This window comes from Mustela erminea, chromosome 17 (assembly GCF_009829155.1).
Source record: "Mustela erminea isolate mMusErm1 chromosome 17, mMusErm1.Pri, whole genome shotgun sequence".
NCBI lineage: Eukaryota > Metazoa > Chordata > Mammalia > Carnivora > Mustelidae > Mustela > Mustela erminea.
This window is the reverse complement of record NC_045630.1, coordinates 61602794-61657727: the sequence shown is the minus strand read 5'-3', so window position 1 is coordinate 61657727 and position 54934 is coordinate 61602794. Positions and strand designations below refer to the sequence as shown.

General features: G+C 41.9%; 1 protein-coding gene across 1 annotated transcript; it reads right to left on the bottom strand.

The window, feature by feature from the left end:
* Nucleotides 1–9072: 9072 nt before the first annotated feature.
* On the bottom strand, nucleotides 9073–52384 carry TMCO1 (transmembrane and coiled-coil domains 1). Its single transcript, XM_032317842.1, has 7 exons — nucleotides 52142–52384; nucleotides 51675–51752; nucleotides 46554–46613; nucleotides 35969–36015; nucleotides 34388–34455; nucleotides 27291–27435; nucleotides 9073–9659 (listed from the first exon to the last, which is right to left on the bottom strand). The coding sequence occupies exons 1-7, from the start codon at nucleotides 52209–52211 to the stop codon at nucleotides 9561–9563; spliced, it is 567 nt and encodes a 188-aa protein (XP_032173733.1). The 5' UTR covers nucleotides 52212–52384; the 3' UTR covers nucleotides 9073–9560.
* Between the last annotated feature and the right edge of the window lie 2550 nt (nucleotides 52385–54934).

The window sequence follows — 54934 nt, the reverse complement described above, 5'->3', positions numbered from 1 at the left end:
GTATTAGGGAAGATCTTCAGCTTTACTCAAAGTCTACTGATCATAAACGTTTATCACATCTCAAAAGTACCTGCACGGCAACTTCTAGAATGGTGTTTGGCCCAACACCTGGGCATTGCAGCCTAGCCAAGCTGACACATGAATTACCCCATCGCAGGGCACCTGGGTGGCTCAGTGGGTTAAGCCTCTGCCTTCGGCTCAGGTCATGATCCCAGGGTCCTGGGATGGAGTCCGGCGTCGGGCTCCCTGCTCGGCCGGGAGTCTGCTTCTTCCTCCACCCTCCCCACTTCTTACAATCCTTCTCTCCCTCTCTCAAATAAATAAATAAATAAATAAATAAATAAATAAAATCTTAAAAAAAAAATACACCATCACAGATACCCACGAGTGAGCAGTGGTTATTTTGGAACACGTATTATCAGACATATGTATGGAATTATATTATGTAATTGTGTAATTTATATTTCTGTCATGAAGAAGTCAGGCATTTAGTTAAAGTGGCATTCTGTGGTAAAACTGAGGATGTAGCAAGGTCTCAAGGAAGAACAGGGGTGGCCGAGGACCCGGCAGAGAGGATTGCGCAGGAGAGGGAAGGTGACAGGGAGCAGGAAGGGCGGGGCTGGACGGAGACTTGCAACAAGAGGAAAGATGCCGAGGCGACCAGCAAGGTGAGGGGGACCCTCCTGGGTCCACTGCTCTCTTTTATTCCTATTTTTCTTTAAAGATTTATTTGAGAGAAAGAGAAAGAGCGAGGGCGTGCATGCAGGCACAAGTGGGGGAGGGGCAGAGAGAGCGGGAGAAGGGGAGAGAGCATCTCAAGCTGACTCCCCACTGAGTGCAGAGCCCGATTTTGAGGGGTGGGGGGCTCTACCCTGGGCTGGACATTGAGATCACGACCTGAGCCTAAATCAAAAGTTGGATGTTTAACTGACTGAGCCACCTAGGTGCCCCTTTCTCTCCTATTTTTAAGGTTGGTTGCCATGTTGAGGGAGGAACAAACCTTTTTTTATTCTTTTCATTGTGCTTTGTTTTGTTTTGTTTTTCGTGGAAATGTCTTAGAAGCAGGAGTGACAGGAGGAGGGTCTAGGAATGGAAAATGTTAACACACCTGCCATGCATCTATGAGGTCTGTATCTTAGGACCAACCATAGGGAGCCTCCCATTGGCCCCATCACACCCCTGCTAGAATCCTCTCGGGGTGTGTGGTCCGTTCTCCCCGCCGGCCTTGCCAAGCACAGCGGACGGGTGGCTCCGCGAACAAAGCCCGTCGCGCGCCACCGAGCAGGCAGAGCCAGTTACGGTCACTAGGTGGCGCACGCGCACAAGCGGCCGGTCGAGCGGCCCCGCGGGAAAGTTAGAAAACTCTTAGCAAACCCACACGACAAAGAAGGAATTCAAGAATGTGGATCACAGAGTCAAGCAGCTATGGCATCTTTGAAATGTGACCACCAATGTGCTTTATCCCGTACCCCCAAAACTTGAGGCTGGGTGGATACTGGGCGTGATAGAAATCTCCCTGCACCAGGTGGCAGCGGAGAGCAGGAATCAGAATAAGGGAGGCGGCCGGCCGGGCAGGGACCGACCTGGAGGGGCCTCTCTGAACCGTCGCGCCGTCTAGTATTAGTAACCTGGCCAAAGCCGTTTCTCCCTTTTCCCAGGCTAGCAGAGCCCTGACTTTATTGCAGTGTCTAACTCCCCTCCTATAACTTGGACAAATCATGAGTAGACTGAGCCCACCAGGGTTCTTACTGCCCTCGGCCTTGATGGGTTTGCGGATGGACATGGGACACGGACCCAGCCAGTGAGCACTGGAGAGGCCGGGCATCTCCCAGGGGAGAAACAGAGGGACAGGGACAAGCACACTCCACGCTGAGCGCAGAGCCCGATGCGGGGCTTGATCCCATCACCCTCAGCCCATACAAAAAAAAAATAATAATAATGTCTGTTCTTTAAGCCACTCAGTTTGTGATACTTTGTTACAGCAGCTGAAGCAAACTAATCCAGGGAGCCAATGGGGAGTTTTGAGCGGAAGAGTTAACACACTCTGGCTTACTTTTTACAGGAATCACACATTGGGGCGTCTGGGTGGCTCAGTGGGTTAAGCCTCTGCCTTCCGCTCAGGTCATGATCTCAGGGTCCTGGGATCGAGCCCCCTATCGGGCTCTCTGCTCAGCAGGGAGCCTGCTTACCCCCCTCTCTGCCTGCCTCTCTGCCTACTTATGATTTCTCTTCCTGTCAAATAAATAAAATCTTTAAAAATAAATAAATGAAGGAATCACACATTGTTGTTACCTCACAAAAAGAGTGGAAGCAAAGGGGCCAGTCAGGTCGCTAATGCAATAAGCCAGCTGGCAGGGGACTGTAGACCGCCGTGGGGGGAATGAGAAAGGCAGGATAGCTGATGGGTGGGGTGTGGGGAGTGTGCGTGGGAAGAACCAAGGCTGCCCACAGCTTCACCTTATTCGTTGTCAGCTGGAGGAGCCTCCCTTTCTCCTGCGTATTCTTGTTATTTTGTGTTGACATCTCTGTTTTCCCTTTTTCCCTTTAAATGATAATGTCCCCAGGATTCGGTCTTCTTCCTCCCCGAGCTCTACCTTCTCTCATAGAATCGCAGCCAAACCCGTGACTTCAGCGTCCACTGGTGTGAACATAACTAATACGTAACTCCGTCTCTGATGTCCCTTCTAAGTGCTGGACGCTGGAAACACGTATGCGGACTCCGTGAGGCATTCCCGCCTCCTTACCCCACAAGCTTCTTTCATTCATTTTTGTCTAAATGGACTCATAATGGGGCGCCGTCATTGAAGCGTCTGCCTTCAGCTCTGGTCATGACCCCGGGGTCCGGGGATCGATCCCTGTGTCGGGCTCCCTGTTCAGCCGGGAGTCTGCTTCTCCCTCTTCCTCTGCCCCTTCCCCCTTCCCCGTTCATGCTCTCTTTCTCTTTCAAATAATTCTTAAAAATCTTTAAAATAAAAAAATAAATGGACTCATCATGTACCCCAGAACGTGTCCCTCCTCCTCTATTCCCTTCAGTGTACCCGACAAGTTCAAATGTGGCTTCAGCTTTCGGCAGTTAGATCTAGAGGCTCAAATAATGTTGTCAATGTCCCCTCCGCCCCGACCACACACACACCTCTGCTCTACCACTTCATGTTTATGGGATTCCTTCTCTGGTTCTCTACCTTCATCAGAAAGAAAGTTGAATGGTTCAAACCTATGTACTTACAGCTTGTGATCCAAAGGATGAGAGGACTTCTCTTTCCTTTGAGCCACACATTTATTATTATTATTATTATGTTAGGATTTTATTTATGTGTCGCAGAGAGAGAGCACAAGTGGGGGAGGCAGCAGCCAAAGGGAGAAGGAGGGTCCCCAATGAGCAGGAAGCCTGACACAGGACTCGACCCCAGGACCCTAGGATCATGACCTGAGCTGAAGGCAGATGTTTAACCGTCTGAGCCACCCCAGCGTCGTCTCTTCGACCCGCATATCAAACATTAGAGTAGTTCTCAATTGCTTTCGTTTGGCCCGTACGTCCAGTCTGGAGCCGGGTCACTGGGGCCAGGAGGGTAGAGTGCTCTAACTGGTTAGCCTTGGTTCTGTGCCCATCTTCAAGGGACAGTAGGGACAGTGTGACTGACACGGCATACCACATGGAGTAGGGAGGCACGGCTCCCTAGAGGAAACCATGATCAGAAGAAGGAACACCAGACAGTCCCTCATATACTCCAGTCACACTGTTATACTCAGTGATTTGCGGGGATTTCTTAAAATACTTAATTTTTGTGACTGTATGTCCACTTGTCTGACAATTTTGACATCCACTTCCCTCACCAGACTGGAACTCATTGTAACTCTATTTTTGGTGACCACAGGATCCCGGGCACACAGTAGTGCTTAGTAAGTATGTGACGAATGGCTGGCTTCCTAGCCGGTCCGAAGCTTGCCTTCTCTCATCTGTGCCCACCCTGCCAGCAGAGTGATCTTAAAATGTGCATCTGATTACGCCGGTTCTCTGCTTGGAGAGGGCTTCTTGGACGTTTCAGATTTGTATCCCTTACCTGATCATGGAGAGGCCACACGGCTTGTCATTTCTCCCTAATGATCCAGTCATCCTCAACGACCTCCTGTTTCCTGCCTGCTTCCTTTTTTGAACATTATTCCACGTTATTCTTTCTGTCTCCAATGCTTTTCTTGCAGCTTTTTCTCTGCCAACTTCAGAATTCCATGCTTGGACCCCCAGGAAGCCATTCTTGGATCCGTTAGACATCCTCCTCTCTGTTCCTAGAGCACAGGGTTCCGCTCTACTTAGCAAACTCTGTTCATTTCCTCAAATGCTGCCCCATCTATACTCTATGCTCCTTGAAGGCAAGGGTTTTTGCTAATTTTTGCTGACCAGTACCCAAAATCCTCAACAGAGACAATCAGTGGTTCCTTTCTCTCTGTGTAGCTACTTCCATCACGATATGCATTACAATCATGAGTGCTGCTCATCCTTCTAGGGGATTCTCTGCCTTGTTAATACCTGCACGTGACCGGGTGCTGCTGAGCTGCTGCACGTGACCGGGTGCTGCTGAGCTGCTCTGACCTAAAAGGTCAATTACGGAGTAGAATCACATGCACAAAAATCTTTTATATACTTTAGACACGTACCTTAAAACATACAAATATATACCCTATCACTTTGGATGTAGGGCCAAGGCCTTCTCCTTGAGTATGGGCCTATTGTTTGGAGTCCCACTAGTTTAGTTTGGGTTTTTTTGTGGGGTTTTGGTTTTGTTTTGATCATGCATGACTGGCTCATTTACTCCAAAGAATTACCTTTATTTTGAAAAAAAATATATCTTTATTTTGTTTTCCATGCATACTTTTTAGCAATAATACAAAAGAACCAAACATTTGCAACTCAGGGTTTTTAAAAATCTTAAGAATTCAAACAGAACTTGGAATGACAAAAATCCAACGTTTTATGGTGGATGCTTTCCAAAGATAAAATGTTTTAAAACCAAATGTAGTGCCTCTGATGTCCAGTTTTGGTTTCCTTATTGTGGGATATGAACTGAAACCCTAAGAAATGATAGAAGGGCTGAATCTTCCTAAATTGTTATTACTTTTTCAGTCTCTGTTATTTCACCCACAAATAAGTCAGAGCAATTATGTTTAGCAACTTGGTTTTATTGAGTCATTCCAAACCATTTTCATAGATGCAATTCTTTTTGCATTCCTGTTTTATGAATTTGCAGATCTCATCAATTTGTGTGACTAAAATTAACAAAACAAATAACATTCCACAGTTCCCAGGTGGGGGCTCAAGTGCATAAGCATGGCTAAGAGCATCTGACGTGCTATGTGCACCAGCCAGCATTCGCAGAACAGAGAGGATGCGGGGAAGACTTGCATAAGAGGAGGTTGGATAAGGGAGCTTGCCTAGAGTATAGTAACCCCATTTTCCAGATGAGGCAGTTGAGGCTTAGAAAGTTAAGACACTTGCCCATTTTTAATAAGTGATTCATATATGAAAAACACAGAGATACAGAGAGGGGAAAGAACCGGCTATCTAATGGTCAAAGCAAACTTATGAGAGGATGCTTGAGCAGAGTCTAGAAGGGACTAGGAGAACATTCTAGGCAGAGAAAACAAGGATAATGAGGTCCAAAAAGACTGTGAAAATATATTCTCAGGATAAATTCTGCTTGACTGGAGCCTAGGTTTATCGGGGTGAGAGCAGGGACCAGAGATCCAGACTGGAATGGACTAGAGATCCGGACCGGGATGGACTAGAGATCCGGACTGGTGCCAAACAGCTTACTCAGACGCTCCTGGGAGCCACTGGATCACTTTCCTTGGCGAAGCAACAGAGCTGGACGGACAGCTGAGAATTTTCATGACAGGACGGGCGACGGGCCAGAGTAAGGAAGACAGCCTGGGAGGCTGCTGCAGGGGAACTCAGGGGACAGTGACAAGGACCTGAGCCCAGTGACGTCCACACACAGTGTTCTCTCCCCATCGACAAGTGCAGGCAAGAATAAACAGGATACGATCAACAAAACCCAAACTGACGGAAACTCTACAGGGTAAACAGCTCAGTTTCTTCAATAAATAAATTGCAAGGGGGAAAAGGAGAGAGAGTGGGGAGCTAAAATGTGAGCGGGCTCCGAACCCCGACAGCGTTAGCATCACCTTGCACTCGTCAGAAGTGACAGTGGGGAGCTAAAATGTGAGCGGGCTCCAAACACCGACAGCGTTAGCATCACCTTGCACTCGTCAGAAGTGCAAATTACTAAGCTTTACTAAGCTCTACCCCAGACTTAGAATCAGAAACTGTTTTAATAAGCCTTGTAGCAGATTCTGACATGCTCTAGTTTGAAAACTGCTAGAGCGGACTGAAGACATTTACGATGCTTATCAGCCTATTGTAATATAGTTATCTTATTTGGGTCTTCACTCAAAAAAGATTGCAACAAATTTTGACATCTTTAGACAATTATCCATTTTTTAGGTATATAAGTAAGGTTAGATTATACACACACATATTTAAAAGCACTGTAATATTTATGCATAAAAGATGCGATGCCTAGGATTTGCTTCAAAATACTATAGGAAGCAGGTAGGGGCAGACATGAGATTGGTCATGAGTTAATAATTGTTGAATAATGGGTATCTCATTGTTCTTTGTACTTTTTAAGACTTTTTGAGATTTTTTTCCATTCTAAAAAGTTTAAAACCTCAAGGGCAAAAGTAAATTAGGAGACTGTAACTTAAGCAGAATCAATGCAAAAAAAGAAAGTATACTGGAAAAAAAACCTACTACATAATAGTATGTGGCAAAATGATTTTGATTTGGATGTAGGGGAATTCTGTATGCTCGCCAACCTGCTGGTGTCGCTTAAGTTCCTGACCCCCCCGAGGATGACTTAACGTGGGAGACGAGGGACCCCAGTCTGCTCAGGCATATGGGTACAAGCAGCCATTTGCTTTCCAATTTCCAAACTGACTTGGATTTTGGAATGCTGTCCGTGAATAAATCCATGCCTACCTGCATTTTTTGGGAAAGTTTTCTGCTTTAGCGTATTACGAATGCAAACTGAACAGACTAATACATCACATTGAAAATGCTTGATTTTGTTTCCTTTAAACTAGAAAAGGGACAATTATCCTCTGCATTGGCCCAGTAGCCATTTCATACATTTTGAGAGACGTTCAGAGGCTCTTCTGGCCTGAAAGGTCATCTCCAATGATTCCGTGATGGTCTGGATCTTGTCATCCAAATGACTAGTCTTGAAAATTTTTCAGGGCAAGTAATTAAAAAAACTAATTATGAGGTTTCATAGCCTTTAACATATCCTTTGATTTACATTCTTATGATCTGGTAGCTTTATTCCTTTGTAATACATCTATTTGTGTTCTTTTAGAAACAGGGTGAAGAGATGTTACTCTCCTTCCTTTTTACTCTCCGTCTATGGAAATACACTTTATGAAAACCTGGTCCATAAGAAATTTAATTAGAAAGCCCTATATTCAAAACCTAAGGAGGTAAGTGGTAGGATGGACCAGACAGTCTCACTTTACAAAGGCAGTGGCAGAATTTTCAGTGTGGTTCCTTCTCTTTTTATGCTTTATAGAGATTCCATCATTTTTGTCATCATTGTTATCATGACCATCATTTTGTCTGGAACAGTCAGTGATGTGGGGAAAACACCATTAGAAATCGCCATCCATTATCACACATCCTTTCTGACCAAACTGACCTAGAAATGAAGATTTCTGTTCCATTTCATCTGCTTTTGTTGAGCCTTTGCTGTGTTCCCACTGATGTGACGGCTTTAAGGATACAAGAACAACTAACCCCCGCCCCCCACCTTCAGGGCTCCTGTACTCTCTAGCCGAAGAGATAAGAGCCAAGGAAAGGGAAATCACCGTCTGCCTATGGAGAGGCACTGCAGCGCCCAGGACAAGTAACTTTAGATGGCTTCGCTCCAAATCCTGACTCTGCCCCTCACTAGCTAAGTGATGGTGAACAAGTTACTTAACCTCTCTTACCTCAGTTTCTTCATCTGTCAGATGGGAGTAAGAACCTTATGGGGTTTTCTTGAAATAACTCTTAGCTAGATAATCCATAAAACACTTAAATTTACCCATATATTTTATTAATTTCTATGTTGGCCATGTTTCTTATGTCCCACACCTTCCTCCTGGTAGTCTTTCCTGTCCTCCTGGAAGAAATACATACATACATATGTATTTCTTTTTTCAGTATGAGCTCTATGCCCAACATGGGGCTTGAACTCATGACCTCAAGATCAAGAGCTGCATGCTCTACTGACTGAGCAAGCCAGGTGCCCCAGAAATACATCCTTTAATAATTCAATTATCTTTGATTTTGTAGCTCTGAAAATACTGCCTCCCAGTTTTGCCCCCAATGTTATGGCTTAGCCGTACATAAAATTCTAGGCTGATAATTATCTTCGTCAGCTTTGAAGGTATTATCCCACGGTCTTCTGGATTTTATGCCATCGACTGGTTTGCTAGCAGCTTAACAGTTGATACTTCACAAATAACATGTCTTCTCTCATGGTGGAATACGTGCATCTAAGCAGACTATGATCAATGAATGTGTCTGTGCTAGAGTTATCGCTCCACACGAGATTTCCAATTTCAGGGATTAGGCAGGGGAAGATCATGATAGAAGCATCCTCTCATCCTTTACAAAGGAGCATGGCAGGAGCATGGCCACTGGGACCAAAAGGAAGCCCTGCAAGATGGTCTACCTCCAGCCACACCCTCGTCTCCGGGGGGACAAAGAATGCCTTGCCCAGAAACCCGCAGGCCACACGAGGGTATAAACGGACGCCGAGGACCCTCATTTTTATACTCCCATGAGTTACTTTTCTTTCCTCTAGTGCTTCCCACTTCCTATAACAGGACAACTCTATATTTTGAGCTTGTAAGACAAGTATGATAAAATAGTACATTTAAAACTTTTAGTTTAGCCCTTCCTGGCCAACATTTACGTTCAGATTACTAAAAACACGTATCTAGGAATGTGGGACAGAACAGATCTCACCTTGCGGATGAAATAGCTAAAATTCTGGCCTCTTTATTGATCTTGAGTACTGTTATTTGGAAACTTGGAAACGATGTACAACAAATAGTTCCAATTAAGATACCACAAACTAAGTTTTTCTTCCAGATCTCTAAATGCTCATGGAGGGCCAACTTCCATGGTACATGGCACACAGCACAGACCTGAGAGTCGGTCCCACAGAAAATATTCATGTAAGCCAAACAGAGAAAGATGCTATTTGTTTCTCATTACATAAACATTGCCTGAACTTATCTAATCAACAAACTTATTTTTCTAAAAGTTAATCTGTGACAGAAAGTACTATCGTGCTTGCTGGGTGCCATTCTCATTTGAATCATATCCAAAAAGTCTAGAAATAACTCAGAACTAGAAAGTGGCCCAAGTGCTAAGGCTCTCTACGGCTCTTGCTACAAAATAGTTGCCAGTCTAATCTGAATGTTTAAAAAGAATGACAGGAATTACAGGGTTCTTGATTTCAAGAGAACTTCCCAGAAGGAGGAGGTGGACCAAGAAATCCACCTGCCTGCTTGGTGGCAGCTCGTGAAGGGGCAAGGCCAAGAATCTTCTGGATGTTCTGTGAAGAAAACAGAATTAAAACTGGGTTTTAATATGAGACAGAGAGAAGACTGTTTCACATAGATCCCATATGAACAGAAGGCATATAAATTAAAAGTACCACTATGACCTAAAAAAGGACAATTACTACTACCATGGTATTTTTTAACAGTTTTTAAAAAAAGACTTCTTTATTTGTTGGATGGAGAGAGAAGGCGCACAACCACAGGGAGCAGCAGGCAGAGGGCGATGCGGGCTCCCTGCTGAGCAGAGAGCCCGATGCGGGACTCGATCCCAAGACCCTGGGATCATGACCTGAGCGGAAGGCAAACGCTTAACCAAATGAGCCACCCAAGCTTCCCACTATGGTGTCACTTTTTAAAAAGACCTACAACATGATGGAGATCACAGGGCAGTAAGAGCCCTCTCACCTAATGGGACCTTGGTCCACAACCAAAGACACTGATTTTTTCCAGTGGAGAATCATTAAAAGAGGTAATCTTTTATTTCAACACGAAGCATATAAAGTATATTCATTAGCTGTTTCTTACAGCAAGTCCTTTTCTTTCAGTACGGGTCATCAGCTGGATTTGGTCATTACGGCACCACCTAAAGCTGAAACTGAAATGCTCACTTTCAGTTTTTTCTGAGTGCTAAGGGCTTAGGTTCCTGTACAGCAATCTGAGTCCAGAATCCTCCTAGATTTCTAGCACCTCCCCTCATCTTTTCACTTGTCTCATTATATCCAATTCAGCAGGTTTTTTAAAAATTCACTTCATTAAAGTAGTTCTCATAAAAATCACTTTATATTTTTATTTTATTATTTTTATTACTTACTGTAACATTAAATCAAATGACATAAATACAACAACATATAAAACCAGCAGAAACAGTTTTAGGATAAACAGAGGCTCTTGAAAAGCAATGACTCATTCACCTGGTAGGAACAGACAGGTGTGGGCGTACCGGAGAGCAAACCACGAGTGGAGACTGTGATGCGGGCACTAAATGCTATGCCTTTTTAAAGCAGGAAGTGAGAGGGTTTGTGAATGTGGAGAGCTTCAGTTAAAGGTCAGGTGTTAAGATTTTTTGTTTTTTAAAAGATTTTATTTATTTATTTGTTTGACAGAGAGAGAGGGTGTGAAAGAGATCACACGTTGGCAGAGAAGCAGACAGACAGAGAGAGGAGAAGCAGGCTCCCTGCCGAGCAGAGAGCCCAACATGGGGCTCGATCCCAGGACCCTGGGATCATGACCCAAGCCAAAGCAGAGGCCTAATCCACTGAGCCACCCAGGTGCCCCAGGTGTTAAGATTTTGTACCGCATTCATTAGAGGGAAAAACCTTAAAGATCATCTACTTCCTCTTGCTTCATTCTTTCATTTTGTTTTGAGGAATTCCAAGGAGAACTTGGAAGAGTGTGATGGTTTGTCCAAAATTACAAAGTTTAAATGAAGAGCAAAGTTAGAATTAAAACCCATGTGTCTGGCTTCAGGATCGGATGGATTCTCTCACACAGCAAGAGCTGAAGCTCTGGTCTTCAGAACACACTGCATCCCCACGGGGGGCAGGTGGGGGCGCGCAGATGCACGCCATAGTCACCGACTACCAAACACCCGTGGCAGTAATGGGCCATGACAATACCACATCCAGCCCTTTCGGAAGTGCATACAATCCCCCAATCCTTCATCCTCAGAAATGAGGAGTGCTACAGACTTGAGTGTTCCCATTTCTGACACAGCACACCGTCAGAATACGACAGAATATGGAAATACGCAAACACAACTTTAAGAACTCATTCAAATTATATTTATCAAAAAATACTTCATTCATTCGTTTACGCATCAGTCTACACACTCACAATACTGAAGCCTGTGCTTTGCTTTTTTTATAATTAACATATAATGTATTATTTGTTTCAGGGGCACAAGTCTGTGATTCAACAGTCTGCTATAACACCCAGTGCTCATTGTAACACATACTCCCCAATGTCCATCACCCAGCTACCCCATCCCCCAAACCCCTTGTGGTTTACTTTAAAAAGAAATCTGGGAAGAAGCTAAGGAAAAAAAAAAATCATTAGATCAGGCTGCTTCTCCTTAGCAAAGCTGGAGAATGTACTACTTTTGTAATAAAAATAACTCCTTCATCCCTACTTCTAAAAAGGTGCACAAAACAATAAGAACAAATGATATAATGTCACTAATTTCCAATTTCTTTTATTTAATCAGTAAGTGTTTACTGACCACCTACAATATATGCAGCATTAAGCAAGGCATTACAGGAAATTACTTTAAAGATAAAATTGGGAAAAATAAGACATTACAGAATCAGCTGCTGATAAACACATCCGTCTAGTTAACAAACAATAATACAGTCTAGACAAAACATACTAGACATCCTTGATCAGTTATTCCGTAGAGACAGGGGCCAATTAAGTGAGTCCTTACCATTTTAGAGATAAAAACTAGGATGAAACCTCTGGTGCCCTTTAAATTACATGTTTACTATAATTTAAAGACCACAGCTCAAAGGAAAATAGGAAATACATTGGAGGGTAGTCTGCTGACAGTCTCATTTATGAAATAAAAACATCTAAATGACTACCGGACCCAAGTCCACTGCTGCAGATGGGAAGAGCTCAAACAACAAAAATGTTAAACGGACGCACTTCCGTGGCCAGGCTATGGCCCCTGGCGATCCAGGCAGCTCCGTATTTCGTTCTCCTTCGGCTCTTAGCACAGGCTTCCCTTGGGAACACTAAGTCTGTCAATGTTCATTACTCAAGCATCTATATTTTAATGTAAATGCTTTCTATTTACCGCATGCAATCTTATCCTTGTGAAATTCTAAACAATGTTTAAATTCCTATAGTTTCACATATGAACCCAGGTCTTTTGATGGTTTTTCTTAGATAAAATTTGCTCTGCTTCCCTGTCTGTGAAGTCTTTTTGGTGTAGGAGAGAACTGATGCTCTCAAGATGCAAAAAAGATGGGTAAAAGAAAAAAGAGATCACCATTCTCTCCACAGTACTAATACCATCCAACATTCCATGCCCCTTAAAGTTTCCAAATAGTTCTAAGGACTGGATGCCAGGCCTCAGTTATCCTCACTTTAAAGATGAGAAAGTTGAGACAGACAGGTTAACAGTCAGGATGTGAACGGACATACAACTCAAAGTATAATTTTCCTCTGTTAAACCACTCTTTAAGAGATGGTTATCTTAGTAATAAAAAATAATCTTGTAGCATGCCTGGCCTATAAAAACACTGTTGTAAAGACCATATATAAGCACAAGAATATGTTATATTGTTAAGTAATTAACGCAGGGGCGCCTGAGTGGCTCAGTCGGTGAAGCATCTGCCTTTAGCTCAGGCCATGATCCCAGGGTCCTGGGACTGAGCCCCCAGGTTGGGCTCCCTGGTCAGTGGGAAGCCTGCTCCTCCCTCTGCCCCCCACCCCGCCGTGCTGTCTCTCAAATACATAAACGAAGTCTTTAAAAAAGTAAATGCATATAAATCAAACCCACGGAATGTCCAGCACCCAGAGTGAACCCTAATGTAAACTGGGGACTCTGGTTGACAATGAAGCATTGCGGTAAGCTTGAGGACTAGAACACATGCAGCACCCCGGCGCTGGGGGACATCGTGGGTGAGGGGGAGACTACACACATGCCGGGGCAGTGACAAGATGGGACAGGTCCGTACCTTCCGCTCAATTTTGCGGGGAACCTAAAACTGCTCTAAAAAATAGTCTACACAAAATGCATATAAAAACTGTAAAGATATATAAAAAATAGCAGTTCATATAGCCTTTTCTCATTCCTTGCCTCCAACTTTGAAACATTGCTAAGTGGGATAATTTTTTTTAATCTTTAAAAAATATTTTATTTCTTTATTTAAGAGAGAGCAAGCGAGCAAGCACGAGCAGGGCGGGTAGCAGGAGAAGACAGAGACTCCCCACTCAGCACGGAGTCCAACTTGGAGCTCCCACGACTGTGGAATCATAACCTGAGCAGATGCTTAACCAACTGAGTCACCCAGACGCCCCTAAACAGGATAATTTAAAATGAAGGCAAGGGTGCCTGGGTGGCTCAGTGGGTTAAGCCGCTGCCTTCGGCTCAGGTCATGATCCCGGGGTCCTGGGACCGAGTCCCACATCGGGCTCTCTGCTCAGCAGGGAGCCTGCTTCCCTTCCTCTCTCTCTGCCTGCCTCTCTGCCTACTTGTGATCTCTCTCTGTCAAATAAATAAATAAAATCTTTAAAAATAAAATAAAATAAAATAAAAAATAAAATGAAGGCGAGGGGAGCCTGGATGGCTCATTCCATTAAGCGTCTGCCTTCAGCTCAGGTCACAATCCCAGAGTCCTGGGATTGAGCCCCACATCAGGATCCCTGTGAGCAGGGAGCCTGCTTCTCCCTCTCCTCCTGCTTGTGTGTGTGCACTCTCTCTCAAATAAATAGTAAAATTTTTAAAAAATAAAATAAAGGTGAATATTTCTATGGGTGCTTTCTCAAAGTGCTAGACATTGTTCTAAGTACTTCACATGCATGTTCTCATTTAATCCTCAAAACAACTGAGGCAGGCTTGTTATCCTTACATGCAGATGAGGAAAAGAGTAAACTGTCAGACAGCAATTCAATAAATTCTAACTGAGCATGACACTGTAGCAGATACTGTTGTAGATATTATCTGTTATGTCTTTCAACAACTTTATCTATTAAACTTGACCTGACTGCATTCCCATAATCTCTTAATTCTCCTCCCATTTTTCAGGCCTTCTTAGTAAGACTTAGCTTAGAAATACGTATTTTACTAAGAGACAGAAAAGTTTAATATATTATAAAGATGATATGGAAGAATACTTAACATACATGCAAAACAGAGTTAGATTTGGTAAGGCTATAGAAAAATATAAAACAATAATTTTGAATTTCTGCCCAGTCCTGTGTAATAGGGTAACAACTGAGGAGTTTTATGTCAGAAGGGAAAAACAAAGGAAAAACATTTTCCCATAATCATGACTTCTATTGGCAGGAAACCCAGAAAAATACCACTACAGGATTTGCGTTCCTTCCTCTTTGCAAAGGATGAGAACCGGTGATCAAGAAAAGGAAGTTGTTGGTTGCTCACTGGATATTTTGGGAAGACCCAGGTCACTAGCCATAAACACATTCTGCTAAATGTTATTCCTTAGTCATTTAGCTAAAATAACAGTCATGGCAATCCTCAGTTTATTTGTTAGTTTCTCTGGCACAAGCAACCAGCCTTCACTTCCAATTGATTACAATTTCTCATCAAGTTCCCATAACATCATCTTTACTACATCCACAAAGCTGTTCAGAAATCCGATCACCTCAGATGGCCCCACCCAACAACCCCAGGGTTTTCACATTCTATCTAAACTAGCTGTTTTGGAGAATGATGTAGAGATGAAATATTTACTGGAACCAATGACAGTACCCAGGGGTACCTGAAACACTGCTGGGCTGGCAATCAGAAGACTTAGTCCCAGCACTGGCAAACCAGGCAAAGAAGCAATAAGGCAGTCTTCTCCCCTTAGTGTATCTCCATTGCCCAACCCCCTGGGAAGAAGGGGGATGACTAGATCAATCACTTTCAACCCTTTAGGCCACAGAATCCTTTCTTTAAACAAAAATCTCATGAAAAAACCCACTACAGAAAACAGATAAAATACCATTAGGGACCTGAAGTCTCTTGCTGGGCCCTTCAAGCTTCCCATCAAGCACTTTCAAGGAGCCAAAGTCCCTGTGGCTCTAGCATTCTAGAACGTGACTATCTTGTAACAAATTATACTGCAGATTTCAACATCTATCTTGCAAAGTGGAAATCAAAATTCTGAAAGGAACAGGAGAACATCAAATTTGCACTAGAGTAATACCACTTCCTTTGTAATGCTGATGAACATTTTCCGTCCTAGGGTGTCTAAAGGCCTTGCTTATAATAAAGGTCTTTTTTTTGAGGGGGTAGGGGGATGTCAGGTGATCAAGAAACAGTCCAAATCCCCGTCTCTTACCTAACTGTCTTTCCAATGAAAATCCCCTGAGAGCCTGGTTAGCCCTTTATCTGAGGATCAGTCAAGGAGACTGTTCTGAGTTTTAGTTCAGTGCAGGAAGACAAGATGTATGTTTGTATGTTACACATGTATGTACGTACGTATATATGTATGTATTTTTAATCCTATAATGAACAGTAGGAGGTGGCTGGTACAGAATGGGGTATCTAAGACTCAGAACAAAACTTAAGTCTCCCTGGTTTGAAGAACCAAAGAGCGGGATTTGGGTGACTACAGCAGCTTAAAACTGAGTGAGAAAATCCTAGAAAAACAGTTAACAGAGGAGAAGTTCAAAACTACATTTAAACTCTGCCCAAATCTCTTAAACTATGCAAGTGTGAGCCAGCCTTCAAGCACCCCAACAGAGACTAAAATAACTGAGGTTCGGGTACTGCCTACCACAAAGGAGACAGAGTCTGAAGTTTTGAGTGCCAAGGTAACTGTCTGCTTAACTAAAAAATTGAACACTCTTCCAAAGTATAACAGAATCCAGAGTATCTACCACCTGTCGAAACAAAGTCCAAGATACAATCCACAAGAATTAGACACACCAACAAGAAACCTGACCCATACTTAAGAAAGCTGGCAACAGAGTCCAATCTTCAGATTATCCAAATGTTGGAATCAGTAGATAAGGTCTGTATTTTAAAGCAGCTAAACAGAGGCATCTGGGTGGCTCAAACATCTGGTTAGGCATCTGACTCTTGGTTTCTTTCAGGTCATGATCTCAGGGTCCTGTGATGAAGCCCCACATCAGGCTCTGCACTCAGTGCAGAATCTGCTTGAGATTCTCTCTCTCCCTCTCCTTCTGCCCCTCCCCACCCCTGCTTGAGCGCTGCCTCTCTCTAATAAATAAATAAAATCTTTTTTTTAAAAAAGCAGCTAAATATGCTTTATGCTTAAGGGCTTAAAGTATGTTCACAATAAATTAAGAAATAAGAAATCTCAGCAAGGCAAAAAGATAGCAAAAAAAGAGTCAAACAGAAATTCTGAAACTAAAAAACAATATATCACAATTTAAAAATCGTGTACGCTTAAGGTTAACTCAGATGAGGGATGACAGAGAAGTCAGTAAACTAAACACAGATTAACCAGAAATCATCCTATCTAAAGAGCAGAGAGAAAAAGATTTTTAATAATTGAACAGAGCTGCAGGGTCCTCTTAGACAATACTGAAAAGACAAACATGTAAGAAACTGGAATCAGAAAGGCAGAGAGAAGGAATGGTCGGGCAGGAAAAAAAAACCTCTAGCAGCATTAAAAAAAAAAATTAATACGCTAGGCACATCCAGGCAAACTGCTGAAAACCAAACTTAAAGAAAAAAAATCTAAAAGCTGCCAGAGAAAAGTGACCCATCATCTACAGGGATATAGAGATACAAAGGACTTCTCATCAGAAACAATGGAGGCCAGAACGAAGTGGAAAGGCATTTTAAAATGCTGAAAGGATTAAAACAGACAAATGAGAAAAACCCAGTTAACCCAAAATTCCATGACCAGTGAAAATATCCTTTAGGAATAAAGATAAAAATATGTTAGATAAATGAAGATCAAGAGTACTTGGCACCAGCAGAGAGAGAGAGAGAGAGAGAGAGAGACAAAGAGACAAAGGCATCACCCGACGCTGCCCAGGGAGGGGCTGACACTAAGCAGCGGCGCGCTCAGCTCCTGTTACCCTACGCCAAGCATTCTACACTCCGGAGTCTTCTATCCACTACACACTCTCAGGCCTCCCTGCTTTTACTCACAATGCCAAGAATGCTCCGATAAAGAGCGCCTGGGGGGCTCAGTCGTTCGGTCTTCAGCTCAGGTCAGGATCTCAGGGTCCTGGGATTGAGCCCTACATCGGGCTCCCTGCTCGGCGGGGAGCCTGCTTCTCCTCTCCCTCTGCCTGTCCCTCTGTCTGCCACTCTGCCTACTTGTGCTCTATCAAATAAATACATAAAATCTTGAAAAAAAAAGATGCTCTGATAAGATTGGAAAAGCCCTCCTCATCCTGTTAACTAAAATGGCCCCTTTGCAGAGAACCTTAGCTTCATCCCTTAGCCATTTTGCTTCCAAAGCATGCTTTTTTTCCCCCTCTGATGCCATTTTGTACACACACCCCAAAAGGCATCAATCATACTCTCCTATTACATATGGGTCTGTCTTTCCACACAGATTGTGAGTTTTACAAAGGTAGAAACCATTGCTTTTTACCCTCTATCTTCAGCATCAAAGAAGAACTTGTGGCACTCTATAAAGACTGAATCAATCTTCAGCAATGACAGGCAATATATTAAATAAAGCCTTGAACTCATGCACTCAAACAGTTCACAAAGAGATCAGGTTAAGGTAATACCCAGTCATCTGTTCTTCTCACTTACTAGGTGAGCTCTCATTTTTCTGAACCGCCCACACTCTCTGACTGACTTGAGGATAAGTACTGAAAATGAAAACACTCTGCCTGTGGATGAGCTGTACTGACATTAATGAACTGAGATCTGAGTCTTGAATAAAGTGGCATATGTTAATGATGAGGAACAGGAGCCGGCAGGCACTTGGGTTTTCTCATTTTGATGGCTTTAAGATATACTGACGTGACATAATGAGACCTGCTTTTATACACACACAGGGCGTATCAAAATTCTTTGCCCTAAGAAACCCAAGAGTGAAAAAAAAAAAAATCTACTTATTTTTATCACTCTCCTGAGCGCATATACCTGTTGAAAGAGACAATGACGAATTCTCACTGATACTTTTGCAGATATAGTCATACATACATAAAGTTGCATGTTAAGATACGGGTGACAAAAGAAAGAAAATAAAACTCTTTCTTCCATTCTTCTTCAGAACCACTAATCCTGCTTTCAAAGACAGAGAATTCCATTCATAAGTTTTACAGTCATATAAATTCATTAGACAAGGCCAGTTTCCCCTTAGCTGTTTACCAGGTAAGTTTGCTTGGGTTTTTCCTGAGATTAGAGTACTTTTTATAGAGGAGATCGCCATTTACATAATCTATTGCTAGCTCATAAGAAGAAGAAAATTTAAAAAGCAGGTCCTTTAATTTGGGGAATTAAGGAAATTTCCTTCTATTCTTGAATTCCGTCACTAGCGGGGACTGACTTAGCACCCCAGCTGGAAGCTGGCAGACCTACCATTTCCGCTGCTGCAAATTCACACAAAAGAAACAGTTGCGGTATGAAGGTCAAGGCAGCTAATCATTTAATCACTAAGCATTAAGAAATTTTAAAAAAGGAAAAAGATAAAATGAGAAAAGGTAATTAGATTTATTTTCAGTTAGTGACATATCACTCTGATTCAAGCTATAAAAAGCAACTTTGGGGCTCCTGGGTGACTCAGTGGGTTAAAGCCTCTGCCTTCTGCTCAGGTCATGATCTCAGCGTCCAATCGAGCCCTGCATCGGGCTCTCTGCTCAGCAGGAGCTTCCTCCACCTCTCTCTCTCTGCCTGCCTCTCTGCCTACTTGTGAGCTCTGTCTGTCAAATAAATAAATAAAATCTTAAAAAAAAAAAAAAAAAAAACTTTATCCTATCTTGGGCTGGGGAATAAATATTAAATTTTTAAAATACCCCAAAGGAGGGGGCACTAATTGATCCATCAAAAAATGTGACCCTAAGAACTGTTAACATTCTATATCCTTGTCTTCTGATTATCATAACATGGTAAGGTTACCACCAACCTCTTTTTACCTTTGTGAAAACTGAGACTCACAGAGACTCCAAGAGGTTGACATTCCCAAGGACACTCAGCCAATAAAGTGGCAACAAGGTTCAAACACTGATGTTTTACCTCCAAACACTGTATCTCCTCAACCTTCCAATGCATTCCTCCTCTCTCCCCATCACTTTGAAGTTTCCGAAGTGTCTTAAAATCTATTTCATCAACAGCATAGCATTACTTTTGCTTTCCCTTGAAACCTCTTAAGGCAATAGTGAATTATTTAATAAAATCCTAGCATGGGAAAAAATATGTACTAGATGCAAACCAGATTCATATATACCTATGTGAACTAGTAACACGTCATAAAAATCGTTAGTTTAGATCCAAAGTTCAATCTTTGTTTCCTCTGCTTCTACTCTGAATGACTAATAGAAGTAATTTTAAATGGATTTGTATACCCTCATATTTATAACAATTTTGTAGGTGAAGCTATAGGCAGAAAAATTAACCTTTTAATGTCAAAAGAAACAAAAGTTTCACGAGGGCAAGGCCCCTAATTATGTCAATTTTGTTTAAAACTGTATACTAAGCACCCAGCACAGAGCCTGATACGATATATCTGTGCTCAATTTTGTTGAGTGAATAAATGAACAAAAACCTATCTAGGAATTATTACTAATGTGATAATGATCTCTTAAGAATAGGGTAAGATGACTGAAGCAGAAAGATGCCCTTAAATCAACCTGATATTATGCCCCCATCATAATAAAGGGAGCACTATTGTCACGAAGGGAATAGAGCTGGTTGGTTTAATTATACCATCACTCACATTTAGTAAAGGAAGTGGATTCTCGTTAACCCTGTAGAGATGTTATTAACTGACATATGCAAATATAGTCATAATCTTTCACAAATAAAAAACTTTAAGAACATAAATTCAGCAAACCCAGTGGTCAAAGTAATCACCTCAGCAATTAAACTGTTAACACTTTCAAGGCACTAATAACAAATGTTTCTCACTCTCCTAGACCTATACTCTCATTTACTACTATCAGAAGACTTCCTTGTTAAAACAAGCAAGGCCATCCCCAAAGCTGGAGGTAGCTTGCATAAAATACTCATGGTTTTTACCTGTTTAGCATAAAAATTAACCCTGAGCCAATGAAATTATGGTTTTACTCACTGAGCGAATGAAATTATGGTTTTACTGACTGAAAGGAAAACATGAAAAATTACCCTTTAATACATGGTCTCAAGCTGGTGGAGAATTGAAGGCTTAGGATGACAGTGCTGGGTAAAACGATGCAGTAGCTGTGAACATCAGCTGGCAAATCCTCAAAAAATTCAACATAAAATCGCAGCACGACCCAGCAAGTCCACTTCTGGGTCCGTACCCGGAAGCGTAAGCAGGAACTCAGACAGACATTGGTACACCGCGTTCACAGCAGCCCCGCTCATGACGGGCGAAAGGTGGAAGCGACCCAGCGTCCACCGACAGATACGTGGACAAACAAGATGGGATATATACGCAGTGAGATCTTATTTGGCCTCAGAAAAGGGAGGAAATTCTGACACGTGCTATAACGTGGATGAACCTTGAAAACGTGCTAGTCACAAAAGGACACATATTATATGATTCTACTTCTGTGAAATCAAATCCACAAGTACGAGTGGTCAAATGCGCAGAGACAGAAAGCGGAATGGTGGCTGCCAGGAACTGAGGGGTAGGGGTCATGGAGAGTCGCTATAGGATTTTCAGTGTAGGAAGATGAAAACCTTTAAAGGCGGACGGCGGGGATGGCTGCACAGCAATGTAAATCTACCTCGTGTCATAGAACTGGCCTACTGAAAATGGTTAAACAGTGAATTTTATGTCTATTTTAACACAACAAATGAGAAAGATTGACAGCTCTGCAATGACTGAATACAGGAAACGTGAAAGTAGCGTCTGGACGTCAGAGAGGACTAGGTGGGGAATTCTGCAGAATCCGGCCGCCACAGGCAGTCAGGCTGGCAAGCCTAACCCCCGGACACCCGCAGGCATGACATCTAGATGTCTGGCTACTACTCCATGTTCTTTCGCTCTAAGGGTCACACTGCTCAGCCCACCCTATGACAGCAGCACATTTCGAATGATCTCTTACCTACAGAAGCTATGAATTAAGGAGGAGTGCCTCCCTCAAACACTTGTCACCGGGACTGAACAGCCCTTCCCGTTTCAAAGGTGAATTGAGAAAGGCACTCCAGACACAGACTGCCGGGCTGCGGGCAGGGACGTGCCGCAGTCACGGGCACACCAGATTCAAGACCAGCCATTCACCTCACTGCATTCTTTCGACCCTCTGACTTCTTCGTCTTCGAAAAAAAGAAGCAAGCAAACTGTGATCTCAAATGAATCCCTGTTTTTATGTTTTCCTTCCTAAAAATCACATAAAGTTGACAAAGTAGAAGAGACCACAGAAGGAATACGGTATACCAGTACAAACTCCAAACGGATTGGCTCATCATTTAAAGGCAAAGAATGAAACCGAAAAAGTACTAAGAGAAAACATGGATGAATTTCCTTGTAACTTTGGAGTACAGAAGAACTTTCTAACCATAATTTAAATTCCAGGGGCACTTGGGTGGCTCAGCTGTTAAGTGTCTCCCTTCGGCTCAGGTCATGATCCCAGAGTCCTGGGATGGAGCCCCACGCTGGGCTCCCTGCTCGGCAGGACGCCTGCTTCTCCCTTTCCTGCTTGCCCTTGTGTTCCCTCTCTTGCTCAGTTTCTCTCTGTCAAATAAATAAATTAAAATCTTAAATAAATAAATAAATAAATAAATTCCAAAAGCCATAAAAGACAAATCTGACTGAAAAAAAAAAATCCAGCAAATAAAATTTTGTGTGGCAAAAACCACCGTTAAGTACAAATGAAACACAAATGACAAACTGGAAAATTATATGCAACTTACAGCCCCCGGAGAAAGCTAATCTCCCACCTAAGAGCTTGAAATTCAAAAAAGACCAAAAACCCAATAGAGAAATAGGCAATCTCTTGCCACCAAAGAAAGAAAAGAGTTTATGAACAGCTCTGAGACAGAGATGCTCAATCCAAAATGCAAATTAAAGCCACAATGAGGTAGCGATTCTTATCTATCAGATGGGTAAAAACTCAAAAGAAATTTCTGTGGTAAGGTTGGCAGAAACATGCATTTTCATATCTTGCTCTTGGGAATAAAAAACGGTATAACCCCAATTTGCCAAGTTTATAAATTTATATTTTGGTGTAGCAAAGGTACTTTAAGGTATACGTAGACAATTAAGAAATCATTACCTTGAAAGAGCTGGAGAGGAAAGGAGAAAATACAGATAAAAATAACAAGTAGACAAAAAAAAAAAAAAAAAAAAAAAACAAGTAGACAAAACCAGATAAAAACTCCAATAATATGATGAGGAATATGACCTATCATTATGGAAACTTGAGTCATTCTATGTTGGTTTCCCCATCACTCACTCTTCTCTACATCCCCAAACAAGCAAACAAAAACCTCCAATTCATTATGTTCCCTTAAAACTACTTTATGCCAAGTACATATGTGAAACCAAGTGGCCTACTTTTTTGCCTAAGAATGGCTTCACTGGGGAAATCAAAGTACGTCTATAATTTTAATTTCTGCAAGCCTCCTATTTTATGGCTGCTCATTTTACAGGCACTTCACAATTACCACGTAAACTAAGACCTTAAAAAGTAAACAAAACAAAACAAAAAAGCCCATGGAAATAGCCAATTAACAAGCATTTTAATTCAAAGAGAGAAGCATAATTTTCATAGTAACATTTCAAATGCTAAGGTATGTCAGACTGGATAGAAGTTCACAATCCTCTAATACGCATGCTAACAATTAGTGACGGACAGGTACAGAAAGAATATGCAACTGGTAAAATAAAAATGATAAAAGTAGGTGACTTTGGAGATTTTTCTAAGACTTTTAATATGTTAAAATACCTTGTTTAAAATTGGGGTAACAGGGGCACCTGGGTGGCTCAGTGAATTAAAGCCTCTGCCTTTGGCTCAGGTCATGATCTCAGGGTCCTGGGATCGAGCCCCACATCAGACTCTGCTCAGCAGGGAGCCTGCTTCCCTCCCTCTCTCTGCCTGCCTCTCTGCCTACTTGTGATCTCTGTCAAATAAATAAAATCTTAAAAAATAAAATAAAATTGGGGTAACAAAATTAACCGCCCAAGATGAGTACTGACACTCTGGACGCAGCAACCAGTTAGGGCTCACCACTGATCTTGGGGAAGAGAACTGCACACCAAGAGAAATCTTTCAAATACAATTCTTTTATATTAGCTACACACTCCTATAGCTCTTCCATATTTTTCTCTTATTAGTATCAGTGCATGGAATGGGATAAGGAGAAGTAAAAATTCTGAGTATGCATCCTTCCTGACTCAAAACACATTGACTGTGTGTGTGTCGGGGGTGGGGGGTGGTGCTCCTTTCCTCCCTTCTCTATACTCAATAAGCAATTATTTCATTAAGCTGTGCCCATCTAGGATCTACTGTTCCTATTTTAACTTTATAGCAAAAATTGTACACTGTGGTTCTCAGGGGTTAGCATATCATGCTAGTCCACTGCCTGTTTTTTTTTTTTTTTTTTTTAAAGATTTTATTTATTTATTAGAGAGAGAGAGAGGGAGAGCAAGCACAGGCAGACAGAATGGCAGGTAGAGGCAGAGGGAGAAGCAAGCTCCCCGCTGAGCAAGGAGCCCGATGTGGGACTCGATCCCAGGACGCCGGGATCATGACCTGAGCCGAAGGCAGCTGCTTAACCAACTGAGCCACCCAGGCGTCCCCACTGCCTGTTTTTATAAATAAAGGTTTATCGGAATACAGTCATTCTCATTTACACATTGTCTATGGCTGCTTTCATAGTATAATGACAGAGCTGAGTAGTTACACCAGTCTTTGCCTGAAACTTCAGGGATTAGCAAACTATGGCTGGCCCCTGGCCTAGTTTTGTAAATAAAGTTTTGCTGGAACACAGCCACACTCGTTCATTTACATGCTGTCTAGGACTGTTCTCATATTACAATGGCAGAGTTGAATAGTTACAACAGAGTGTATGACCTGAAAAGGAAATACACAAATATTTACTATCCAGACCTTAACAAAAAATTTGCTAACCACAATGGTAAATGAGCATAGCATTCCTGATAAAATTAACTACTAAACAACCACTTCAACAAACTCTTTGAAATAAGAGAAAGGAATTTAAAGACCAGCTTGAGCTGAACTTCCTCAATGATCATTCTTTTTTTTTTTTTTTAAAGATTTTGTTTATTCATTTGACAGAGATCACAAGTAGACAGACAGAGGCAAGGAGGGGGTGGGGGGGTTGGGGGGGAGCAGGTGCCCCACCGAGCAGGGAGCCTGATGAGGGGCTCAATCCCAGGACCCTGGGATCATGACCTGAGCCGAAGGCAGAGGCTTTAACACACTGAGCCACCCAGGCGCCCCTTCAATGATCATTCTTAACATTTATTTCATTTTAAAAACTCTACAGTTTCAGACAGGGATTTCTAGGTAGCAATGCAAATGCAAATGGTGCATCTAAATGACTATTGTGAGCCACCACATGGAGTATTCGTATCTAAATATGACTTAAAGTAGAACTGTTCTTAGTTGCTGAGAGTAGAATGTATACATCATTTTGTTTTAATAGCATTAGGACATAAGCTGCAATTGAAAGTTTCAGATTTAAATAATCAAATTTAAGAACAATATTCTGGAAATCAACAGACTTCTGCTAAACCAACAAAAGAGATTTATGTTGTCATTGTCTTGGTTTTCACGTTGACTTAGACTAAATGAAATGCTTCACTACAGATGCATCTGGAACGGTGTAGTATACACCTCAGCTACACAAGAATATGACTTCTGGTGGACAGACCCACTTAGCTGCTCCACGAACGTCGCCGACAGCTCTGCGAACCCATCTACTCTCCATTCCCCTATTCCCCGACTCCTACTGAGACCAGCCTCCATCTGGTCACCAAAGCCACACCTGGGACTCTTGTTAGTTCCTCCATTCTCCCTAAGTTCTGGGGCTTTACCTCCATGTATGTCTCAACTTTACCCCCCTCTTTCATCGCTTCAATAGTTCAGAACATAATGGGTTTTTTTGCTTGACAATTCAGAGAGTCTTCTGGTATTTCCCCACCTTGTCAGGCTCCTCTCACATCTATCCTTCAGAAAGCAGTTAATTGTCAGAAAATGATGCCAGAAAGTCTTGAGACCTGGCTGTATTTAATCTACAAAAGGAGGAGGTGGGAGGCAGGCAGACAGAAGGAAGAGCATTCGCAGAAAGTCAGCCTGGGTGAGTGAGGCTAGTAAGAATGGCTGGAGTGCCAGATGAGGGATGAGGTGGGGAAAACATTAAGCAGTAAGATCATGAAGATCTTTGCAAGTTTCAAATATAATTCCATTTCCTACTTATTCTCACATGCCAGGCCAACCGAAAAATCTGCTGCCATTGACAGTACTCAGAAGAGAAGAAACAGAAGTCTCATATGCCAACTTCCCGATGGCAATGCCTGCTGAATGGCAATGTGTTCAAAAACTGAAACATAGAAAGTTCTTAAGCCAGAGACTTTAATTAACCCCTCTCATTTTTTAAAGCCTATTTCAAAAACTACTTCATTCTCTGAACCTTTCTGCCTGAATCTTCCCCCACTAATCAAATGTAAGGGGTCTCTCTGGGCTCTTCCAACCATCTATACTTCTGTCTTGGCTCTCACTGTTTTTCGTTACAAATGTCTGATAATTGGGGCGCCTGGGTGGCTCAGTGGGTTAAGCCGCTGCCTTCGGCTCAGGTCATGATCTCAGGATCCTGGGATTGAGTCCCGCGTTGGGCTCTCTGCTTGGCAGGGAGCCTGCTTCCCTCTCTCTCTCTCTGCCTGCCTCTCCATCTACTTATGATTTCTCTCTGTCAAATAAATAAATAAAATCTTAAAAAAAAAATTAAAAAAAAAAACAAAAAAAAACCCAAATGTCTGATAATCATGGTGCCCAAATGCAAATTCTGTGACATAACCTTGAGTATCTCAACTGTGAATAACCTAAAACCATCAAATTATTACATTTATTTGTGTTCCTGAAGTGACAAAAGTACTGGAGTCTAATGCAGAAGAAATGACACTGGGACGCCTGGGGTGGCTCAGTTGGCCAAGCGTCTGCCTTTGGCTCAGGTCATGATCTCAGGATCCTGGGATCGGGCCCACGTCAGACTCTGCTCAGCACAGAGACTGGTTCTCTAATTCTCCTCTGTGCGCTCCCTCCCTCCTTCCCTCTCAAATAAAATCTTAAAAAAAAAAAAAGAAAAGAAAAAAGATAAAGAAAAGAAAAGGAAAAAAAGAAATGATACTGAAAAGCCTAAACCCACTCTTCATTTTGTATCTTTAGATGATTGTGACGAAGAAGGAACCTAAGAGCTCTAAAGATGGGATATGAAAACCATGTTTAGTTTTATGGCTACTCCCCATCCCAAAGGATCAGAAATCTAGACCTACGCACATCTGAGGCAGTTTTAGAGGGGCACCTGGGTGGCTCAGTTGGTTAAGCGTCTGCCTTTGGCTGAGATTTGTGATCCCAGGGTCCTGGGACTGGCCACGCATCGGGTGCTCTGCTCAGCGGCGAGAGTGCTTCTCCCTCTCGCTCAGCCTGCTGTTCTGCCTACTTGGGCTCTCGCTCTGTCAAATAAATGAATATAATCTTTAAAATAAGTAAATAAAATAATAAAATAAAACAGCTTTAGAGGATCCATTGGGATTCTAAATTATTTCTAGTATTAAAGAAGTAAAGGCTAATATAGATGTGAGAGCAAGGAAGAATGTATGTATTTAGGACTGGATATGATCACTCACCTGTCGAATTGACATGGTACAGAGAATATACAGAAAGATGAAGGAACAGTCTGTGGTGTCATCCCCCAGGAGGTTTCGATGAGACAGTCCTTGGATATAGGAAAGGGGGGTGAAAGGGAGCTTTGCCACCACTCTACCATCAAATCTAAAAAGGAAAAAACAAAGAATTGTTATTTTTGGAAGACTGACAAGCCTCTTAGTTCCAGGGAAGAATCTGAGACAGAAATAGAACTCTAAGTCCCTTGATCTCTAAAAAACAAAGAATGATATTTTAAAAAGAGACCTAAAGAACAAAAATCTAAGGAAGGGCCTAGATTTTTCCATCAATCTTTTTCTAAACTAATGAGTCTCAATTTTTTCAGTATCAGAAGCCCTAAACACAATGAAAAATTGAGATCCCTACATTGTTTAAAGGTTATAGCTATCACTATTTACTGCTTTAGAAATTAAAACTGCGGAATGTTAAAAAATAGTTACTAAATCATTTAAAAGGTAGCAATAAATTCATTATATATTAACACAAATATTTTTATGAAAAATAACTATCTTTTCTAAAACAAAGTAAAAAGAAAGGCTTTTTTTTTTTTCCCTTTTGGCAAATATCTTTAATGTTTTGTTTAATAGAATACTGCTGGGTTCTCATAGCTGCTTTAGTATTCAGGCTGTTGCAATGATACACATCATGAAACCCTGAACCCTCTGGAAAATTCCACTGTACACTAAAAAGAGAGTAAGAATAAAGAAAGAAAATAACATCTTAGAATTATTCTGGCAGTAATGTTCATCTCAAGGACTTCCCAAGAGTCTCAAAGAGCTCTAGGAATCCCCAGATCATACTTGAGAATCACTGTTCTGAACCATGACACCATTAAGATTTTATTTTTTTTTTAAAGATTTTATTTACTTATTTGTCAGACAGAGATCACAAGTAGGCAGAGAGGCAGGCAGAGAGAGAGGAGGAAGCGCCCCACCCAGTAAGATTTAAAAAACCCTCTTTTCCAAGACTCCCAATACACACCTTAAACAGGCTAAACATTTCTGAATAGAAATTCATGGAGTATATAGTGGAGAATGAAAAAAGTCGATTCTTAAAATTCATACACGATAATCTCAGATAACTTTTAACATACTATTAGTGTTTGAAAGTATTCTTTTTTACTTTTTCTAAAATAGAAAAGAGAACTGTTTTTAAAAGAGAAAAGCTTGGGGCGCCTGGGTGGCTCAGTGGGTTAAAGCCTCTGCCTTCAGCTCAGGTCATGATCCCAGTGTCCTGGGATGGAGCCCTGCATCAGGCTCTCTGCTAAGCAGGAAGCCTGCTTCCTCCTCTCTCTCTTTGCCTACCTCTGCCTACTTGTGATCTCTGTCAAATAAATAAATAAAACTCTTTTAAAAAAATTTTTTAAAAAGCAGAGATATAGCCTGTAACTTTTAGATGCTCACAGTCTTTTGGTGTGCACACAACAATAATACTTCTACAACAATGAAAACTTTTAGTGTGCACACAATAATAATATATATTTTTAAATGCACAGGGCAGGGCGCCTGGGTGGCTCAGTGGGTTAAGCCGCTGCCTTCGGCTCAGGTCATGATCTCAGGGTCCTGGGATCGAGTCCCGCATCGGGCTCTCTGCTCAGCAGGGAGCCTGCTTCCCTCTCTCTCTCTCTCTGCCTGCCTCTCCATCTACTTCTGATTTCTCTCTGTCAAATAAATAAATAAAATCTTTTAAAAAAATAAATAAATAAAATAAATGCACAGGGCACAAAGACCAGAACAAAAACATGAATTACAGCCGAGCAGTTGTGCTCCTTGGTATCTATCCAAAGGAGTGAAAAACTTACGTGCACAAAAGAACCTACACCCGGGTGTTTACAGCAGCTTCACTGATAATTGCCAAAACTTGGAAGTAAATCAGGTATCAATGGACAAACCGGTGCATCCAGACAATGAAATATTATTCAGTGCTACAACAAAATGGGCTATTGGCCACGAAGACATGGAGGGACTTTAAATGGATATTACTAAGTGAAAGAGGCCAATCTGAAAAGGCTATATACGCTTGCGTGAGTCAAACCATATGACCGTCTGAAAAAGGCAAAACCTGGAGCCAGTAAAAAGATGAGTGGCTGCGGAGTTGGGGTGGGAGAGAAAGGGACGAATGGGCGGAGCTGAAGAGTTTTAAGGCAGTTCACCTACTCTGTATGATACCACAATGGTGGCTACCTGCCATTATACATTTGTCCAAACTCACTAATGTACACTAAGAGGGACCCCTAATGTAAGCGGTGGACTCCGGGTGGCTGGGCGCTAGCCCAGGCTCGCCAGCTCAAACAAGTGCACCACTCCCTCGGGGGAAGTTGCTAGTGGTGAAGGTCATGCATGGGGCAGAGGGTAGATGGGAAATGTCTGTACTTTTCTCTCAATTTTTCTGTAAACCTAAAACTGCTCTAAAACGATACCAAGTCTTATTAAAAAATCAAACAGCACTTGAATAAATAGTAAAACACTTACATGAACCTCCACACCAGTACTGCAAAACAAAACAAGTAAAAAGCTACTGTTGCCAGTATTCTGAATAAGAAAGTTGACGAAAAGAAAACAATATACTGAAATACAAAGAGCAAAGAACAGTCTTCCTTCTTGCCAATAGAAGCCTTCTACAAGAAGCTTGAATATAATGATGTTTTTCGTAACATTTTCCTCCTGAAGATACTGTATTTGACTTCTTTGAACTCCATGGCTTTGCGAAAAGGCATCTGATATTTTATCTTGTACTGATGAACTCCATAAATAGTCAGGCATTTCAATATTAGTCTAAGGCCTAAAAGTGTAATCAACAGTTGCTGAATAATCATTATACAGTACATGCTTTTCAGATATGGGCCTTGACTCAAGAGCTTTAAGCATGGAAAAATAAAATAGAAATACATAGGACATTGTGGACCAAATGAGAGACTGCTGTTCAGTGTTAGATGGTCCACACGTGACAATGCTATGAAAATCCTCCAGAGAAAGCCCGTGGGGCCTCTGCTGATGATGGAAGTGCTTTGTCCCCCACATGTTCTTCTATATGGCTTTGAAAACCTCAGTCCTCTAGAAATTTCACAAGTATCAAAGCAGCAATACAACTATTATATTCATTTGGTCCCCATTTTTATTAGACTATCTTTACTATTTCATTATTAAGTATTTTACTCTCTTCTGGTGGGTTGTTTTTTATTTTATTTTATTTATTTATTTGACAGAGAGAATGAGACCACAAGCTGGGAGACAGACAGGAAGAAGCAGGCTCAGTGGGGAGCCAGGGGTGGGGCTGGATCCTAGCATCTTGGGATCATCACCCGAACTGAATGCAGCTGCTCAACTGACCAAGCCACTCAGGTGCCCCTGTTCTGGTTGTTCTAATTCAACTTAGAACTAGAGAGGAGGGGCGCCTGGGTGGCTCAGTCAGTTAAGTGGCTGCCTTTGGCTCGGGTCATGATCTCGGGGTCCAGGGATCGAGTCCCATATTGGGCTCCCTGCTCAGCGGAGAGTCTGCTTCTCCCTCTCCCTCTGTCTGTTCTGCCTACTTGCGCTATCTCTCTGTCAAATAAATAAATAAAATTTAAAAAAAAAAAAAAAAGAACTAGAGAGGAGAAGAAGGTGGCAGAGAAGACAGGATGGAGGGGAAATTTTGGAAAGAATGAGACCAAGTTATTTGTCTGATCATGTGATTATCTATCTAGAAAATTAGAGAACCAAACTAAAACATACCAGACCCTATTAGAGTTCAGCAAGATGGTCAGTTACAGAATAAAGTAACAAAAATTGGTAACCTACTTTTATACCAGTAGTAATGAGTTAGAAGATATAAAATGCATGCAAGACTTACTTGGAAAGAAACTACAAAAGCACATAAAACGGACTTAGCAGAAACACGATGTTTCTAGAATAGGAATATTTAAAATTATAAAGGTGTCTGATACTTCAAAACTAACATAAAATAAATAACATCTGAGTCAAAACTCAAATGGGATTATCTTAAAGGGAAGCTGATACACGAGTGATTCTAAAATTCACATGAAAGAATGTGTATCTCAGGAACAGTGAACAGTGTAGTCAGAACACAATAGTTTGTAAACAGTAAAAAGAAATAAAGTTGGAACAGGCTGGGGTCAAAGCATGGTGACGCCAGGTTGAAGTCCAGACTCAAGTCAGGAGTCTGAGTGGCACGATGCTATGAAAGGACTTTAGAGTCAGAGAAACGAGTTATACTCCGGCTCAACATTTACTAGCTTCACGATCTTGGGCAAGTTAAATAACTTGGAGTCTCATATTCTCATCAGTAAAACAAAGACTGTAATACTCATCTCGGAAGGCTGTTAAGATGACAAGGGCAACACACATAAAGGCCAACAGTGGCCAACACACAACTACTATTCCATCAGGAGCAGATGCGGTTATTAGACAATGGGTACGTGTTTTGGGGATGGTCAACTTAAAGCTGCAGTGACAGGAGGCCGCTGAGGATGGAGAGCAGCTAGGAAGCTACTGCAGGCCCGAGGTCAAGGGGTAACAGCAGAGAGGAAAGGCGATGGGCTGAAGCTATGCTAAGAGCTGGTGTAGCGTGGATGAAGAGGAGAGGGAGGAGGCAAGGACAGAGGGATGGAAGGGCAGACAGATGGAGGACTCGAAAGACACAGAGAGGCAGAATAAACAGAACTGTTAACTGGCGGAACCGGGGACTGACACTGCCGGTGCCCGGCACTGACTCTGGGACAGGGTGGAAACACAAGAAATGTGGGCTGAGAGGAAGAGAAGGAGGGAAGCAACGAAGCTTTCAGTCCCAGCTGACCAGAAATGGGAGCCACGGAAAGACACACAAGTATCAGGAAGAGCGATGCTTTGGCAGAGAACATGACAGGTTCCAAGTGAGTCTCAAAAATAACGTAGAGAGAAACAAGCCTCTTTGAGGCCCAGGGACAGGCTGGTCTGAAGCCCAAGGGAGCAGCAAATACAACCGAGGTGGGGAGCTCTTGTTATAAAACTTCTCTCTCTCTCTAAAATTTCTCTCTATAATGGATCTTCAACAAGTTACAATGACCCCCACATAAAAAAGAACACTAACTTTTTAACTAGTAAATCAATATTTCTTATAGAGATGTCTATTCTACTTGAAGGGAACAAGCAGCGTGAGGGCTCAGACTGTGCAATTTTCTTTTATCTCCCAGTGTGAGGCACAAAAAAAATGGCATGCAGCTCTTCAACCCGAATAAATATTAAAAATAGTTGAAACCTATAAATATTCATGTAGTACACTCACAGAAAATTGAAAACTGGAGAGAGAAAAATCAAAGGCAGGCAAGTGAAAATGATTACTGACTCAAAGAAAGAAACATAAGAAATACATTATAATACTTTGTAGTTATGTGATTCTATGATTATAATCAAATATATTAGCTTCATTTAGTAACTGAACCAACTATGAATTCAAATCAAAACTGTATACCAAGTTCTAGTTTTAAACACAGAAAAGAATGAAAGAACTGGAAAATTCTTCTAAAAAGGTAATCTAACAAATTCCTCCTACTGTAAATAACGAACATAAGCCAAAATGATTTATTTCCATGTTTCACAACTTAGTTTACAAGTCAAGACTTCTCCCGACTTAAGCCTTATGCCAACACTCTCATCATTAAAGAAATATAGTCTTTGAAAATTAGATTTACAGTACTACCCTGTCAACAGGATGCACACAATTGTGAATTATTTTGAGAATTATTTTGTTGATAGGTTAATACTGAGATAAACAGTCTGAGTATTTAATGCTATTAGCCTGTCTTATTACAAGACTCTGAGCTCTCCCAGGCTAAAATAAACTATGACCTAAGAGTCAGCAAAAGACGTTTTCATCTGGGCCGAAGCCTTTATTTGTTGGATGAAGACCCTTGATTTTGGTAACTGGATTGAAGTTATCTAAGAAAATGTCCACGTTCTCAGGAAATATACACTTTAGTAGTTATGGGGGCTCCTGACTGGCTGTCGGTTAAGCATTTGCCTTCAGTTCACATCATGATTCCAGAGCCCTGGGATTGAGCCCCGCGTTGGGCTCCCTGCTTAGCACAGAGTCTGTTTCCCCTCTCCTTCTGCCACTTTCCCTCTCCCTCTGCCAATCTCTCTGCTTATGCTCTCTGTCAAATTAATGAATAAAATCTTTTTAAAAAAATTTAGTAGGGGGGGGCGCCTGGGTGGCTCAGTGGGTTAAGCCTCCGCCTTTGGCTCATGTCATGATCTCAGGGTCCTGGGGTCGAGCCCCATATTGGGCTCTCTGCTCAGCAGGGAGCCTGCTTCCCGCTCTCTCTCTGCCTGCCTCTCTGCCTACTTGTGATTTCTGCCAAATAAATAAATAAAATCTTAAAAAAAAAAAAAATTTAGTAGGGGCGCCTGGATGGCTCAGTGGGTTAAGCCTCGGCCTTCGGCTCAGGTCATGATCTCAGGGTCCTGGGATCAAGCCCCGCATCCGGCTCTCTGCTCAGCAGGGAGCCTGCTTCCCTTCCCCTCTCTCTGCCTGCCTCTCCGCCTACTTGCCTACTTGTAATCTCTGTCTGTCAAATAACTAACTAACCAAATAAATAAATAAATAAATAAATAAGTAGTTATGGATAAAGGGGCATGAACCCCATAACAATCTTGAATAATACATACATAATGTATGTGTGAATGACTACATAAATGATAAGAGAAACAGAAAAAGAAAGAAAATGGAGCAAAATATTAACAATTGTGAGTATGGATAATGAATATATTATTTTTGTAACCTTTCTATAAATTTGAAGTATCAAAATAAACTATTACCAAAAAAGCTCGAGCGGCTGGGTGGTTCAGTCACTTAAGCATCTGCCTTTGACTTAGGTCAAGATCCCAGGGTCCTGGGATCAAGTCTCCCTGATGAGCAGGGAGCCTGTTTCTCCCTCTCCTTCTGTCCCCTGCTTGTGCTTGCTCTCTCTTGCTAGTGCCCCCCCAAATAAAGAAAATCTTTAAAAAAAAACGGTAATTGCTCATAAATACACACATATATAGAACAACAGTTAGGTAAAACCGTATTATTAAAGGATACTCACATGGAATTGAACATTCCCATTAGGGCAGTAAAACAAAAGCCAATTGCAAACATGGATTTCATTCGGACCTGTAAAGAGACCAGCACATTGTCATTTCACACTAAAGAAAACCACTACTAAGGCACACTCCAAAATTCTGGTTTCACGTCACACTGCACTCCATAGCAATAAGCTGCTTATTGGCTAACCGACCCTCCACCTCCAAGCCCTTCTCCTTGTCCCCTTCTGATGAATAGTATTGGGGTGGCCATGGGACCCAGTTCTGGTACCAGTACCAAACAGGACTTTAAAGGGACAAAGTTGACCAGTATCCCTTTAGGCCTTTGGTCCATTCTTCCTGCCTGGAATGAAGAACATAATGTCTGAAGATAAAGGATAAAGTACCATCAAATAACCAAACAACCATAATCTAAGAATGGCCAACCTAAGTCCTTAATAACATTACTGAGCTGTTACACCAGCCCAGGACTACCAAACCCTGGCCTTCTTGAACAAATGAAAAAAAAAAATCTTTATCTGTTTAAGTCATTGTTATAATTAGGTATTCTGTTACTTGCAGCTAACTTCTTACTTAATTACAAATGTGGTAAAAGTATAAATAAATAAAAGATCATAACGATGTAAGAGTAACAATCATTATCTCTGGGTGACAGGTTCTTTTTTAAAGATTTTATTTTTTTATTATTAATTTTTTATACAATTTTATTTTTAAGTAATTTCTACACCCTTTGTGGGGCTCGAACTCATGACCCTAAGATCAAGAGTCTCATGCTTTTCTGACTGAGCTAACTTGAGCTCCTGGATGACAGGTTTATCAGCAATTTTTCCTCTCTTCTTTCTATAGTTTCCAAATTTGGTCCTATAAACACTTAATTAGTAGGTCAACAGAAAAGCTATTTTCAAAAAGATGCACTTCTAAATTACAGCCTTACTCAATAAGAATTGCAAGAAACAGAAGCTAATATAGCAAAGGTCTCTTAGAAAGCAAAGACAACTGTTGCACAGTTCAGATGTCCTGTGATAATAGTATAGAAATTAAATAGAAAAATTAGTCAAGCCATATAATTAGCCTACGCATGCCTTAGAAAAACTCTTGAACAAACTCTACTCTTTATAAATGATGACTAATGGGTAATAAAATCATTTCTCTTTACACTTTACGGTATGCCTGACGCGCAGAACCAAAGGCCTCGTGAAGAACAAAGGCAACAAGAAAGGCCGTCTGTGAGGCTCCGGCTCAGAGGCTGCGGGACACAGGTCACCCGAAAACCGAAGATTCGGCAATGACACGAGAGTAAAAGAAAACAGACTACTCCATTTGAAACATGAGGGCTAAGCTAAGCAAAAACTGTGTGAAAGGGACAAATTATGACCCCCGAGACAGCCCGAAAGGTATTCTCTCATTACTGAAATGAAGTTTAAGCCCAGGAGCATATTTTCACTTCCACCTGGCCCAGGAACACCCATGACATTAGTGGGTGAATTTCTGAAAAGGTACGTACAGTGTATTTAATGCAAATCAGAGTCTTATTCTATAAAACTTGTTGTAGTTTACCACAATATTACACTTCAGACTCTTACCATGGAGAGGTCTCTGTTGTTATTTTTCAGTTTCTCTTCCTGCCTCTCTGAAAAGAATTAACAAACTGATTAATATACACAATGCTGAGCACAAGGCAGATGTTAAACTGTCACTGACTGGTGACTATAAAAGCACTTCTGTCTCAGGATCACTTAGTAATAACATCAGCTAAACAGCTGTGGTACTGTATACTTTATATTCGCAGAAAATGCAAATGCAGCAGAGCACCAAAATATTTTTATTTAAATAAATAAAAATCTTTAAAGATTAATTAAAAATTACCTCTGGTATTAAGTGTCTTAACTATACATTAAGATACACTTTTATACTATACTGATGGAAAGTGTAAACATAATTTTTGTTAATTAGGCTTCAAATATGAGTTATTTATCTCTCGTGTTTTTCCCCCTCTTTCAGTTACTTCAAGAGAGCAGAGTCTAAAAGTAAAAGCCAATCAAGACAAATTTAAATTTCAGGTTCTTTCATATTACAGACTAATTACTCTAAAAATAAGCATAGGTTTTTAGTTAAGAGAATTAGAAAGCTAGAAAATTTCACATATATTTTAAGAAAGTTGTTATATACACACAACCCAAAATACTTAACAAAGTCTCAACTGCACATCAATGCCATTATTTGCTGAATTCCATCAATGCAGGGATTTCATTGTTTCCAGAAAGAAACTGAGGTTCCGCGAAGGGCAAGTGACTTGGTAGAGAACCTGTGAGCACTCCGTGGCAAAGCCAGGACAAGACTCCGAATTTCCCAACTCTCAAGCCAGTAATCTCTACGTACCCTCTACTACTGCTTTCTTTGGTCATGATTACCATCACCAGGATTAATTACTTCAACAAACACTGATTATCTACCACATTCCAGGCACTCTTCTGAGCACTGGGGATACACAAATGAACAAAAAACACAAAAATCCCCACCTCACAGGAAGAATACAAAATAAAAATACAATATCCTCTAAAACAAAAATATATACCACTAGAATAAACTGGTGTGAGGGCAAGTAAATGTGGGCAGGTACGGGAAAGGAGGAACAAAGAGGCCTACAGGAGGGCGGCCTGCAGAGTGGACTGCGGCTTCCCAACAGCACAGAGCGGGATGAAGACATGATCCCTTGCCCTGAACGGCTCCTGTCCAGTTTGTTCTCCAGGGAAGGGAAGAATATGGGCAGGAGAGAGTGGGATGCTGGAGATGTATGGAACAAAATGAAGAAAAATGAATGGAGCTAAGGTCTATCCTGGTCGGGGGGAGCGCCTTTGCCATCTGGGCAGTCCTCTTACAATGTAACAAGATGTTTTTAAATTGGGGGTTGAGGGCTGGGGTATAAGATGATGAGAAGGTAAACGGGCATAAAACAACTATTGAGGGAAGGGACTACCACTACAAAATAAAAAGGTAGAGGAGATCACCTATGCTAGAGGCCTTGGCATAACCCTGCCTCCCTCCTTTCTCACCCAAACACCACATCCTATTAATTATGCCTCGTAAGTATTTTTTGAAGATGTATTTATTTGAGAAAGAGAGAGAGAGAAAGGAGTGTGCACGCTCTGGGGAGTGGGGGGGGGGGGAGGGAGAGGCAATTTCAAGCAGACTCCCTGCTGAGCAAGGAGCCCGATACGGGGCCTGATCCTAGATCAAAGATCATGACCTGAGCCAAAACCAAGAGTTGAACACTTAACTAACTGAGCCCCCCAGGCACCCCACATACCTCATAAATACTTATGAAACCTCCCCCCCCATTACCATGTCCTTAGGATTTCTAACCACTTTACCTATATTGCTTCAAGTCTCCAAGCATCTCACTGCCTCCAAACTTGCTCCCTCAAATTCATCTTCCACAAGGCTGCCCGTCAGATCTACCTAAGACGTAAAACTGACCAAAATTATGATACTCCCCAGCTTAAAATTCTGGCATGGCCTTTCCCCCCTACAAGCTCATGTTCCAGTGTCACTGACAAGTCTGATGTCTATCCCTGCAGCCTCATTTCCAATCCCTCACATGAACTGTACTGCAGAGGTTCCTGCAACACCAAAAAAACGTAAGCTGCTCTTGATGTGAAACTTTTCTCTAGATCCAGTGCCTTTGTCTATGAAGTCCTTTCTACTTGGGTGACCAACTGTCCCAGTTTTTCCAGGATTGTTCCAGTTTTAGCTCTAAAAACCACACATCCCAAGAAACTCCTCAGTCTCGACCAACTGGGATTTCTACCTAGAATATTTTATTCTGTCCCTAGCCACGCCCTTCCTGGTTAGCTAGTTCTCAACTTTTAAGTCTCAGCTCTCTGTCACCTCCTTTTTAAAATCTTGACTCCTTAGTCAATAATGTTCTACAGAATTTCCTTTTCCTTTTTTAGATTTTATTTATTTGAGAGAGAGAGAGCACAAGCAGGGGGAGCAGCAGAGGGAGAGGGAGAAGCAGGCTCCCCAGTGAGCAAGAATCTTGATGTGGGGCTCAATTCCAGGACCCTGGGATCACGACAAGAGCCAAAGGCAGACGCTTAACTGACTGAGCCACCCAGGCACCCCTATAGAGTTTTCTATAATTATGAAGATATTCTCTATCTGTGCTGGCAATAAAGTAGTCACTAATTACATGTGGCTCCCGAGCAAATAAAATATGGCCATTGTGACTGAGGAACTAAAATTTTTACTTCATTTAACTTTAATTAATTTAAAAAGCCAAATATAGCTAATGACTGCTTTACTGAACACTAGATTAGCAGTCCCTTCTTTATGCTTCCAGAATATTTTATGATTATCTTTATCATTATACTGAGTTTATACATTCTCTTGTAAAGATCTATTTACCCATCAACCCAACCAGATGGCAGGTTCCTGGAGAACAAGGACTCCTATGCCTTCTTCATCTCTGTAACCTCAGTAACTGGCATGTACTTAGTTGCTCAATATTGTGGTATGTGCTCAATATTATTTCATGAATGATTCAGCAACATAATAAAACCTGATATGAAGATACAGCATACCAAAAATCCTTTTCTAGGGAAAGAAGTCCTTTTGGGGGGGGTCAGGGCGAAGGGGTAGCCCTTTATGATGAAGCTGATAGCCCGAACAGATAGAAAAAGCACAAAGAGCCTAAAAGCTGAGAGCAAACTGAGGTGACATAGTTTTTCTGAAGCTAAGTCCACAGGGAAACAATAACCGTTAAGGTTATTGTTACCAGGGTAAACAATGTGTATATGGCTTAATAATAGAGCCATACAGGATTACGCTACACACCAACACTATTAAGGTTCCTGAAGAGTCTTCAATTCAAATTGTTACTACATACCTACCATATACAAAGCAGTTTTAGTCGGTTTCAAATAATTAAAAAATAGGTTTATATTCCCTTGGTTTTGGAGGAGGTGACAGATACAAGTATCTTCGATGCTTGCTTTCACACCTACCCATCTCTGATAAATCCGGGGCACGGCACTATCAGCTGCACAGGACTGAGTCAGATGGGACAGCAGAAGCCGCTAAGACTAGTTCTCAGCACAGGGATCTCACTCATGGACAATTAACAGCTGATTATGTCTGAGGCTACCTGGAAGGTCTATGTTATATACTCTAGTGACTCCACTTTTCACTAGGGACCATTTCCGACAGAAGAGAACAAAAAGATAGTATATAAAAAGGTAAAGTTGATTTTTAAAAAGATGCCTCTGTAGAGAAAAGGGACAAAAAGAAGAAACAGAATAAAGAAACAACAAGCTAAACAAATATACATATATATATATATTTTTTTTTTAAAGATTTTTATTTATTTATTTTGAGAGAGAGAGAGACAGAGTCAGAGAGAGCATGAGAGGGGAGGTCAGAGGGAGAAGAAGACTCCCCATGGAGCTGGGAGCCCAATGTGGGACTTGATCCCAGGATTCTGGGACCATGACCTGAGCCGAAGGCAGTTGCTTAACCAACTGAGCTACGCAGGTGCCCCCTAAACAAATATATTTAACAGGAAAACATCATACATGCAAAATTTCATCTGAAATGAACTTGATCTGTCTGTGGGTAGAAAATGCTAAGATGCCTCAAGAAGCATAAACATAAAAACAAGTTAAATTCAAATGTCCAGGACAAAAACAAAACAAAAACAATTATTCCTAAGAATAAAATTCTTATGTTCCATTTTGGGTTAGATAAATTTATGAAGACTAGCCTGTCAACACAGTCATGTAATACATGGTTTATATGAAGGGCACCTGGGTGGCTCAATTGTTAAGCTTCTCCCTTTGGCTCAGGTCATGATCCCAGGGCCTTAGTATCGAGCCCCATATTGGGCTCTCTGCTCAGCGGGAACCCTGCTTCTCCCTCTCCAACTCCCCCTGCTCATGTTCCCTCTCTTGTAGTCTCTCTCTCTGTGTCAAATAAATAAATAAAATCTTTGGAAAAAAAAGGAGGCTGTATTGTTTGTAGTTATGGGAATCAACTAGTAGCAATGATAGCATCTATTCTGACCACAGAATGAACAGACAGTAGCCAATCCACTATACATTTTAATTTGACAATATTAGGCTGTGTGCAACAAGATAACATAATTTATTTAAGAAAGGAACACTTCCTCATTTACCTTAGTCAATAGTAAGTGTCTTTTCTGTCAAAGAATGGAAATCAATATAGGAGGCAACCGGTTAGTCAAATCCAACCAACAGTTTGGGAGACGGTGAACATTTTTAAATAACAGAGAGAAGGTCAAAATAGCAGGTGCCATTCTATAGATTAAAAGAATTAGATATCCCATGGGAGTTCTACAGTCTGAGTTGTCTTGAATGAAAACCAATTAATAATATAACCTTGAAATTTCACATAGATTTGGTAATGGAGAGGAAGCAAAATTTAAACTAAATGCCTGAGGCAGTCTTCTTTTATGGAAAATCCAAACAGGATAATGGCCTAGAGTGAATATATAAATTCAGGGACCAAAATAAATTAAATTTCAAAAATTTCCTCCCATATCTCTAGGTCACGAAGAAAAGAGATATCCATCCCAGCTCTGTCAAGCTTCTGAATGCCTGCCCTCCCTTCCCCAGCCATCTGAGGGTATTGGCTTCCTACCAGAGTCCTTGCTGAGGGTCAGCCTTTCAAAGATTCCCATCACCCCCACCCTGCACTACCGACCTAGCAGGCAGCCAATCCCTGTGCCTTCTCATGACCCACGGTGTAAAAAGATGAGCTGAGCCAACCAGATTCCTTCGCTCAGAAATTTAAACCAGAAAACGAGGAATAGTAAATCAATTAACTGTGGGAGCAGAAACAGAAAAATTATAATATAGCACTGGCTCTCAAACTTCGGTTTGTCTAAGAAAATCTGGGAAGCCTGTTAAAAACAGCAGACTCCTGGGTCCCAGAGATCCTGGCTCAGTAGTCTGGGAGGAAGATGCAGAGCTCTTTACTCATACAGTACTGACGCAGGGGGTCTGCAGAGCACATCGTGGGTAAGACTGATTTAGGCAGAACCCTAGAACACAAGCCAAAGTTAGGTGTAGGCACAGCCTAAATGCCAGAAAAACACTACAGAGCAAGTGGGAGAAGCTGAACAGAAAGAGAGAGAAGGACATATCAATAATGCAGCCTTGGGCGCCTGGGTGGCTCAGTGGGTTAAGCTGCTGCCTTCGGCTCAGGTCATGATCTCAGGGTCCTGGGATCGAGTCCCGCATCGGGCTCTCTGCTCAGCGGGGAGTCTGCTTCCTCCTCTCTCTCTCTCTGCCTGCCTCTCTGCCTACTTGTGATCTCTCTCTGTCAAATAAATAAATAAAATCTTTAAAAAAAAAAAAAAAAAAAATAATGCAGCCTTGGGGGCACCTGGGGGGCTCAGCTGGCCAAGCAAAGCTCAGGTCATGATCTCAGGGTCGTGAGACTGAACCCCATATCAGGCTCCATGCTAGGCATGGAGACTGCTTAAGAGTCTCTCCCTCTCCCTCTGCCCCTCCAGCACCTCTCCCCCTCTCTAAAAAATAACAATAGTGCAGCCTTTAAAAACACTGGAGCTCACTGTCTCACTTCATCTCAGGGCTTGCTATGCCTTCCAGACGGGCTTTAATACAGTTTCTGCCTTCCTGTAACCGACTACTTCAGGGTTTTCTGAGTTTGGGATCCCATACGTTCGGAAAATAAATCCCCCAATACTTGAGGTATTAGGGGATTTATTATCTACGTAGCCAAAAGAACTAAATAAAATTCATATATCAAAAGTAAATTTGTTTCCCTTCTGTGGGAAATGTAGGGGAAGAGGGAAATGTAGAACAGCCAAAACATCTACCCCTGAAATTAAGAATGGGGAACCTAGGGGGCCCTGCGTGGCTCAGTCAGTTATACGCTGCATCGGGCACCCTGCTCAGTGGGGAACCTGCTTCTCCCTCTCCCTCTGCCCCTCCCTCCCCATGCTGTCTCTCATATTCTGTCTTTCAGATAAAAACAGATAAAATCTTAAAAAAAAAAAATAAAAGAATGGGAACATAAGGGGGGCCCTGGTGGCTCAGTCAGTTAAGTGTCTGACTTGATGTCAGCTCGGATCATGATCTCAGGGTCCTGAGATCGAGCCCCACAATGACAAGGTCTGTGCTCAGCAGGGAGCCTGCCTGAGATTCTCTCTCTCCCTCACCCTCTGCCCCTCCCCTGAGGTGCACACCCTCTCTCTCTCAAATAATAAATGTAACTTAAAAAAAAACTGGTGAACCTAAGGTCTTTAGTTCAAATGTAAGACATTTCAGCTTTTTCTTTTTTTTTTTTTTTTTTAAAGATTTTATTTATTTATTTGAGAGAGAGAGAGATCACAAGTAGGCAGACAGGCAGGCAGAGCAAGAGGGGAAAGAGGCTCCCCGCTGAGCAGAGAGCCCGATGCGGGGCTCCATCCCAGGACCCTGAGACATTACCTGAGCTGAAGGCAGAGAATTAACCCACTGAGCCACCCAGGCGCCCCGACATTTCAGCTTTGAATTAATGGTTCTACCCAAGACTATGATCAAAGAGCTTCACCTAGTAAAATCAGTGGCATTTTGCTTCTCTGAAACCTTATCATTGTGCTGCGCACCCTCCTCATACTGAAAACTTGCTTTTTTCAGTGCAGCACAGTCACTATCCACAGCACCCCCCAACTACTGTCTGTATTCTTGTAAAGCTCAAGTAGGGACCTGAGGAAAGGGAAAGTAAGGGTTGCATGGTAACAAAACTGGGATAGAGTCAATTCACAGAAATATATTGAATCGGTCATGTAAAGTTGCCAGAGGTGAACAGCAAATGTGACTCTCTGCTTATCAGCAGCTAGTCCAAAGGGTTCAAGCTAAGTCCACAAAATCAAAGTAAATGAATAATTTATGAGAATCACTGCTTTTCTCTCCCCTTCCTTCCTTCCTTTCATTAAGATTTTACTCTTTTTAAGTCATCTCTATACCCAACATGGGGCTCAAACTTTCAACCCCAAGATCAAAGGGTTGCACACTCTACCAACTGAGGCAACCAGTCGCCCCTAACACTGCTTTTCTTGACATTGAAAACTATTAGGAAGTTTTCATAACCGCTCGTCAAGAGACACTGTGATGTTGTAATGTTCTCAAAAGTATTCCACAGTAGTAGTACAATAAACTGTATCTGGCTGGGTTTTCCACAACGTGCCCAACAGTACAAATGTTAAGGTAAAATGGAGTAGAAGCAATCTTTAGGGAGTCCAAAATAATGCAGTTTAGGTTTATAGATTTCTGATGGTTTGGCTTAATCTCAGAGTAAAAGTTACAAATCTAGAGCATGGATAGATTGTCTTTTAAACAACTTCGCATGAACATTACACCTTTTAACTCCTAATAAGACATTGATAACCAACACTTCACAGGTGTTATTTCTCTTAACTTCTGATACTTTTTGGTGAGCAAAAAGTTCAAGGTTGCATTCCATGCTAAAGTTAATTTACATTTTAGACAGTTTGTGTTGTCAACTTAAGGGCAGAGAGCAATCTGCCTTCCATTTTTGTATCTTTCCTATCCTTTGGAGCAAAGCTACTTGATAGAATGATTCTATGTTCAATGTCTTCACTTCCTCACTGTGCACTCTCTCCTCATCTAGACAACTGGCTTCTGTCCCCCATCACGCCCCTGAAATCATTCTTGCTACATCACTAACAATAACTTTCATTTCCATTTGCCTCTTAGACATTTAACACCTTAGATCCTCTCTATCCTCTGAAGCTCATCCCTCAGCTACGATGGCAAACGCTTTCCGACTTCTCTGGTAATACTTCTGCAGGGTTCCACTTCTGCTCCCTCTGTTTCCTCAAGACTCTCTCCATCCTCAACCCTTTCCTTTTCTTACTTTATATGGTCTCCTCTGTGTGTGAACTCAGTTACTACTTGAAAGTATACGATTCTAAAATCTGTTTATAGCCTTTAATCCCTCTGCTAGCTCAGAAACCACATATCCAACTGTGTACCAAGTATTTTCACCTACTGTCACACAGGCATTTCAAATCCAGTACGTTCAAACCTGAAATTATCCTCTCTTTTCTTCCCCATCCCAATTTGCTACTCCTCCAATTTTTCCAAATCAGAAATATGGACTTCTTTGTAGACTCATACCTCTCTCTACATGCCACATCGAAACAGTCATCAAGTCCTGTTACTCCTACTTCTATTCCATTACCACCGCCTCTACTTAAGTTCAGATTCTTGCCATTTTTGCATCTGAGATTTTTAAAAAGCCTCATGACCTCCTGCCTCCAGAATGATCCCTTCTCCCATTTATCTCCAAACTACTGCCAGAGTTGTCTTCCTTAAAATCTGATGTCAATCTCTGCTTAAATCCCTTAATGGATATGGAAAGATGGAAAGTCTTCTGGATACAAGTTAAACTCATTACCTTAGTTTAATTTATAAAGATCTTCAGGAACAGACTCTACTTATTTCTCTAGCCTCATCTGTCAATACTTTATACATCCCTTCTTTCATCAGTTACACTAAACTATTTATAGCTTCAGGAACATACCTTGCTATTTGGTCCCTCTAGAGTTTGGAGATGGCTATCCTTCTGCCTAGGATGTACAGGGCTTAAAACTGGATGTTAAAGTTACAAATGACCAGGGCCAAACCCCTTCTCTACCACTAACTTCATCCCATCTACCACTGAATGACTGACCGAGGGAAAATGACTTAACTCCAGCTTCATGCTTCTCATCTATAAAATGAAGTAACACTCTTCACTATTACATACAATTGACTGTTAAGAGAATCTTAAAACATATAAAGTGTTTACCTCAGTATGTTGCATACGGTAAGTGCTCAATAAATTCTGACTGCTACTTTATTTGTATTTTTAAGTTATTCACATTGCAGCTTCAAGATTCAATGAAAACATTATCTCTCTTTATTTAAAACAGATTTTATTTATTTATTTGACAGACAGAGATCACAAGTATGCAGAGAGGCAGGCAGAGACAGAGAGGAGGAAGCAGGTTCCCTGCTGAGCAGAGAGCCCGATGTGGGGCTCAATCCCAGGACCCTGAGACCATGGCCTGAGCCGAAGGCAGAGGCTTAACCCACTGAGCCACCCAGGTGCCCTGAAAACGTTATCTCTTCAAGAAAACCTAATCCCCTAGTTTTGTTTAGATATCCTTTCTCTTTACTTTTTTAAAACTCAGAATATATTTCTATAAACAACCTTACCATACTGCACTGGTTTGTCTTCCCCTCTCTAGACAGACTTTCTAAGAGAATTGTTTATACCTTGTTTCTCTACGACCCATCAGAGCAACTGACACAGAGAAAACATACAGTAGCATCCTGCCGCAGAACTAAATGAGCAGGCCACTTAGAAAACATGGGAAACACTAAATTCAAAAGTTTTGTTCAGAACAGGATAGTGGCATAGTCCAGGCTGGTAGAATTCTTTCCTAGGATATAATGGCAGTGACCTATGCAGAGACAGTTTCTGAACAAAACACACAGTTTCATATTTTTTTCCTAATTTCAGAGTCAGGAGGAAGCATCACAAAGTATAAATATAAATCATATCTAATCATTTATAAATTGTCTTTTTGGAACAGAATTACATTCTGTAATTAAGCTCTAAATTACACTGAAAAACCAAAAACATATCATTACTTTTCAGACCAGATAAAAATTACTCAGCAGTAAATTTCCTACCCCCTGGAGGATTTCCATCACCAGTCAAATCTCAGTAAGGAAGCCATGGCAACAACACAAGTAACTCAGACTTAACTGGAAATAATCAACACAGATATGAAAAAAAAAAAAAAAACTTTTACAAATTATGCCAAGAACCCTCGGCCCAATTCAAAGCCACAAATGTCAGCATTGTTCTACTAAAACTAAAATTTCAAAAGCTAAGAGGAAACAGTAGCAACTGCTTGATTCTACCCTCAAAATGGACAAGAGAAAATCAGGTTCGATAATGTATGCAAGTGCTCTCTGTAAACCACAAAATTATACAAACACGTGAGTCACCACTGTTATTAACTTTATTATATTTTCATCACCTAAGAATTTTTTTCCAATTTTAAATTTTCCAAATTTCCTAAACTTATTTTTTCTACATTTTGTGTATACCAATAATTCATCTTACCTATTTTCTTTTTTTGTTGTCGACCAGCTGACTCTGTTATTGTTTCCTTCTTCTTTTCCACTGTAAACAGAGCAACACAGTAAAAATTAATTAAGTATTATACTAAAGAAATGAAGGCTGCTTTATCACAGTTGAGCCAATGAAAGAAGCTCACAAGAAAGTTACACGCTGCCTTTGATTATGGTTATGAGCAAGTTAACTTATCTGCTCCCACACCTGCTGACAGGAGAAGGTAGACACAACAATCTAAGACCAAGACAACAATACTGGAAGCATCATCAACCAAACACTCATAAAGGATTGCATAAGGATACAATAATAACTAATGGAACATAATAAAAACTAAAATGGCTTTCAGACCATCAGCTGAGGGTGACTGCCGTAGGTTGAGTCTAAGTACGATTTTCAAATTCTGTTCTCTCAGATAACTATGGTTAATTATAGTACCAGTCTCATACTCACAATAAAAGGTAGGAATTCATTTATTCAGTTATTGGTTCTTAAGTAATGAGCGCTGTTCTAGGCAAATGAAAAGATAAACATGATTCTTGCCCTCTAAAGAGTATCTAGTGAGGGCAAATAACTGAATAACAATTACAATACTGAAAGCTGGCAAGAAAGACATATGCATTAGGGAAGGGAGATCAACAGAGTCAAAAAGCTAAAACTGGGGCACCTGAATGGCTCAGTCAGCAGAGCATGTGACTCTCGATCTCGGGATTGTGAGTCTGAGCCCCACAGAGGGCACAGAGATTACTTAAACAGACAGAAAAAGCTAAGACCAACTTCTTTGTATGCATTTCAATTAATATGATGATAGAGTAAAAATAACCTTTTAAAGAGAAATAATTAATATATTTATATTTTACATTTACTATCTTTGATCTATATACCTATCATAGTCCACCATGAAAGGACCAAGAATAGGAATGTCAAAAATTACCTTTACTTATTTACTTTCTTTGTTCCATAGAGTATCTTAGCATACTTCACCAGCAAACAGTACAGTACATGTGTTACTTCTAAAAGTTGCATTAAAGAGAATTGGCAGGTAAGACTTTTTCTCTTGGAAAGTTAATTAGGCTACCTGGATTCTAAAATTGGTATTACTACTTTAATAAAGAGATGTAAAACTCGATTTGACTCCAATAGTACAAGTGAAACAGTAAAGTGCTGACTAAAATAAATGTGTGTGTGTTTGTTTGTGGTTTCAATATATGCACTCATGTCTAAGTACATGTATTCTTTTATGTAAATGAAAAGATAAAGCATGACATATATCTATGGGGAAGAAAGAGATTTTGAGTGAAACTACTAGTATGAGATCATAAAAGGAAATTAAGTCAAATTCTACAAGGTGTTACCAAAATAACATTTTTTTTTTAAAGATTTTATTTATTTGACAGAGAGAGAGATCACACATAGACAGAGAGGCAGGCAGAGAGAGAAAGAGAAGCAGGCTCCCCGCTGAGCAGAGAGCATGATGCAGGGCTCAATCCCAGGACCCCAAGACCATGACCCGAGCCGAAGGCAGAGGCTTAACCCACTGAGCCACCCAGGCACCCCCAAAATAACATTTTAAAAAATGAAATGGACAGAGATGCTTGGATGGCTCAGCCAGTTAAGCTTCTGCCTTTGGCTCAAGTCATGATCCCAGGCTCCTGGGATCAAGTCACCACACAGGGCCTTGTTGCTCAGTAGTGAGCCTGCTTCTCCCTCTGTTTGCCACTCTCCCTGCTTGTACTGTCTCCCTCTCTGACAAATAAATAAATAAGTAAATAAAATAAATAAAAATAAAAAACAAAATGGACAGAAAACATTGAATGTTTTACTCTTTATCATCACTATTAGCCAAAGAAACAAAAAATATTTCTTTCCCTCCCCAGAAGGACCACAACATAACTACTTAGCACTTCCCCATAAGTGAATAAAAAACAAGAAGGCTAGAGAACAGAAACTAAGATGGTACTGTGAACATTAACCTGGCCTTTTAGGGGACTGGGCTGAGGCTAGATCACCATGCTCTAAGGAGACATCTATGGATAAAGCAGGGCCCAGAGTAGAAGATCTGACCTTCTGAAAGACTAAATAAGCTTTTGAGAGCTAAAGAATGAGCAGGAGTTTGCTAGACCAAAAGAGAAAGGAAAGTTATTCTAGTTAGAAGGAAGAGCAGATAATGTCTAGACGCACGGCAGAAATAAGAAGACTAGCCCAAAGGATGGGAAAAGGGCCCGAGCTGCTAGAGAATAGAGAGCAAGGGATACAGGATGTAGTTGCAGGGGAAGAGAAGACGCATCCAACCACACTGGACCTTGCAAGCCCCGCCTTTCTCCTAAAAGCAATGGGGAAAAACACAGTATTTTGAGAAGGGCATGTAACATGCTAAGATCTGTGTCTTGAAAAAATTACTTGGGCTGCCCTGTAGAGAAGAAATTTGAGTGGCTGCAGGGAGACCAATGAGGAGGCTATCGCAGTAGATCACAGGAAACATGACAGTTTAGACTAGGTGGTGGCGGCAGAACTGGAGGGATGTGGAGAGATCGCAAACTTCCCCAGAGGAGAACAGTAACAGGGCTTGAGGGTGGACTGCACACACAAGGTGAGAGAAGAAAGTATTCAAGTCACCAAGTACTTATTAAACTTTTACTGCGTGCCAGTCACTGTTCTAGGTACAAAGGCCATATCAGAACAACAACTAAAACGCTCTCCTAGCGGGGGGAGAAAAACAATAAACAGTAACACAATACACAAATAGATCCTGTAATATATTAGAAAGTGACAAAAGCCATGGGGTGGGGAGGGGGGATGAGAGCGAGGTCTAGGAGACCAGGAGCAGCAGCGGTGGAGATGGGCAGGCTGCAGTTTTATAAAGGGTGGCCAAGTTAAGACTCACAGAAGTAAACTTTGAACAAAGATTTGAAGAAGGTATGAGGGTTAACTAAGCAGACATCATAGAGAACATTCCAGGCAGAGGGAACAGCCAGTAGAAGACTCTGAGCACTGGAGTGTGGCTGAGGCACAGCAAGGAACTGCAGGGTCAGTGTGGTTGAAGCTGAGTGTGTGAGAGGGGAGGAGCATCAGAGCTATAACGGGGGAGGCTCCGCAGGCCGCTGAAAGGACTTCGGCTGTTCTCGAGTAAAACTGGACACCATCACAGGGTTATGAGCAGGAAGGGGACATGATCTAACAGGCTCTAAAAAGGATTATTCTGGGTGCCTGGGTGGCTCAGTTATTGGAGTATCTGACTCTGGATACCAGCTCAGGTCTTGATCTCAGGGTCCTGAGTTCAAGTCCTGCACTGGGTTCCACACTGGATGTGGAACCTACTTTTTTTTTTTTTTTTTAAAGATTTTATTTATTTATTTGTCAGAGAAAGAGAGGGAGAGAGAGCTAGTGAGCACAGCAGACAGAGTGGCAGGCAGAGGCAGAGGGAGAAGCAGGCCCCCTGCCAAGCAAGGAGCCTGATGTGGGACTCGATCCCACGCCTCTGGGATCATGACCTGACCTGAAGGCAGCCGCTTAACCAACTGAGCCACCCAGGCGTCCCTGAAACCTACTTTAAAAAAAAAAAAGAAAAGAATTATTCTGGCTGTTATCTTGGGAGCGGACTATAGGGAGACAGGAACATTTATTGAAGGTTGCTGCAATAATTCATGCAAAGGATGGAGGTAATTATCAAAGGAAATGATGGAAAATCAGACTCTGGATATGTCTGAAGGCAGCCCAAAAGTATTAGATGCAGAGTGTGACAGAAGACTTAAAGATAACGGCACAAGGATTATGACCTGAGCAAGTAGAGAGATAGACTTGCCATTGACTAAGATCCTGAAAAGTACAAATGAAGCAGTCTTTTTTTTTTTTTTTAAGATTTTATTTATTTATTTGACAGAATGAGAGATCACAAGTAGGAAGAGAGAGAGGAGGAAGCAGGCTCCCTGCTGAGCAAAGAGCCCGACGCGGGGCTCAGTCCCAGGAACCTGAGACCAGGACCTGAGCCGAAGGCAGCGACTTAACCCACTGAGTCACCCAGGCGCCCCTAAATGAAGCAGTCTTAAGTGAGGATAATGTATTCAATTTGGACATGCTGGGTTTGAAATGTATATTCAACATTACAGTATAACTGACAAATTGATACATGAATCTTTATTTGAGCATAGCTGACACACAATGTAATTTCAGGAGTACAACATAGTGATTCAACTCCTTACACTTTATGTTCACCACAAGTGTAGCTACCATCGCTCACTATACAATGTTATTACCAGGATATATGGATCTTGCATTAAGGAGAGAATGCTAGGGATATAAATTTGGGAGCCACTGCCAAATAGAGTACATGACTGAATTCACTAAGAGAGTGAGCGTAGGGTGATAAAAACAAATTTGGGGTGCCCAAGAAGAGGCTGAGAAGAGGAACCAGCAAGGAAACAGCAAAAGAATGATGGGCAAGGGGCGTCGGGGTTGCTCCGTCAGTTAAGAGTCTGACTCTTGATTTTGGCTCAGGTCAGAGTGGAGGGATCAAGACCCATCTCAGGCCTTATGCTGGGCGTGGAGCCTGCTTAAGATTCTTTCTCCTGCTCCCTCTGCCTTTCCCCAACCCCCCCACTTTCTCTTAAAAAAAAAAAAAAAAAAAAAAAAAAAAAAAGACCTGCAAGGTAAGAGTAAAACCAAGAGAGTGTGGCGTCCTGAAAGCCAAGTGAGAAAGCGTTATCAGGGTTTCCGGCTTGCACTATGAGAAGCATGGAGGTACTATTTGTCAGGTAGAGAAATACCAGAGGAGGATCAGGTTTGTGAAGGTGAAGATAACGAGCTTGGATTTTAATATGTTGACACACATGGGGCTTCCATGGCCCCTCACAACTGAATGGGACCTCTTCTTTAGAACCACCACAGCACAGAACTCATACTTCTCCTGTCCCTGGCTCCACTGCCATGTGTATTATGCATTGTGCATAAAAATATCCAACGCTGCATATACCTCTACATAACCAATTCCAATCGGATTCATCTCTGTATTCCCATAAAGTTTTTGCATCAGCTGGTGCTAAAACACTTACTGTAAACATGCATTCAATACACCGGATGTGTTGAACTCTATCTGAAGGATGCTGCCATACTCACGTTTTTTACTCTGTTTTTCCACCTCCGCTTTCAGTCTCTTGTACTTGTCCGTCCTGTAAACCAGGACCCAGGTTATACCTGAAACATCAAAAGCAGCATGCTCATAGAAAAATGTCTGTGAGGGTCACGGCAAACTCACTGGTGGTGATGGCTGGGTAAGGAGGGATTTCGACTTTTTGCTTTATATTCACCAGCAGTGAACTCTTGTCCAAACGTTAAGACAACGGACTCTTCAACCAAAGTAACGGAGACCCGAGATGAAGGTGTCTCCACAAATACGCAAGCGAAATCGACCCCAAACCGAATTCCACGGTGCCCCACCCGCTCCTGCTCCCCAGCGCCCCCCCGGCTCAACCCCAAGCAAGCAAGGCTCGCGACCACTCCCTCGGTGGCGCGAGGGTCCCCAGGCCCAGGATCCTTCCCGTGGGGGCTGGCTGATCAAACGTCAGAGAAGCAGCCGCTCTCACCCTCGGCGAGAAGGGCCGTGCACACGGAAATGAAGACGATGAGCAGCGTGTCCGCGAACATGGTGCTCATCTCGCACTTTCCTCTCTGCACTCCCACCCGCCAGGGGGGAAGCGCTCGAGAGCCTGCAAAAATTAAACGACAACTTCTCTGGATATCTGGGCCACCGAGTAACCCCCTCTGACAGACTAGAGTCACACTTCCGCTTCCGGGGCACAGCGCCGGAAGGGCTACTTCCGGAGAGACGCGTGGCCGGGCGAATCCGGCGAGAACCAAGCGGGCTTGGGGGCTGGGGCTCAGACCGAATCTCGCGAGAGCTGGGACTGGAGCTTCCGCGACGGAACTAGGATGACGGGATTTCGCCTGGTGGCGCTTACTCGAGGGGCTGGGTCGTGGCCGCTCTTCGTCTCGACCGAAATGCACTTGGGTGCACTCGGCTGCGCTTCTGCTTCAGCCCTACCTCTGAAGCCGTTTAGGTAGTTTACTGAACGCCACGGATTTGGACCTGGGCGCGGGCTCGAAGGAACTGCCGCCCTAGCGAAGGAGAGACACTTGTACTTATGGTGTGGTTAGGGTTTTACTGGCGGTATGGCCAGAGCGCTGCGGTGACCCAGTTGACGCGGTGGCCGGAGACAGCTGTTGAAGTCGAAGCAGAGTAGTGGGAGTGCTTGGCGGGGGCGGTGCGCAGAGGCACGTGGGTGCAGGAGAACCCGCGGTGTGTAGCGGGGCCGTGATGATGGGTTTGGAGGACGGGTCTTGAGCTCAAATGCCTCCAGCGGTTGCGTGTAGATGATCTTACGCAGGCTGGACATAAGGAAACGGTGGGAGGTACTAGTAGGGGAGCGATGATTTTATTCGGCAGTAGCAGGTGGTACGCGTATCCAGGCAGTTTCCCTGGGAGAAGGAGCACCCAGTTTTCGTGATCTTCCCATTTTCCAGGAAAACCCAGAAATCCTGTTTTTATGTGAAAGAATTGATAAATGCTGGTAACTCGTTCAAGTTTTTAAATGCCGCATAGGTTAAAGGAAGTGTCTTAGAAGCTTGGTTTCAGCCTGTGTAGAGGTTTTCAGCTTTTTAGGCTGATTGTGTTTGTGTGAGTGTATTTGTGTTTATGAAAATCTGGAAGCTGGCCAAGTGTCTTCCCTTGACTTGTACTTTGTATCATTGGTTCTTTTCTCTTAAACTCCAGTGTACTTAGAGTTCTTTTATAACGCTTCTGTGTGTGTGTGTGTGTGTGTGTGTGTGTGTGTGTTTTACAAGACCTTTTAGTTCTGTGTGCATTTTTGTTTCTAAGACTTAGCAGCAGAGAGCCTGTCTCTCTCTTCTTTTCTTTTTTTTTTTAATATTTTATTTATTTATTTGTCAGAGAGAGCGCACAGGCACACAGAGTGGCAGGCAGAGGCAGGAGAGAAGCAGGTTCCCCGCTGAGCAAGGAGCCTGATGCAGTACTTGATCCCAGGATCCTGGGATCATGACCTGAGTCAAACGCAGTGGCTTAACCGACTGAACCACCCAGGCGCCCCAAGCCTGTCTCTTTTTAAAGATTTATTTATTCATTTGTTTGACAGACCACAAGTAGGCAGAGAGGTAGGGAAGCAGGCTCCCTGCTGAGCAGAGAGCCTGATTCCAGGCTCAATCCCAGGACCCTGGGATCATGACCTGAGCCGAAAGCAGATGCTTTAACCCACTGAGCCACCCAGGCCCCCCCCCCACCCCCGTCTCTTTTTAATAGTGAATTTCTTCTATGTGGCAGCCACAGTGATAGGTACTGTAATGTCAAAGAGGGTGACTAAAATACTATTTCTGACTTTCAGGGTTCTCCTTGGATGTTATATATTACATAATAAGGTATAATCAGGGTATTCCTAAAATGTTACGGGAGCATTGGATGTGGGCAAAATTGCTTCTTCTTGGAGGAGTTGGGGAAGGCTTCACGTTTGAGCTAGATCATAATATGACTAAAAGTTACAATAGGGTAGGTTTTTAATCACTCATGGTAAATACTGAAGCACTAAAAGAGCATTTCTCTTTTTTTTTAATTGAAGTATAGTTAACAACACAATGTTACATTAGTTTCAGGTGTGCAAGGTATGATTCCACAACTCCATTAAAATATACTCACTGCAAATTTAGCTACCATCTGTCAAGAAGAGCATGACCTTTGAAATCAGACCTGGTGTTCAATTCTAGCTCTGCCACGTAATTGATTTCTGTCCTTGAGCATCTTATTTAGTCCTTAAGCCTGAGTTTCCTTATTTGCAAAAAGTGTAATAATAAAGCAGCTGCATAAACCTTGCAGAGATTAAGTGAGAAAGGGTATAGTATACAGTATTTAAAGCCGTGCCTGACACAGTTGATCAAATCCAACATGCTATTGATCTAAAGATGAAACAGTATTTTATATACTACTAGGAAAGAAAACAACTAGTTAAACCATGACACACCATTGATTATAAGATGCATTCTATTGAGAAGTGTTTTAATTTGAGGGGAAAAGTATCACAATCAACAAAATACAGTAATAAGAGGTATTTTAATTGTTCCTATGTGAAAGTTTACTACAGAACTGTGGGCTGCCAGGATAACATTTCCTTCTCTCGGGCGACAGTATTGTGACCCTGTTCCCCTCATTGAAGAACAGTACTAGAGGCAAGTTAAAATAACATGTTTTCTACATTTACCATATTCCTTTATCACATTTCCAAGTTCTCTAAACTTTCAGTTGTATTAATTTTTGGATTTCAAAAGTTTTCCCCACGAGGACCGCCATTTCAGACTTTACTGTCCATTACAAG

What these genes read in the sequence shown, in the direction of transcription:
- TMCO1 (XM_032317842.1), bottom strand. Translation starts at nt 52,211, where the DNA reads ATGAGCACCATGTTCGCGGACACGCTGCTCATCGTCTTCATTTCCGTG. An exon ending in ACAACAGAGACCTCTCCATG is followed by an intron (nt 34,456 to 35,968) that starts GTAAGAGTCTGA and finishes GTCTCTTTACAG; the next exon opens with GTCCGAATGAAATCCATGTT. An exon ending in GTACCATGTCAATTCGACAG is followed by an intron (nt 9,660 to 27,290) that starts GTGAGTGATCAT and finishes TTTTCTTCACAG; the next exon opens with AACATCCAGAAGATTCTTGG.